We start from the raw sequence: 72089 nt of genomic DNA, 5'->3' as shown, positions 1-72089 counted from the left end.
GGTTTTAACCGAAATAATATCGGTTCGATTCATTTAATCTAAAATTTCATTCGGTTTAACCGAAATAACCGAAATCTAAATATATTTAGACTGTGTATATATATATATATATATAATATAATAAATATAAACAAAAAATAAACTGTATGTACTTCAATTGGTTAGAATGTATGTATCTTCAATTTAATATAATATAATATGTATTCTTTTTAACATTTCGAATTACTTTTTATTTTCATTTTAAATTATTTTGATAATTTTTTAAATATTTCGGTTTTCAGAAACCAAATCGAATTAACCGAAATAATTCGGTTCGATTTGTGCATAATTTTGATTCGGTGCGATTATGAAAAAATTGTCATTTTAGTTTTTAGTTAATTCGGTTCGGTCACCGAATGCTCACACGGGGCACAAAAAGTTAAAACGGATGGTGTACATTAATTGGAACGATGCTCAGTTCGCACACACCTTTCTCACATGCACCGCCACCCTCTGCGCCAGCGTGGGCACACCATCCATCCCCCTCTTTAACTCACTCAATTAATTAATTAAAACAATTTTATTTTACTAATCAGCTGTACGCCACTTTCCTCGTCAAACTCCTCTCCTCAGATTTACACTTAACGAGTTAATTATTCTTACTCTTTTTTACTTATCCTTTTTAATTTTGCCATTAATTTTAACTTCTGCTTTTACTTCATAGTTCACATTGAATCTGTACTTATCTCAACTACTTCAGGTACATTCATTTATGCACTAGTGTGTGTGTTTGTGCGTGAGAGAGAGAGAGAGATTTGTGTGTTTGTGCGTGAGAGAGAGAGAGAGTTGTGTGTTTGTGCGTGTGCAAGAGAGAGAGAGAGTTTGTGCGAGAGAGATAGAGAGAGAGAGAGGACTAGTGTTGATTATGTTGTATGTTTGCTTAATTGTGAATGTTTTGTTGATAATTATGATAATGTGTTATTTGAGTTTAGAGATCAGTTAATTTGATAAGTTGCGGTGAGATGACCGATACTTTGTGTTTTTGCAGATTGGAGATGTGATACATTGTTATTATATGCATTGGTTATGTGGATTAGGTTTTCGAAGAATAAGTAGATTTATGATCAATGGATGGGAGGAAATTTCTGTCTAGTAACTTGATTCCGCAGATCTGTGGTCAGCTATGTGTTTTATTTGTTCTGGTCTTCACGCCTCGATTATCCAGTGCTTTTACTAATCCCGGTGATGGTAAGTGTAATTTATGACGATTCTGTTGGTGTAGTTTAAGAACTGTATTTATCAACAGAAAGCATTGTAATGTTGTTAATTCTGTTATCTCATCTGCTATGCCTGAAGGCCCTGAACAAAGTATATTAGTTATAATAATATTTAGTTTGTTTTGTTTGATTAGGAGGGAAATTTATTGCCGTTAGGGAGGAACTAAGCGGAGTGAATGTTATCATTTAGAATGATTTTACTTGTAGAATTGCATTTGCTGGACTGGACTTTCTGTGCCAAACATCATATGTAGAATATATGAGGACGTGTTAATTATTATTTTTGATTACATTGTGGTTGATTGGTGCATCTGAGGAGAAAATGTGTGTGTTTCAGCTGACACATTGACTAGTCTCTCGTATGTTGATTGCCCTTTTAATTGCAAAATTTGATTTGTTTTTATGTTGGAACAGTTGCTGCTATCAACAGTTTATATGTTTCTCTGGGATCCCCTCTTCTTCCTGGCTGGGTTGGTGTAGGTGGGGATCCATGTGCTGATGCTTGGCAAGGCGTCCAATGTATTGATTCAAACATAAATTCAATGTAATTCTTTTATTTCTACGGGAGTTATCTTTAGCAACTCTATTAGTGTGTCATCTTCTAATTGTTTTGCATTATAGAATCTTTAATGCTGCTAATTTGGGAGGAGAACTTGGTGATAACCTAGGATCATTTGCATCTATCAGATCAATGTAAGTGTCTCTCCACCTAGTTCTCCTTTATCATGCATGTAGGCATCTTTTAAATTCGTTAGTAATTGCACTAAAAGTTCGTAGGAACTTCATTCACTACTCTATAAATAATCGATGCAAATTTAAATCTCTTTTGAGACTGCTGGTTTATTTTTAGTTAACTTTAACAGGGTAATTCACAAGAATGAGGACCTGCAGATTGGATTCTCAGGTCATACTGTGTGATTTAACAAAGGACATGAAATTCTCTTTAAGTCTCAAACAATAGGCTTATCATCTACTCGCTCGCTTTCTCTGTATCTTTCTCATCTATCTCCTTTCGCTCTTTGCTTGTTACTCCTGATTCTCTGGTTTTCTCCATCTCATTGCTTGTGAGTTGTGATAGTCATGCAATCACTTGCTCTTGTTAAGTTGGTGATAATATTCTTAGGGGACTAGTAATAAATAATACTTTTCTGGCGCACAAGCCGATTCAATTGTGCATTGTTCATTTAGGCATATCACCACATAAGATCACAACCTATTTCAGTTTCTGCTATCACTTCCCCTTACCATGATGTGTTATAGTTTTAAATTAATATGTAGCAAAACTGCGTATGTGTATTTAATCATCTTGATACTGTTTTATTTGCAGAGATTTCAGTGGCAACCAGATTGGTGGAAATATTCCATCCAGTCTTCCAGTTACTCTGCAGAACCTGTACGTTCACAAATACTGGAGGATATTTTGAAATTAAATTTGTTAATATGACAAAATTATCTTTTGCACAAATTATTCAATCTGCCGCATTTTCATTCTAATGCAAAATCCTTTGCTATCTATCTATTAAACTACTATTGGCTTTGACCGCTATATGTGGGAAACTCAACATACATGATAATACGAAGGATATTGTCGATTAATATCATCAAATTCTAGTGAGTTGTGAAATGTAGGTAATATTATTTGCTGGAAAGCTTAAGTTGCCATTTCCCTAGGAAAGGTGAGATGAGAACTGCACATAGATCTTTTGAAAGTGTAGGTAACTGCATAAATCCGAACATCGTGAAGACATTGCAAAATGGGGTATTACGAGGTGGCAGTTCTGTAAATTTCTCGATCTGTGCTCTTATTAATTAAAGTACGAGTTAGAACATTATTAATTTAAACAGTTATGCACGAGGAACAAATCAACATTGTATGCTACATTAAAAGCATATTCATTAGTTCTGCAAAATCATTAAAAATATCTCTAGATAGAATTTAGAATTTTGATCATATATTTATGCATAAAAAATGATAGTCTTTACCTTTGGCAGTTTTCTTTCAGCGAACAAGTTCACTGGAAGTATACCTAGTTCTTTGTCATCCTTAAGTCAACTTTCAGCTATGTAAGTTTTATGGCCCCAGTCTTCTTGATGTTGATGAGCGTAGCCCGTGCCTATCAGATAATTTCTCTGACCTGTAATCCTGTGTGTTTCAGGTCTCTAGACAACAACCAGTTAACAGGGGAAATACCTGATAGCTTTCAAGGGCTCACAGTTTTGGTCAATCTGTAGGACCACATACAGAAACTCTTCCTTTCCTGCAGAAACTGTAGTGAGTTACTAATAAATGGTAAAATTTGTCTCTGTACAGTGATTTATCTGCTAATAATTTGAGTGGACAACTGCCACCTTCACTAGAAAGCCTGTCTTCTCTGATGACGTTGTAAGTGGCTTCTTTTTATAAATTTTGGCCACTTAAGTTCATCCATTTATTCATATAAATAAGTTAACTGTTTGACTCACAGCCATCTGCAGAACAATCAGCTTTCTGGAACACTTGATGTTCTTCAAGATCTTCCTCTTCGAGATTTGTACTCTTCTTAACCATTCTACATCAGCTTTTTGGTTTTTATTATATCTTTAATACTGGTTGAAGATAATTGTCACGTGGAAGGTTTTATAAGGGATGTTGGCATGTCATGATTTACTCACGCTTTCCTCTTTCTCACAGGAATGTTGCAAATAACATGTTTTCTGGACCTATACCTGAAAAGTTGTTTAGCATCCTCAAATTCACGTGAGAGCCAAAATGATAAGATATTGTTTAATGTTTACCTTTAATTATTATTAGGTGTGATACAAAGGCTTGTGCAACAGTGGATGTGAATATAGTTTCTAATGTTATGACTCATGTATATTGTATAATCTAATATTGTGTAACTTCTTTTTTGTGGATAAACTGTTTAAAATGGGTGTTCGGAGTAAGGTCATTTTAACTATATAGTGCTAACATCACATTCTGTCTTGCAGAAATGATGGAAATCCATTCAATACTAGTGATTCTCCACTATCTCCACCATCTCCATCAACATTGCCAGGAACTCGGCCACCTGCACCACCATTCTTTAAGGTTCCGTCCTCTGATCAAACACCAGGGAAACAGAGACCTGCAAAGCAAGCACCGAATAAGCGAGCCGATGGACCATCTACCACGGAGGATTCAAATTCTAAACGAACTGGAAAGACATTGACTACCAAAAAAATTGTCTGGATATCAATTGCATCGGTGTTGTTTTTGCTAATATTGGTGCTGGTGCTTTTGCTTTTTATCCCGAGGTGCTATAGAAGATCTCATGAGGCTAGTAGAATACCTAAGCGACATGAAATAGCTCCATACACCGGCAACAGAGAGAATATTGGAGACAATGAATCCTTGATACAACCTATCAACCAAGATGAGAAAAGTCTCTCTCTCTCTCTCTCTCTATATATATATATATATATATATATATGTGTGTGTGTGTGTGTGTGCGTGTGTGTGTGTCTGTATGAAATTGTTTTTGGCGTAGTTTTGTGGTGTTATGCAAATTAACTTATGTCACAAATTTGTTTTTTAGTACCAAAGCTTCCAGCTGTGATGTCAAAGGAAGAACAGCCAACACGACCAAGAACAATGGAATGGGCTGCAAAGCCGAAAAAAGAAGAGTTCAGTGTCCAACGAATTAGTCAAACCACAATGCCTAATGATCATGAAACCAACATGGCAAGATTTGATATAGATTCCATTAAACCACCACCACCTCCACCATCACCTCCGCCACCACCATTACTTCCTTTTGACAAAGTCATTGTAAGACCCATTCCTGCAGCTGAAATTCCAGTAAAGCCTTCCACTAGAACTCTTCCTCCAACTTTTGTGAGGTGTTACACAATTGCTTCTCTTCAACAATATACAAATAGCTTTTCTCAAGAAAACCTGATTGGAGAGGGAATGCTGGGAAGTGTTTACAGAGCACAGCTTCCTACTGGGAAGGTACAATTGTTTAAATAAATCGATAGCTTTCCTGACTATCTTGGTTTTTCTTTGGTTGTAGATTTGCTCGCTTAGTTTTTCTTTAAATGTAGCTTTCTTGATAGTGTCCAACATGGTTAAGTGTCCAACTGTTGGGATCGGCAACATTTTTTAAAATTTACATGTTTTTGGCCTAAACAAGTGTCCCAGTGCCCATACCATGTCCGAGTGTCCGACACAAGTACTGGAGGCAAAATGGAGAGTCCGGGTAATATATGACTGGGTGATTCCATTAATTTACGTTCAACATGTCCCTTTTGCTGATCCCATGTTCCATATCTTTTGGTTGCTTGCTACTAGTACTAGCTGACAGATTTCTATCCTGAAAATATACTTATATTTGTTTTAAACACATTCTCTTACTTCCTGAGTACTTTATTCCTGCCACCGCTCATTCTTCTTTGCAACTTGCTCAATTCAGAATTTCCAGTAAGCATAGAAAATCACTACTTAACAACCGGATATTCAAGTTAATTAACTACTAATAACAGATAAATGAGTATAACATAAATATCTTCAGTCATGTATTAGACACCTTTCATTTCATAAACACATTATAATTACATATTTTGAGCTTTGAGGTGGTGATTGGTGGTTTTGCTCCACATAATTTTTTTAATGAGCTTAATATTTAATTTGTAAAACGTATTCCAGAATAATTTTAGTCGACGAATCAAGAGTAGCAGAGGGTAGGCAACTACACAGTAAGGGAATAGTTAGAGATCTATATACTCTAAAGACCTCCCACTGTCCCACACCCTCCTTGTGATCATAAATAGAAAAATATTAACTCATATCATTTAGTTTGTAGATCTTGATGAGATTTTTAGTGTCAAACTTGAGCTACTTGGACCCTCTTTATTTCTTACTCAGAATACATAATGTCTTAGTCTTCACAATATTTTTTGCTATTATTGGACGTGAAGTGCTGTCTTTTATTTCACCACAAGTGAGTTTATCTGTACAATATTAATCATTGTCACATATTTATTTTGTTAAACACGTCTATAGATACTTGCTGTCAAGAAGTTGGATAAAAGGGCTTCCAGTCAGCTGAATGACGACGAGTTTGTTGACATGGTAAACAGTATTGATAAAATACGACATGCTAATGTTGTCGAGATTATGGGTTATTGTGCTGAGCATGGTCAAAGGCTCCTGATTTATGAGTACTGTGGTAATGGGACTTTGCAAGATGCACTACATGCTGATGATGAATTTAAGAAGAGACTTTCATGGAATACTCGTATCAGGATGGCACTTGGAGCTGCAAGAGCTTTAGAGTATGTAAAGCTAAAACTAGAATCTCATATTTTACCTGTTCAGATAGGTGGACCATACAAAAGAGGTTTTTATTCAATACATAAAGTTGAATAGTATTGCTTATGACAGTTATTTATTTAAAGGTTAATAAACAACATTAAGATGGTTGTTTATTGATGTATAATGACGTTTCTCTACCGGTTGACTAATTAAACTCGAAAATCTGTCATAAACATTCTTAATGTCGGAGACAATTTTAACAATCTGCTCTTACCCGGTTAATTTAGATTTGTATTTTTATAAAGTAGGAACATGTATACAAGAAATCAAAAGTATATGTTTGATGAATCATGAAAGTTTTTTTACTAGTTATAACTTATATGTCGCATTATCTGAAGAAACAGTTTTGGAACTAGTTATGGAAGTCTTTTATATTAAACGGCTTAAACAGGGTATCTGTTGACTGTTAATGCAAAAATCACTGAATACAGTAAAGAAGAAAACAAAAGCAGAATATCATTGTTATTTAGTACTCAAAAGCAGCCAACTTTCTTATAGACGGCCCTCACTCTGTTTACTTACGAATTATTCTATTTACTTCCGGGGTGGTTCTTGTTTTTGCTACTGCAAAACAACACGTCTTAGTAATTTACAACCTTACGTGTATTAATGTTTATAGTTACATTCTGCTATGAAGGTATCTGCACGATTTCTGTGAGCCACCTATCATTCATAGAAACTTCAAGTCTGCCAATATCCTCCTCGACGATGATCTTGTGGTGCATGTCTCAGATTGTGGTTTGGCATCTTTAATATCATCGGGCTCCGTGAGCCAGGTAATTATACTGTTTATTGCACATGTATTCTTGCACAGAATGGAGAAGGGAATTATTTTATGTCGCATCTGACTTGGGATAAATTCTTTATATACAAGTATAACATAATATTGGGAAGAATATGGAAAGAAGGAAATTGTAAAACTGTACCAAGACAAGAACAGCTATAACCGATAGGATATTTAACAAGAAGTAATTATGTTTAACATTCCACCTTAATCGTAACTGTGATCACACAACTTCACTCTTTCTGATTGTTGTCTGATCAAAGCAAGTCATCTCAACTTACAGATTTGTCAAAATACACTTGCAATGATACCTAATACCATAGTAATACAATTAGGCAGGTAATTAAGTCATTTAACAATGTCCCAGGTCTAAGTATTGACCTTTTCTGTAACTTCTTAGAGGTCCCAATTACTTATATCTACAGCTGGTCCACGGATCCTGTGTACTTCAATGATATATATCTGACTAAAGATTTCAATTCTTATTGATGCAAGACACCACTGGTGATGACAATGCGAATATATATTTTCTTTTTATTAACAAATTTGTTGCAAACTTTATGAAGCAGTGTTAAGTTTAAGGGAAGGTACAAACTTAGCTGTAAAAGAGTACTATTGTAGTATCGTGTGACATTTTATCTACCTTCTCTCCTCTTGTATTAGCAAAAAACTGCTTGTTAAATTACGAATCAATATTCGAAGTATTTGTACTAAGTGTGTGTCAGTATCCCAAGTATTTCTTGTAAGTTAACCAGTATTATGAAGTAGTACGTGCATACGTGCTGTAGACTTATTTAAGTTCTTCTCTTTCAGCTGTCAGGAAGTCTCCTTTCAGCATATGGGTATGGTGCTCCAGAATTTGAGTCAGGAATTTATACTTCTATGAGTGATGTCTATAGCTTTGGAGTGGTGATGTTAGAACTCTTAACAGGCAGAAAGTCATACGACAGGTAAAAGAGTACGAACTGAACCATGTTGCCAAGTGATATTTCTTTTTTCAGACTAATGTGTTGTCTTTGAATCTTAATTAGGACACGGACTCGTGGTGAGCAGTTTCTAGTGCGATGGGCAGTCCCTCAACTTCATGATATTGATGCCTTGTCTGGAATGGTTGATCCTTCTTTAAATGGGGAATACCCAGCCAAGTCATTATCACATTTTGCTGATATCATAGTGCGGTGTGTTCAGGTGAGTTTCATTACAGTTCTGGTCTTTAATATGAATATTTTTTTTGAACTACTTTGAAGTAGGATTCTAGCTTAAGCTATTCCAAGCCTGAAAAGATAATATCAGTCCAGACCAAATCTATGGTATTCCTCATTAATCTTGTTGAGTCCTTTCAGCTCTGCTTGTATTTTTTGAGTGATATGTCAGTTTCTATAAGAAGGTGTTTTGCTCGGAGCTTTAAACAGTATCCAGTTATCCAAATAAGATACAGATTTTCCTACTTGCATGCCCTAAGGATGTCTTTTGCTTATATATATAAGCATGTCAAGTCATAAGAAATTTATGGATATTTTTAACAAACATGGAAATGCAAATGTGACTCCTTACTATTAGGCAGAGGAATTGCATTCTTTTGCAAAGATCAATAAAAGTTACGACTTTTTTGTGAGTAAATAAGTACGTGTGAGGCACCAAAAAGCTCGACCTACTTGGTTGTTGTATGTCACGAGTAAATTTATTCACTGATCTCGTGTTTCCATAATTATTTGTCTTGCTTTAAGCAGAGTAAACTTCCTTTTCGTTGCAGGCAGAGCCAGAGTACAGACCACCAATGTGTGAAGTTGTTCAGGACCTCATACAAGTGATAAGAAGGGAGTGACGTAGATTAGGCGTAGATATTCAGCTCATACAGTAAAGAAGCACAATGTTGATTCGCCGAAAACAAGCATTAGGCTGGATTCTTCCTTTAACCATTTATATTCACAGGGTCATCCCGGCAAGCAAATTATTGGTACGTAGTTAGGAATCTTCAGTGGACGGGGGGGGGGGGGGGGGCGCTGGGATTACTTATTCTTTGTGCTTGGTGTTGGTAGTATGTACACTGTTAATACCATATGGATGCGGCATAAATCATAATGTGCACTGACCCGATTATTTGTAAAGTACGTAGTCTGATTTTGTTATTGTTACCAAATTTTGATAGTGAAAATCATAGTAGATGTATATTCTGAGAACCTAATTTTTACTCTATACATAACATAAAAATGCTTCCATTTGTTTTGTTCTTTTTCTCCATCACCAAAGTCAAGATAGAACGGCATCCTATTATGATCAGATTTATGAGGGGCTCTGGATATTTGTATTAATTATTTTGCGGTATATCTGATAAGTTTACATACATTTCAGCTGTAGAGGCCAAGCTGCGCGATCGACTAAGGCTGGACAAAATCGAAATACCGAACCGGTCCGTGCTAATTCGATTCGGTCTTGATTTTGCAGAAATTCGGTCTATTCGGTTCACACCGAATGGACCGAAATAAAATTTTGTTCGGTCCGATTCTTTGAAAAACTAGTTCGGTTAGGGCCGAATAGATAGACCTAATCTTAAATATTATATTATATACTTTTTACATAAATTTTAATGTGTAATTGTATTTATAGTTTATACACTCTTAGAACTCTATATATCACATTACTTTAATAATATTTAAGATTATATAATTTTTGATTTAATTTTTAACACAATTTCCTTTTTTTAATAATTTTGGTCGGTTCGGTTCAAACCCGATTGAATCGAATTATTGTGGTTTATTTCGGTCCATAATATAATTTCGATTCGGTTCGATCTCTGAAAAAATGACTAAATAATTTTTCGATCTATTCTATTCGGTCCAATTTTGGATCGAACCGACCGAATGCTCGGATAGTAGCTAGCCCCTTGCAGCCTTGACATTGATATTTGTGAATATCTATTCCCTTGTGCAACTCATGCCGCTACTTAAATATGTTAAATGACGAGTAGAATAATATTACGTATTAAATTTTATCAACTTATTTCTCTATTTACTCCCATTTTAATTTTCGATTTCGTTTCCGCCTCCATTCGCAAATCCAATCAATAGCAACTGATAGCCTATATTAATACAGACCCAATAACAGAGACCCAGGGCCCAATAAAAAGAGCCCAGAAAGTACCCAGCTTTAATCTTGAAGGGCCCAGGACGCGTGGCAACATCACCACCGTCCAGGTACCCCGGATCCAGAACATTCCTACGGTCCGGATTCGATAGTACCCTGACGCGTTCAGGCGTCCACATGCCCTACAGTCCAAAAGGCACACCTACGGTCCAGATAAAAAGGTACAAACCCCTAAACCCTAGGGAGATGCCTGTAAAAGGCAGGACAAAAGTAAGGTTACAGGTTACAATCTCTCTCACATTTACTTACATACACACACACGTACACACTATACAAACGTTTTGCATAATTCCCGTTTTGCCCCATTTTCTCCTTAAAACCCTTTCTCATTCTCACGCCGGAGGTGCCGCGGGGACGCCACCCCCTCCGGTTCTGTTTTGTAGGTTCCCACCCTACAGTTACACCGCACGCCGCCGTCATTTCTGTCCAAACGGAGCTTGAGTCCGGACCCAACTAGGAGAAGGCCCCGGGGTGATTTGGGATTATCATTGGCGCTAGAAGGAGGGGTCGAACCTCCGACCAGTGGTGTTCATATCCACAACTTCTACCCTACCCAGCAACTAAGAATACCATCCCTCAGTAAGAACGCCACTCCCAATCTCTTAGATCTGTTTTTTACGAATTATATTACTGTAAATTTGTGGTACCGTCGAATAACTATGACTACGAGAAAGAGCAAAGCGGCTGTTTCTACTTCTTTCCTTCCACCTCCACCCCGACCCAGGGACGGAGATATGGAAGATCTGGACGAAGGCCCCCCATAACCCAGACTCCCTCTCAAAATCTCCAACCAGGAGACCAGAGAATAGTCATCGAGAAAGCTGCCCATAAGCACACTGGAACTTCCGCCAACCCCTGAGGAAACATGACCCCAGATCAGATACAGGCGGCGATGGACCTGTGGAAGGAAAAACATGATGCCGAGCCTGAGACCCGCCCAGGGGATCAGCGAGAACGATCCGGAGAATCCCGGGGATCCGTCTTTGATCGGATTGCAAAGAATTTAAAGAAACCGTCAGAGGACGCCAGAGATGAAGTAAAGAGAGCTGCCCTCCGAGAGAGAATCCGAAAAGAAGAAGAATCCAAAGCCCAAGAAGCTATCGAAAAGCGAATCCGGGAGGAAGAGGCAAAGCTAAAAAGAAAGGCACACCGGATTCATGTTTCTTCCGATTTGGAGCCTGAAAAGGAGTCTAAGCAAGAACAAATGGCCCGGGCCCTTCAGGATCTCAAAAGAAAAGTAGAAAGCGATATGGAAGTGGGTGCGGCAGCCACCCCGTTCACCAAGAAGTTGGAATCTACCCCCAGAGAATCAGGGCTGAAGCACTTCAATTTTGACTCTTTTGATGGGTTAGCCGACCCCGAGGAGCATCTGAACTATTTCGAGTAAATCTCTAATATTTATGATTATAATGACCTAACCAGATGCCGATTCTTCGCATCAATATTAAAGGGGGGTGCTCAGAAATGGTTCAGCCGCATTCCATCCCGGAGTGTGGACTCCTGGAAAGACTTCCGCGAGATATTTTTGAAAAGATTCAGAGCAAACCGGATGAACGAGCTGCAAATGTGTCATTTGGAGACAATCCAGCAGAGAAGCAAGGAATCCCTCCCCGAATTTATCAAGAGATTCCAGGAAGCAGTCAATCAACTCTCCAACTTAGAAGAAAAGGAAGCAGTAAACATCTTTCAGAGAAATTTGCATCCAATATCCTGCGAAGGATACGTAAAAGATTTGATTCACAGGGAACCCCAGAGCCTGGCGTCCGCTTATGCCTTGACATCAAAGTTCATAAAGGAAAATGATTTTCTCAAGTCAATGAAAATGAATCGGAGAATTCATGACGATGACGAATCCCCGGAGCGTCACTCGTCGTCCCGAAAAGACAAAAGATACAAACTGGACAAACATGCCAACTATATTCAACAAATCTCGGGGAACCCCACCCCGGGATGGTTACTCTGAACCAAGGAAAAATGAAAGAAAACCTAAGGCCAAAAGGGAGCCCAAGTCGGAACCCGAATGGACACCCCTCAACCGGCCCCGGGCTGACATTTTGCGCGAAGTTAAGGGTAAGCCGTTTAATTATCCACCGAAACCTTTACTAGCGCCTCCCGAGAACAGGGCCCGGGACAAGCATTGTGGCTATCATGAAGATCATGGCCATACCACAGAAAACTGTTTCTCTCTCAAGATGTTCATAGAAGACCAGATCAAGAAGGGAAACATGAACCAGTATCTTCAAAGGAGGTTGAATGATAAAGACAGGGCCCCGGGAAGCGGCAAAAATGTGGTGAACGTTGTCTTTGGAGGCACAACTTCTCCGCCCCGGAGCTCGAACCAGGAGAATGACGTGATGATGATCCAGCCTCTGGAAGACGAGCCAATCTGCTTCTCTTACTCTGATTATGAGGGACTCGATCCGGATCACAATTTGGCATTGGTTGTAACCCTAGATGTCGCAAATAATGAGGTAAAAAGAATTTTAGTTGACAATGGTTCCTCTGCTAATATTGTATTCGAGCACACACTTAACAGGATAGAGCTCGGCCACCTCCGAATGGACCCCTGTGTTGAAGATCCCTTGTACGGATTTGGAAACACAATGATTCTAATCCGGGGCGTCATTTATCTTCCTATTATCTTTGGAACTGTACCCCGACAGGTCTCTCATATGATTAAGTTCTATGTGATTAGCGCAACCTCATCATACAATATGATCCTTGGAAGACCCTCAATCACCAAGCTTAGGGCAATCCCCTTAACTATTCACTTAAAACTCAAATTCCCCACCCCGGGAGACATCGGAGAATTGAAAGGAGACAGGGAGATGGCAGGGAGATGCTATGGTCAAGCCTTGGTCATGGCAGAAACGGAACCGGAGAACAGGAAAAAGATAATGTCCCTACCCAAGAGGCAAAGCAGAAAGAAGCATCAAGAACATCTCAGTAAAAGGGCCCGCTTGGACGTAAATATGATTGAAGACTCCGGGTACAGCATAACCAACGCTGATGCCCGGATTCAGAAATTTGTGGAAAGCAAGGAGAAGACAAAGGTCAAACCTGCCCAACAGACAATTGAAGTAGAGTCGGAACCCGGGAACCCCACCCGGAAAACCAAAGTCGGCAAAGGCCTGGAAACCACCTTCCAAAAAGAGCTTATTGATCTATTGAAAGAATACGTTGATGTATTCGCTTGGTCCCCAGACGACATGCCGGGGATTGACGAATCTGTGGCGATGCACAGCCTGGATGTAGATCCAAAATAAAGACCAATCAAGCAAAAAAGAAGAAACTTTGCCCCGGAAAGGCAGCAGGCAATCGATCAAGAAGTTGAAAAGTTGCTAAAGGCAGGTATCATCTGTGAAATTAAGTATCCGGATTGGCTAGCAAATGTTGTGCTGGTCAAGAAACCCAATGGAAAGTGGTGAATGTGCGTGGATTACACAAGTCTCAATTCGGCGTGTCCTAAAGACTCCTACCCCCTCCCCAACATTGACCAGCTGATAGATGCAACCTCGGGTCATGTTATGCTAAGCTTCATGGATGCTTTTTCGGGATACAACCAAGTCAAAATGAATCTGGCAGATATCGCGAAGACGTCGTTCATTACACACCGGGCTGTCTACGCTTTTGTTATGATGTCGTTCGGGTTAATCAACACCGGGGCAACGTACCATAAAATGATAAATACCATCTGGATCACATCAAAGACCTCAAGGAATGCTTCGACAATCTGAGAAGATCCAACATGAAGTTGAACCCGGAGAAGTGCGCTTTCGGGGTCCCCTCTGGGAAGTTTCTCGGTTTTCTGGTCAGTGAGCGGGGAATAGAAGCCAACCCGGAAAAAATCAAAGCTATAATGGAAATGACAGTTTCCCAAACTCAAAAGGATATTCAGAAGCTCGCAGGATGCTTGGCAGCTCTTCGCAGATTTATCCCAAAATTGGCAGAAAGGTGTTTGCCTTTCTTCGAGCTGTTAAAAGGAGCCCGGAACAAAAAGCTGATCGACTGGACCCCGGAGTGCCAAATAGAGTTTGAGGAAGTCAAACGACATCTGATGAACCCGCCTATTCTGTCGAAAGCAAAGCTTGGAGAACCTCTTTATCTCTATATTGCAGCCGGAAAAAGAGCGGTATCCTCTGCACTCATCCGGGATGAAAGTGGTTCCCAAAGCCCGATATACTATATAAGTCAGGTCCTAAAGGACGCTGAAACCCAGTACCCAAACTTGGAGAAATTCGCCCTGGCTCTTGTGCACTCGAGTAGAAAGCTAAGGCAATATTTCCAGGGCCGGGAAATCAGGGTGATCACTAACCAACCACTGCGGAAAATCATTCATAATCCAGATGCCTTTGGGAGATTAGTCAATTGGGTGATTGAATTGAGCCAATTCAATATCAAATTTGTCCCAAGGACAACTATAAAAGCCCAGGTGTTGGCCGAATTCGTCATGGAATGTACCTTTTCAGAAGTCCCGGAGATAACTAAAATTCAATCCGGGGAAGAAAAGGAGACTAGCAACCGAAATTCTTGGACATTACATGTTGATGGTTCGGCAACAGCCGAGAGGTCCGGGGCTGGCCTAATCCTTTCCAGCCCGGGCGGTTTCACAATCCAACAAGCCATAACCTTCGCTTTCAAAGCAACAAACAACCAGGCCGAATATGAAGCTCTCCTCTCCGGACTCAGGCTAGCCAAATCCCTTGGGGTAAGAGGTTTAACCATCTATAGTGACTCTCAAATCGTGGTAAGGCAGACCAGCGGTGAATATATTGCAAAGGATCCCAAACTTGCTCGATATCAGGAAATGGTGAGAAGTATCCTGGAAACCATCCCGGACTCAACCATCTTGCAAATAAACAGAGAAGAAAACGCGAAGGCAGATGAGCTGTCCAAGCTCGTCCAGAATACTTCAGACTTAAGCAGTTCGGTTTACTTCGAGGAGCTCGACGCACCCAGCACCAACCGGCCCAAGGTATTATATGTCAGCAGCCCGGATAACTGGATGACTCCTTACATAGCTTATCTTAAGGACGGGACCCTGTCGGAAGACCAGAACAAAGCGCGATACATCAAGTATAAGGCTGCCCATTTCTTTCTGGAAGATAATCAGCTATACCGGCAAACCTTCTCTGCCCCGACTTTAAAATGCGTCGACCCGGACGAAGCAGATTATTGTCTCCGAGAGGTACACGAAGGAATCTGCGGGGATCATTTAGCCGCTAAAGCTCTAGCCTACAAAGCCATCAGACAAGGCTACTATTGGCCCACCATCCACGTCGATGCAGTTTCCTATGTGAAGAAATGCAGCAAATGTCAAAAGTTTAGCAACGAGCCAAAGCAAAGTTCAAGCCTCCCGGGGTCAGTCCTCTCCCCGATCCCATTCGAAGTCTGGGGAATTGACATCATGGGTTCTTTCCCCCGAGCGAAGGGGGATCTGCGTTATGTACTGGTGGTGATCGATTATATGACTAAGTGGGTAAAAACCAATGCCATGAGAACCATCAATCAGCAAGACTGCATCAAATTCGTTGATTCAATTGTGATGAGGTTCGGAATCCCGATGGTTTTAATCTCGGACAACGGCCCGCAATTTGTCGGTTCAGACTTCGAAGCATATTTGAAAGAGCTCAGGATAAAGCATAAAAAAGCATCCGTAGCCCATCCCCAGGGAAACGGACAAGTAGAGGTTACTAACAGAACCATACTCTGAGGTTTGAAAAAAAGGTTGGAAGAATCTAAGAAAAGCTGGCCAGACGAGCTCCCGAGGGTCCTTTGGTCCTACAGAACCACCTCCCGGACCGGAACTGGTGAGACTCTATTTAAACTTGCTTACGACACCGAGGCTCGGCTACCAATAGAAACCGGGTCCCCTTCTCATAGAGTGGTCAACTTTGACGAAGTCTCCAACATAGAAGGCCTTAAAACCAACCTCGAACTCTTGGATGAAGTAAGAGACCGGGCTGTAGAAAAAGTGGAAAGCTACAAGGAAAAGACAAAGCTTTACTTCGCGAAGAAGGCCAAGATAAGAGAATACGTGGTAGGAGATCTACTACTCCGAGACACCGAAGCTTCGGGCCCAACTAACCAAGAGAAACTACAGCCGAACTGGGAAGGCCCCTACATAGTCAAGGAAGTGCTCCGTCCGGGAACTTACAAGCTGAACTACCTCAGCGGGACCGAGGTCCCCAACACCTGGCACGGAACCCGGCTAAGGAAATTCTACCAGTAAGAAAATGGTACACATTCTGGGAATATTTCTACATCTATACTGTGATATCTTGATGTAAATACTATTCTCATTCACCCCAGAATGTAATTTTTGCTTTCAATTTAAATGAAAAACTCTACTTTATCTACCATAGCTTGAATCAATTTCATTATGTTGCTTCTTTATCTGCCATCAAATTTAAATAAACACAACCCATGTGTACTTAGAAAATTTCTATTTATTAAAAATTTTACCCCATCCAGGGGTCTGCATATACACAACCCATGTGTACTTAGAAAATTTCTATTTGTCAAAAATTTTACCCCATCCGGGGGTCTACAAAAACTCAGCCCATGAGTACTTGGAAATTTTTTATAAGTTGGAAATTTCACCCCATCCCGGGGTCTGCAAAAACTCAGCCCATGAGTACTTGGAAAATATTTATAAGTTCTAAATTTTACCCCCACCCGGGGTCACAAAAAGCACAACCCATGTGCACTTACAAAAATCCCTACAATTTAAAAATGTTAAGTTAGAATTTCTAAATTAGAAACTCTCATATGCGAAGCAAAGCGATAAGTGAAAAGAAAGAAAAGTATAACTACATTAAACAACCCCGGGGAAACACACCCCGGGGGCAAATCGAAACCATCCAAGTTACAAACGAAATTAAATTAGCCAAAAGGCTGAGTTCAGACAATACTTAAAAAGCAGTAAATGGAAATTACATGCCAAAAAATGGTAAAGTCTTCAAGCTTCTGCTGCAGGCTCGGTAGGAGGAGAATGAGGTTGCTCCGGATTACCTTCTGGAATGGGAGGCTGCTGGGCGAGTGGCGATCCGGGAGAAGGAGGGGCATTACTGGAGGTTCCGGCACCAGACTCCCTTGCCTGGATGGCTTCCTTCTCTTGCTCTAACCGGGTCTCCTCCTCAATATACTTCTCCAGGAAGACATCGATCGTACCTTGAGGTTCTTCGCCCAGGTACTTGGAAGCAACCCTCCAGCAAATCTGGATCTTCTCCAGCGCTTTGTCGTTCAGCTCCTCATAGTATGCCGGAGTACCACGGAACCCAGCCAGGACCTCTTCGGGAGTGGGTCGGGCGGCAAGATCATCCTTCAGCTTCTTTTTTTCCGCCATCATCTCCCGGACGGAAGCTTCGGCCCGGTCTCGCCTCTACCGGATCTCGTCAAGAAGCTTCTTGTGCACAGCAGCCTCCTTGGCATTCGCCTCCTTCAAATCATGTATCTCTCGGGACAGCCTCTCAGATTTAGTCTTATAAACCTCGACAGCATCAGCCTTCGCCTGTAGGCTTCGGGTTATGCAAACCAATCCAGCAACCTGGGAATTAGCCTGAAATTATTACTCATCACGTTTAGATGATACGAATACAGAAAAAAGGCAAGTACAAAACCAAAAATCAAAATAATACAAGAAAAGAACTTACAGCGGTAATCTCCTCCTGAAGCCCGACCAGGAAGTCATCGAGGGGCTCCTTTCTGTACTTCTTCCTTTTGGCCGTGCTGACATAGTTCTCAAAAAGCTCGCTCCGACGAGTCTCCGGGGTAAAGCTATCCAGCAAGGCCTGTTGTGCATATGTTGTGTACTTGATGATTTCATAAACAAAACACCTAAGTAGATTTTCCTTAGTGAAATAATGTAGCACTCGACGGATAAGAATTATAGTCCCGACGGATAACTCATTATAGTCCCGACGGATGATGATTTATTATCCATCGAGTGAGTAGCTTATGTAATAATGAGTTTGTAGCACATTTTTGCATACACCTTTGTATAGATTCTGTAGTAGCATATAAGTCATGTTGACTTTAACTAGATATGCAGAATAGGTTGATTAATTGTACATAGATGATGTCTTGTAATTTTGCATAAATGAATTGAAGTCAAGTGCCAAAATAGCTATCGACAGATGATTAACAAAGCCATCGACGGATGATCAAATGGCTATCAACGGATGTTTTATATAACAGTCGACGGATGATCAATGAAGCCATCAACGGATGATCATGTACTCAACGGATAAAGAATTCAAACATCAGTTGACAGTGACAACTGGTCACATGCGTCGGGATGTATGCAAATGGAATGAGGAAGCCTATTAACTGGGTAATAGAGAACAAAGTAACAAAGCATTAGACCCGATAGTTTTTATAATGATTCTATCTTTTGACTTTGTAATCTTGGTAATATATAAACCAAGAAGTAGCAAATAGAAAAAAAAAAGATCTGAGATACAAAAAAAAGTGAGAAATATTTGTAAGCAAAATTATTAGCATTTCTCTGTATTCTCAGTAGTTCAAATTTGTAATCTCTGGTGGAATTGTTTAAATCCACCAGAAAGTTTTTAAAGACTCTTGTTTTTAATTACTTATGTTTTGATTCACTTAAGTTTTTATTCTGCATTGTGCTAATCAAAACACTTATATTTGTATTGGAGTTTGAACATTTTTATTTTAAGAAGAAGGTTCAAGAATTCCATTCCACTCATATTCTGTAATTCTTGTTATATTGTTAAGGGACTAGCAATTGGTATAAGAGCAAGCTCTTAATCAACAAAGAGTTTAAATATCAAAACAATTCAGCAAGATGAACAAGAAGGATGTTGGAGTCAAGATTCCTTTTCTAGATAAAGATAATTACCATCATTGGAAGGTAAAGATGCATCTTCATATACTTTCTCAAGATGAGACCTATGTGGACTGCATAGACAGAGGCCCTCATGTTCCAATGAGAGCTGCAACAGGAAACGAGCCATCAGTTCCCAAGCCAAGGCATGAATGGTCTGATCCTGACATTGAACAAGTCAGGAAGGATAAAAAGGCCATGAATATTCTGTTTAATGGAGTTGATGCAGACATGTTTGACAACATTATCAACTGCAAAACTGCCAAGGAAGTCTGGGATACTATACAGATAATCTGTAATGGCACTGAGCAAGTTAGAGAAAATAAGATGCAGCTCTTGATTCAGCAGATGAGCATTTTCACAATGAAGAAAGTGAGTCTCTCACTGACATTTTTAGTAGGTTTCAAAAACTACTAAATGCTCTTAAGTTGCATGGAAGAGTCTATCAGACTAAAGACTCTAATATGAAATTCCTTAGATCTCTTCCAAAGGAATGGAAACCAATGACAGTCTCATTAAGAAACTCACAAGATTATAAGGAGTTTACTTTGGAGAGACTATATGGCATCCTGAAAACCTATGAGCTTGAAATAGAGCAGGATGAAAGGATGGAGATAGGAAAGAAGAAAGGAGGATCCATTGCACTAGTTGCTGAGTTGGAAAAAAAGAAGGAAGTGAAGATGGAAGCTGTTGAATCAACTTCAAAGGTCTGTGAGAACAAGGGCAAGGGGCTTGCAGTAGAAAGTGAAGATTCATTGAGCTAAGATGACATGGAGGACATTGATGAGCACCTAGCATTTCTTTCCAGGAGATTTGCCAAGCTCAAGTTCAAGAAGAACTTTGGAGCAGCCAAGCCAAATAGAAACATGGTGGATAAGTCAAAATTCAAATATTTCAAATATGGCTTGACAGGGCATTTTGCCAATGAGTGTAGAAATTCAGATTCCAGTAAGAAAAAGTTTGAGTCTGTGGATTATAAGCAAAAATACTTTGATCTACTCAAACAAAAGTAAAGGGCTTTTATTACACAAGAAAATAACTGGGCAGCAGATGGTCTGGATGAAGATGAAGATGTCAGCTATGTCAATCTAGCCCTAATGGCCAAGTCTGATGAGATAGAGACAAGTTCTTCAAACAATCGGGTAATTACTACAAACCTTGCACATTTATCTAAAACTGAGTGTAATGATGCCATAAATGACATATCTACAGAGTTATATCACTTGCGTGTTACACTTAAGTCTTTTACTAAAGAAAAATGCTAAAATTAAAGAAAATAATTTGTTTTTAAGTGAGAGGAATAATGTGCTTGAGTCTCAGTTTATTGATTTTGAGAAATTAAGAATTGAGTGTAAGATTGCCAAGGAGGAATTAACCGAGTCCTTGAAAAAGGAAGAAATTTTAAAGAAGCAGCTCGAGCGTGAACAAGAGGTGATTAAAGCATGGAAAACATCCAGGGATGTCCATGCTCAAATCACCAAAGTTCAAGGAATTGAGTCTTTCTGTGATGAAGCCTGGAAAAAGAACAAAGAGAAACTAGAACCTAATTTGGTAGATGGACTACTAACAGATGTAGACTCGACGGATGATGAGGACTATCCGTCGGATAACAAAAAGTGTTATCCGTTGAATGATGAAAATCCTCATCCGTCGGCTGTGAGCAAGCCCATTAGCAAAGCCAAACTAGTTAAGCTGAATGAGAAGTATGGGTATGTTTCCAAGAACTTTGTTTCAGGAGAGTCAAGTCAAGTTAAGAAAGGGAAAAAGGCTAATGTTGGTCACATGACTGTCAAACAGTTAAGTGACAGACTTGAGAAAATTGAGGTAAAAATAGAGACTAAAAGGAAAAACAATAGGAATGGTAAAGTAGGGATTAACAAACATAATAACTACACACCTGACAAATATGCTCCTAGAAAAATTCTTGTCAAGTGTGGTAGTGTAAATCATTTATCTGTTAATTATAAATCTGCCATGCCTACTCCCATGTCTGTTCAGTCTCAATTTCCTAACATGAATGCCATGCCTCCCATGCATGTTAATGTTATGCCTACACTGAACATGAATGCACAGTTTGCTAATATGTCATTTGCACCTAATCCTTATTATGCTGCATATAGTATGCCACGAATGCCATTTAGCATGCCTTACTGGAATAACATGTTTACACCAAGCATGCCATTTTCTGCTAGTCATAATATGCATGATAATTCTGTTGCAATGAATGGTTTCAAAGGTCCAATCCAAATGACTAAGGATGAATCTGAAATTCCTAAGTCAAATGAGATAAGACCTAAGAAACAGAAAAAGAAAGCTAACAAGGCAGGACCCAAGGAAACTTGGGTACCAAAATTAACTTGAATTGATTTTGATGTGTGTAGGGAAACAGAAAGAATCTTTGGTACTTGGATAGTGGTTGTTAAAGACACATGACTGGTGATTCTACCATGCTCACAGAGTTTAAGGAGAGAGCTGGCCCAAGTATTACTTTTGGAGATGACAGCAAGGGTTATACTGTGGGATATGGCTTGATTTCGAAGGACAATGTCATCATTGAGGAGGTTGCCTTAGTGGATGGTCTCAAACACAATCTGTTGAGTATCAGCCAGCTTTGTGACAAAGGCAATTCAGTAACCTTCAACTCAGAAGCCTGTGTTGTGACTAATAAAAGAAGCAACAAAGTGGTTCTCACTGGTGTGAGAAAAGGAAACGTGTACCTAGCTGATTTCAACTCATCTAATGCAAAATTTGTAACTTATCTTCTTAGTAAAGCAAGTCAAGATGAAAGTTGGCTATGGCACAAGAAGCTATCTCATTTAAACTTCAAGACCATGAATGAGCTGGTAAAGAAAGAACTGGTAAGAGGCATTCCTCTAGTGGAGTTTTCAAAGGATGGACTGTGTGATGCCTGCCAAAAAGGGAAGCAGATCAAAGCATCATTCAGGAAGAAACTTGATTCAACAATTGAAGAGCCTTTGCAACTGCTTCACATGGATTTATTTGGACCAGTCAATGTATTGTCCATCTCAAGGAAAAGATTCTGCCTAGTAATTGTAAATGATTTCTCAAAGTTCTCTTGGACATATTTCCTAAAGTCTAAAGATGAGGCTAGTGAAATCATCATCAATCACATAAGGCAAGTCAACAATCATCATGATTTAAAAGTTAGAAGAATCAGGAGTGATAATGGAACTGAGTTCAAGAATTCTGTCATGAGAGCATTTTGTGAGGAAAATGGAATTCTGCATGAGTTTTCAGCAGCAAGGACTCCACAACAGAATGGAGTAGTTGAAAGAAAGAACAGATCACTTATTGAAGCTGCAAGGACAATGCTTGAAGAATCTAAACTACCAACATATTTTTGGGCTGAAGCTATAAATACTGCATGCTACACTCAGAACATTTCTCTGGTTAATCAAGCAAGATACATGACTCCCTATCAATTGTTCAAGAACAAGAAACCAACTCTAAACTTTCTTCATGTCTTTGGATGCAAATGCTATATCCTGAGAAATCAAACTAATCAAAATGGGAAGTTTGATGCTAAAGCAGATGAAGGAATTTTTGTTGGATATGCTGTTGGTAAAGCATATAGAGTCTGCAATCTAAGAACCAACATTGTTGTGGAATCAATACATGTTGTGTTTGATGATAAAAAGATTGAAGGACTAAAGGATGGAGATTACCATGAGAGCCTCAAATTTGACAATGTGGAGATGGTTAGTGATGACAGTGATGATGAAAGTGATCAAGAGAAAGTATCTAAGGATAATGCAGATAAATCTACCACTAATGAAGTACAAAACTCAACATCTGTCGAGTTGCACAATGCTTCATCCGTCGGAAGGCAATCTGCGTTATCCGTCGGGAGACAACCTGCCTCATCCGTCGGTACTCAAAATTCACCATCCGTCGTGTTATCAAAAGGAGTAGGAGGTCAAGACAGATCACCTATAGAAAATTCCCCTTTCTCAAATCAAAGATCCACAAACTCAGGGGGAGTTTCTAGCAATCAAAACTCAATCACACATCAAGACAATAATGAGGTTTCTTCATCTAGAGCTAATCTACCTCAACAAAGTAAATGGACAAAAGATCACCCCTTTGAGCTTATCATTGGTGATGTTTCTTCTAGAGTTCAAACAAGAAGAGCAACTCAGGAAGAATGCCTATACAACAGCTTTCTTTCCAAGGAAGAACCAAAGAAGGTAGAAGAAGCTTTGTTGGATCCTGATTGGATTTTAGCTATGCAGGAGGAGCTAAACCAATTTGAAAGGAATAATGTATAGAAGCTGGTACCCAAACCTAAAGGAAAGAATCCAATAGACACCAAGTGGGTATTCAGAAACAAGATGGATGAAAATGGCATAGTAGTCAGGAACAAAGCTAGATTGGTTGCTAAGGGCTATTGTCAGCAAGAAGGAATATATTTTGATGAAACATTTGCTCCTGTTGCAAGACTTGAAGCCATCAGAATCTTCTTAGCCTATGCAGCCCATGCCAATTTCAAGGTCTATCAAATGGATGTCAAAAGTGCCTTTATGAATGGAGATTTGGAGGAAGAAGTATATGTCAGTCAACCTCCTGGTTTTGAAGATCCAAATTTTCCAGAGTATGTCTATTATCTTCTGAAAGCACTTTATGGACTGAAGCAAGCACCTAGAGTCTGGTATGACACTTTATCAAAGTTCCTTTTGGAAAATCACTTCACAAGAGGTACTGTAGATAAAATTTTATTTTTCAGAAATGTTAATGGCTCTAGTATACTTGTTCAAATTTATGTAGATGATATTATTTTTGGCTCTACAGATGAGAAACTTTGCAAAAAGTTTGCCAAATTGATGCAAAGTAAGTATGAAATGAGTATGATGGGAGAACTAACTTACTTTCTTGGTTTACAAGTTAAGCAAGTTAGTGATGGAATATTCATTAGTCAAACTAAATATATTTTTGATCTTTTAAAGAAGTTTGATCTAATGGATTGCACATCTGCAAAAACTCTCATGACCACTACAACTAAGCTTGAATTAAACACTACTGAAAAGTCTGTGGATATTTCAAGTTATAGAGGCATGGTTGGCTCACTTCTGTACTTAACAACTAGTAGGCCAGATATAATGTTTGCTACATGTTTATGTGCTAGATTTCAGGATGATCCTAGAGAATCTCACTTGATAGCTTGTTAGATATATTTGATAATGACATGGCTAATATGATTTATGTTTAGTTTTCAGATCTTACTTAAACAGGATAAATCAGTACTTACTGGAAGTCAGGACTTAAGGATATCAGTACTTATATTATCAGGAGATAATCATCAGAAGATGGATATCAGAACTTAAGTACTGAAGGACGTTCAGATAAGGACAACAGCTGATTAAAGGAAAGAAGATCGAGATAAGCATAAGAAGAGATATGCATGAAGAAGGAGTTCTATGAAGAATAGAATGCTTGAAAGAAAAGATATCTGATTGATATATTTTAGGAAGCAGAATTATATTCCATATCAATTAGCGATTATCTTGTAACTGTGTAGTATATAAACACAGACATAGGGTTTACACTATAAGTGTTAATATATTCGAGAAGATTATTCATATAACTCTAGCAGCTCTCGTGATATTTGTTCATCACTGAGAGGTAACAGTTCCATACTGTAACATAGTTTATTGTTTCAATAAAGTTTGTTTTCTGTTACTTGAGTTATTAGAGTTCGATTTGATTGTACTTTACACTGTATTCACCCCCTCTACAGTGTGTGTGACCTAACAAGTGGTATCAGAGCCTTCTGTTAACGCACATACAGTTTAAGATCCAAACACAATCATGTCTGACACAGAAACTCCAACCAAGCCTACCAAAACTGAAGAACCTCCAAAGACACAAATTCAAAGTCGGTATGAGACCATCAGAATTCCCATACTGAGACCATCTGAATATGCCATATGGAAGGTGAGGATGACCATGTTTCTGGAAGCTACAGATCCAGAATATCTTGATAGAATCAAGGAAGGACCTCACAAACCAACCAAGCTCGCTGTTGCAGTTGCAGGTGAAGCAGCAAAGACTGTACCAAAGGAGAATAGTGATTATACTGCTGAAAATATCGCATCAATTGCTAAGGATGCTAAGGTACGACACTTACTGCATAGTGCCATTGATAATGTAATGTCAAACAGGGTAATTAACTGCAAGACTGCAAAGGAGATATGGGATACTCTGGAAATAAGGTGTCAGGGAACTGATACAATTAAGAAGAACAGGAAGACAATACTCACTCAAGAGTATGAACACTTTGACTCAAAGGCTAATGAGTCATTGACTGATTTATATGATAGATTTGTCAAACTCTTGAATGATTTGTCATTGGTTAATAAAGAGTATGATCTTGAAGATTCAAACCTTAAATTCCTGTTAGCTCTTCCTGAATGCTGGGATTTGAAGGCAACAACAATAAGAGACAACTACAATCTTGATGAAACAACTCTTGATGAAATTTATGGAATGCTCAATACTCATGAACTTGAGATGGAACAAAAAAGCAAGAGGAAAGGAGGAAAGTCAAGGACAGTTGCTCTTAAGGCTGAAGAAGAATCCCCCAAGGCAGCTACCTCAAGGAAAGACAAGGGTAAAGATCTTTTCACAAAGTCTGATACTAAATTATCAAGTTCTGAGAGTGATGATGACTCAGATTCTGAAAGCTTACCTGAGACTGATGCTGATGAGGAGATGATGAAGCTGTGTGCTCTTATGGTGAAAGGGATCACAAAGATTGCATACAGAAAGTTCAGGAAGGGAAAGAAGTTTTCTAGGAAAGACACAAGTTCTGATAAGAAGAATTTCAGAAGATCTGAGGGCAGAGGAGGAAAGTCTGATAGAGGAGATTATACCAATGTCAAATGCTATAACTATGGTGAGAAAGGCCACATATCTCCTGATTGCAAGAAAGTGAAGGGTGACAAAGGCAAGGCTCTTGTCACAAAGAAGAAAAACTGGACAGACACCTCAGACTCTGAAAGTGAGGAGAATTATGCTTTAATGGCAAATGCTGATAAAGCAAGTGCTGAAAGCAGTTCTGAATCTACTGAATCAAAGGTACCTCAGACTACTTATGCTTTTCATACTGATGATATTAATGAGTTGAGAAGATATCTTAAAACCATGTTTGTTAGTTATAGAGATCAAACTTTAACATGTGAAAGATTAACTTCTGAAAATCTTGCTTTTAAGAAAAGAAATGATTTCTTAGAAAAAGAGTTAGTTATGTTCCATCAAACTCAGAAGGATAGAGATGATGCTTTTTATGTTAGGGATGAAGTGCTAAAAATGAATGAATCTCTAAAAACTGAGTTAGAAAAGGAAAGAGAGATTACCAGGACTTGGACTAACTCTGGCAGAACAACTAAAAATTTGCTAAGTAGTGAAAACTGGAAAGAGGGCTTAGGTTATGGAGAGGACAAGAATGATAAAGGAACTGTAGAAATTAAGCCTGTTGCTGTTAAGCAAAAGCCAAAGTTAAAACCTGTTAAGTTTGTAACTGTAAAGTCTGATAATGAGAAGTTAGAAGTTAAAGAGGGATTAACTTCTGACAAACTAAAACAGGAAAAGACAGCTGAAGTAAACATAGGCTTAATGACTAAGAAGCAGCTTAAGCATAAGCTGAAAGATGTTAAGAATGCAAACAAGGTAAAATCACCTAGGAAAAATAGGAATGGAAAGGAAGGTGTGAATAAAAGCAATGATTATAAGCCTGTTCCTGGAGCTCCTAGGAAAACGTGTCATAACTGTGGAAGTTCTAACCATCTGGCTTCTTTTTGCAGGAAGAATCAGAACATAAACTCCTTACCTTCAAAGTCAGGAGTTAAGAGTCAGTCTGTTAGATATAAGCCACAAAATCCTTGTTTTCATTATGGTAGTATATGGCATTCCATTTATACTTGTAAGGAATATCATAGTTTGGACTATGATTATTATCAAATAAAACCTTCTTTAAAGAAAGTTTCCATTATTCCTTCTAGTGTAAATTCTGATTCAAAGTCTGATAGTGTAAATTCTGATAAGAAAAATGTTAACATAAACTCTGATGCTAAATCCGCTGCAAATGTTAACAAACTTGATAAGACCAAAGGATCCAAGCAAGTCTAGGTCCTTAAAACTAATCATTAGTGGTATTTGTGATTGCAGGGCAACATGAAAAATATCCTAGTTCTAGACAGTGGATGTTCAGGACATATGACTGGAAATAAAGCCCTGCTATCAGACTTTATGGAGAAAGCTGGCCCAAGTGTTTCTTATGGAGATGGCAACATTGGAAAAACATTGGGATTTGGCAATATCAATCTTGGGAATGTCATCATTAAAGAAGTAGCTCTAGTCTCAGGACTTAAACACAATCTGCTAAGTATAAGTCAAATCTGTGACAGAGGTTATCATGTTGATTTCTTTGAAGAACACTGTGAAGTTGTGAGTAAATCTAAAGGCAAAGTTGTTCTGAAAGGATACAGGCGTGGTAACATTTATGAAGCTAAGCTTTCAACAAGTACTGATGGTTCTGCAATCTGTCTGATGAGTAGAGCATCAATTGAAGAAAGCTGGAATTGGCACAAGAAACTCTCTCATTTAAATTTCAACAATATAAATGAACTAGTCAAGAAAGATCTTGTGAGAGGACTGCCAAAGTCAGTATTTGCTCCTGATGGCCTTTGTGATTCTTGTCAGAAGGCCAAACAAAGAAAATCCTCATTCAAGAGCAAGACTGAATCATCAATTCTTGAGCCTTATCATCTACTACATGTTGATCTATTTGGTCCAGTGAATGTCATGTCTATTGCAAAGAAGAAATATGCTATGATCATAGTGGATGAGTTCACCAGATACACATGGGTGTATTTCTTGCACACAAAAGGTGAAATTGCATCTATCTTGATTGATCATGTCAAACAACTGGATAAATTGGTCAAAGATTCTGTGAAGACAATAAGGAGTGATAATGACACTGAGTTCAAGAATTCGATAATGGAAGAGTTCTGCAAAAACTATGGAATTAAGCAGGAATTCTCTGCTCCCGGAACTCCACAGCAAAATGGAGTTGTTGAAAGGAAGAATAGAACTCTCATTGAAGTTGCACGTACAATGCTTGAAGAAGTAAAACTTCCAACCTATTTCTGGGCTGAAGCTGTGCAGACTGCTTGTTTTACTCAAAATGCAACACTCATTAACAAGCAAGGAAAGACACCATATGAGATGGTGAAGAAAAAGAAGCCAAATTTGAAGTATTTTCATGTATTTGGATGCAAGTGTTTTTTTCTCAAGACTCATCCTGAACAGCTATCCAAATTTGATCTAAAAGCTGATGAAGGAATCTTTGTTGGATATCCACTTTCCACAAAAGCCTTCAGAGTCTATAATCTGAGAACAAGAGTGGTCATGAAATCTATCAATGTCTCTTTTGATGACAAGAAGATTACTGGACTTGAAGATTTTATTGATCATGATCAGCTGAGATTTGAAAATGAAGACTCAAATTCTGATACTGAAAATCCTGACAGTCTAAGTCCTGATACTGTAAACTCTGATGGATTAAACTCTGATGTTATTGAAATTGTGGTGACTACGCCAAAGGAAGATGCACCTATGCAGGGGGAGCATACTCAAGATCTTACCACATCTCAAGAAGCATCAGAACATACATCTAGCTCTTCAAGTTCTGATCCATCAAGTTCTGATAAGCCAAGTTCTGATAGTTCTGAAAATCTAAATTCTGAAGAATCCAACTCAGAGAGCATAGTTTCAGGGGGAGCATCAGAAAATGAAAATGAAGACATCATGGATCCTGGGGGAGCATCCAGTTCTAGAGAAAACCTTCCATCTGCAAGGAAATGGACTAAATCACATACACCTGATTTGATAATTGAAAATCCTGATGCAGGTGTCAGAACTAGAACAGGTACTTCAAACGAATGTCTTTACAATTCTTTTCTCTCTTAGACTGAGCCAAAGAAAGTGGAAGAAGCTCTTCAAGATGCTGATTGGGTGCAAGCAATGCAGGAAGAGTTAAATGAATTTGAAAGAAACAAAGTCTGGACCCTAGTGCCAAAACCAAAAAATAGATCTGTTGTTGGTACAAAGTGGGTATTCAGAAACAAAACTGATAGTGATGGCATAATTACAAGGAATAAGGCAAGGCTGGTTGCAAAAGGATATTCTCAATAGGAGGGAATTAATTATGATGAAACATTTGCACCAGTTGCTAGGTTAGAAGCCATAAGGATATTTTTGGCTTATGCTGCTCATAAAAAGTTTACTGTCTTTCAAATGGATGTAAAAAGTGCTTTTTTCAATGGAGAATTGGAGGAAGAAGTATATGTTGAACAACCTCCAGGCTTTGTAGATTCCAAATTTCCAGATTATGTCTACAGGCTAGAAAAAGCACTTTATGGACTTAAGCAAGCTCCTAGAGTATGGTATGAGACTTTAGCTCAGTTTCTTCTGGAAAGTGGATTTAACAGAGGAACAATAGACAAAACACTGTTCTACCTCAACCATGGAAAGGACTTACTTCTGGTCCAGATTTATGTTGATGATATCATTTTTGGATCTACAAATGACAGACTTTGCAAAAAGTTTGCCAAACTGATGCAGTCAAGGTATCAGATGAGTATGATGGGGGAACTTAGCTATTTTCTGGGCCTTCAAGTCAAGCAGAATGAAGAAGGAACTTTTATTTGTCAAACTAAGTACACCAGAAACTTGCTGAAGAAATTTGGAATGCAAGATTGTTCAAGTGCATCCACTCCCATGGCCACTGCAACAAAACTGGACAGGGATACTGGTAAATCAGTAGATATTACTGATTACAGAGGTATGATTAGCTCTCTACTCTATCTAACTGCTAGTAGACCTGATATCATGTATGCTACATGTCTTTGTGCAAGATTTCAAGCAGATCCAAGAGAACCTCACCTAACAGCTGTGAAAATAATTTTCAAGTATCTTAAAGGAACAGCAGATCTGGGATTGTGGTATCCCAGAGAATCAGATTTTAAACTAATAGGTTACTCAGATGCAGATTTTGCAGGTTGCAAAATTGACAGGAAAAGCACAAATGGAAGCTGCCAATTTCTTGGAGGCAGATTGGTTTCTTGGTTTAGCAAGAAATAAAAGTCAATTTCCACATCAACTGCAGAAGCAAAGTACATTGCTGCAGGAAGCTGTTGTGCACAGATTCTTTGGATGGAGAATCAGTTACTGGATTATGGGTTAACATATTTCAAAATCCCTATTTACTGTGATAATCAAAGTGCTATTGCTATGACAGGTAATCCAGTTCAACACTCAATGACAAAGCACATCAGCATCAGGTACCACTTCATAAGGGAACATATAGATGAATGTACAGTGGAATTGCACTTTGTTCCAACAGATCAACAACTAGCAGATATCTTCACCAAACCATTGTGTGAAGCTACTTTTACAAGATTGGTAAATGAACTTGGAATGGTTTCAGGTTCTTTTTCTAAATCTGCTTAGTTTTGTTCTGATGCTTCAGACTTTATGATCAGTATTTATAGAAATTACTCTCTTTGTGTATTCTGTGCTTAATTGAAAACTTGCTTAAGTACTGACTGTTGTCTGATGTAACTTTCTAAACTCTGATAGTGATATGTCTGTTTAGGTAACTATTCAATCCTATGAGGATACATGTGCTAGATGCTGACCTAGTAATCTTCAATATACTAATGATCCCATGTTAAAAGTAATTATTTCTGTGGAAATCTATTGACACAAGCAAATTCTAATATTGAGCTTAGTTGAATTTACTTTGTCTATCTTATTACTAAGTCACAAACTAGAATAATGTTACTCATCTGTTAAGTTCTGATGCTAGTAAATCTGTTGAATGTACTAAGTGCTGATAAACCTCACTTATCAAAAGAAATAGAAAAAGAAACAAGGATTACAAATCATGTACTCCTTTGATATCTAGAGAAAAAAAATATGGAAGGGAAGACCCAAGTGCATTGCTGGTATTAAGTAATATGCATCAGAAAAGCAAATAAAATATTTTCTTGGTGACTTTTCACACTCTATGATTACTGGAGAAATACTCCGATAATAGCATAAATTCTGATAAGCAGTCGTGACTCACTTACACTGAGAAGCCACTGTAAAATGGAATTTAAAAAGATGCACAAAATTAGCACAAAATAGTTGAGGTGGACTCAAGCATGAATTCATTCAATAGTAGGTTTCAGAATAATGACAGGTTTTTAGTCAAATTTTAGTTATGCCTTATTTCTAAGATGTATTGAAGTGAATTAGACTTTACTCTTTGTCTGATATTTAGCTTAATGCACACACTAAACACTCCATATGAATGATAAAAATAACTGTGGTGATCTATGTTATTTTAGATGAACAGTTTTTGTGTCACATTGCACAAATTCTGAGGACAAGTTCTGATTGCATGTTCTGATGATAAAGTTCTGAAGAATCTAAATCAGAATTTGTGTGAGGACTTACTAAGATAGGCATTCATTTTTTGAGTTAAGAAATTATGTTCTGATGACCGTTAAGTTCTGATATAAGTCTAAGTTCTGATATTAAATTCTGATTCTTTACTTGACTTATTTGTGGATAAAATTTAAAAACAGTCTCAGTTTAAACCAGAATATGTTGAAGTGGAAGATTAACAGTCACTATATTTAGGGATAGTGGTACTCGTACATGCACAGTCAATTTTTACTTGCTACTTGTGCGCATTAAACCATGTTTTACCTTTCCAATGACTGTTTTTCTTTTTCCAAGTCTGGGGAGACGAGGTAGAATTAATTCTACCCGTCAGCATTAAATTTCTTTGCGTCTCTTGGCATTCTCTTGCCTATATAAACAACCACTTCACATCAGCTTTCCCATCAAATCTTTTATCACAAACTCACCTTCATAATCTTTATATAAAAAACACCATGGTAAATTACAATATGTTTCTGAACTTTGAAACATTTAACATGGAGCTGAGCTGTGAAGCCTGGCAGCAGGAATGGCATGTCACTGCCATTCCTGATGAGATATGGGACTCAGTTCCCCAGGAGGTACTCACCCACCTCCTGTTCTTCTACATGGACTACCATCGCCATCTGGAGCGATTGGAGGAGGAAAGGCTGGAAGCTCTCCGCCAGCAAGAGCGAATCATACGACTCGCTATTCTGTTTGTCGAGAGTAGGAAGAAGAAATAATTTATTTTCTTCTTCCTGTTTTTCTTCATCGTCAGCCTTGCCCTGCTTCTTAAGCTAGGACAAAGGCTGTTGACGTTAGGTTTAGCAGCTTAGGACAATCTTGTAAAAGTTCTGATGTACTTTAAATTTCATGAATGTATTCTCTCAATATATTAATGAAATTTCTTTTTTTGCAAGTTCTTGTCTCTGAGATGTTCTGAAATGTATTAATAAATCCTGATAAATATTCATATTCTGATGACCATTATAATCTAAATTTAACTTAAGTTCTGATTTTACATTATCAGTACTTGTTCCCTTGAATTATTTTGGTCATACTCACTCAATTTTTTTTTCAGAATATTGGTGTTGCAGTAAAAAAATAATAATTGAATAAGTGAAAACAGTTTCAATTCTGAATTAAAATTGATTTACCTTGATTAATGGAATAACTGGGTAAGTGGAACGGTTTTTCCTTGAAAAACTGCAAGTGGGTAAGTAATGATTCCTTTTTCCCGTGCCCATTCACTATTCGTTATTACTGCATGTCTGACAGGTGTCCAACAGTTACATTTTTTTTAAACAAGTATAAGTAAGACAGAGAGAGGATTTTCTAATCTTTTATTCACTTTTATATTTTTTTCTCTCTATTTGCTTTTACTCTCTTTCTTCTTCTAACGTTGGTTTTTCATATAGACATTCTATCAGACACCTAACAGGCACTTATAAAATGGCACCTAAGGATTTAATCATTGATGGAGCTAAATTTGTTCCAAATAACTATGCTGCAATTCTTGATAATACTGAAGCTCCGTCTGAGTTGCATTTTGTGCAAGATCTTCTTGCACACATTGAAATCGGGTATGCATTGACCCAACCTTCAGTCTTCTCAAGCCAACAAGTTCTGATATTTTGGAGGACTGGAAACTTTGATAATGGTGGTCAAAATGGTACTCCTAGTATTGTTTTCGAAGTGGGTGATTCTACATATGTAGTCACTCCTGGTACAATACGCAAGGCTCTACATCTACCAGAAGGATGTACTTTTTCAACTCCAGAGGAATCAGCTCTTCAGGAGTTAATGGCCAGTTTGGGGTATGAGCAGAGTTTGGCAAAGCTTGGGCAGTTGAAACGGGCTCATATCAGGAGGGAATGGAGTTTCTTCTTCGACTGTATCACTAAAGCTTTTGGGAACAAGTGTTCAAATTTTGATGTCATCCCTATAATGAGTCAGCACATCGGGTATGCTATCATTAACCAAACTCATTTTGATTTTGCAACTGTTGTGATAGGTTTTATTGGTGATAGGATGACAGAGGATAGGAATATTGTCTGCTTTGCTAGATTCTGTCAGCTTATATATACTTTTTGTACTGATGAACCTCGGCTAGCAAGTACCTTAACTCCACCTTTCAAAGTTGCAAAACGTTACTTTAATGACCTGGTAAATGCTGACACTAAGAAACAAGTGGTTAGACCTTTACAGATTCCTCAGTCTGTAAAATAGATCTTAGTAAATGCTGATCCTGAATCCTATAGATCTGTTTATCCTGATGTCCAACCAACAACCACCTCCCAAACACCACAACAACCATCAGAACATACCACCCATACTACTCAACCAACCCTCAGGCAATATCTCAAATCATATCTCACCACTTCACAGAAAGTTCAATCTTCATCCTCAGGACCTACTGTGAAGCCCTCATTCTCTAAGCCAAAGAGGACAAAGACTGTTCCTCAAACACCTCAGAAGAGAAGGAGGATTGCTTTGAGAGACGAGTCAGACAGTGAGGAACAGGTTTCTACATCAGAACCTGTTGTCAAAGAAGATGAGAAAGTTTCTTCTCAGAAGGATTCTGGAATTGGGGGATCTAAGCTTCTCAAATGGCTTAGAAGAATGATTGTTGCTGCAACTCCCAAGGAATCCATATCTTTAAAGAGATACAAGAAACAGAGGGCAAAAAGGCCAGTTTCAGATGATGAAGAAGAAGCAGCTAAGAAAGGAGATCAGGAATCTCTGATCTCACAAGAAAAGGAATCTGCTAAAGTCCCTACTTCTCCATCAACTCCAACTCAGGAAGCTGTTACTGAAAAGGCCACCACACCATTTGTGTCTCCTGTTCAAAAGTCTGTATCTCCTGTTAATACAGGCACAAGTGCTAATATTGATATCCAGACCTTGGTTGTTCCTGAAGTAATTTACCTAGAAGCTCCAACAACAACTAATCCATTAACAACACATGTTACTGATGCTGCTCAAACTCCAGAATTAACTACTACACCTTCTCTGCATCTAGATGCTGATGATCAGAATATAGGTGAGCATCAGGATATGGCTGTTGATCAGAACTTGGAACCAGATCAGCAATTAGAGGATGCTGCTGACGCCTCCATTGCCACTCATACTGTTGTTTTATCAGAAGATACTGATTCTGTAAGTTCTGATGCTGTAAATGCTGGAGATACTGGTGATGCTGCTCCAAATGCAGATGCTGATGAAGCAGGTCCTTCAGGACATGCCCCTCAACAAACTGTTCTTAAATCTAAACTTGTTAAGAAGTTTGTTACAAGAGAAGCACCAGTGCCTTGGAGTGAAACTCCTGCAGGACAGGAGTGGACTAAGGAATGGAACTCAGTCACCTGTGCTCCATCTGCACGGAATCTGGCTGAGCACTTTACAAAAGCTGATGAAATGTTAAATACTGATGATTTCAAAACACAGCTTAGAGTCACTGTATTGAGTACTAAACATTTATAAGGTCTCCATTCAAATACTCATGCAGAGTTACATTTCTTAAGGGAAGAACTAATCAAGCAAGGTAGAGGTTTCTCATCAAGAAAAGCTGAAATCACAAGTCACAGGACAAGTTCTGATCATGGGAAAAGAATTAGTTCTGCTACTGGTAAAAGGAAAAGTTCTGATGAACTTTTAGATCTTGATGAAGAAATGTCAAGACAGTTATTTCTTCAAGAAAATCCAGGAATGGACTTGGAGAGTTTAATGGAAGAAGAAGCCAGACTTAAATCAGAGAAAGTCACATCTAAATCTGGAGCTTCTGGTAAAAAGACACTTCCAAAACTCAAAGGCATTGTGATAAAATAAAGGACAAATACTGAAGCAACATTGGCTAAATCACAACCGCAGATAGATCCAAGATCCAAGGGTAAAGAAAAGGTTGGCGAACCTATCAAGGTTTATGTGCCTCCTGAGAATGAAGAAATCACTGATGAAAAGGATGATCTTGCTCTTACTTCAAGAAAAGTTCTTAAGACAACCTCTGACATGGCTCAAGTTGTTCAGAGTCAAGAGACAGTAAGTTCTGATATTTCGAAGAAACAAGTAACCTCTGATATAGCTCAAGTTAACTTGATATCAGAAGATAGATCAAAGACACTCCTACCAGGATTTACTAAAGCAAAACAGACTCAACCTTTGAAGACTGTTGCAAGTGGTTTTGAAGCAAGAGTAGTTACTGGAAAGGAAGCAAGAGATAAAACTGGATTGGGAAGTACTGATGAAAGAAGAATACAAAACACTACCAATGATCCAACTTCCTTGAGTGAACCAGGTATTGGAGCAACTCCTGAGAGATTGAATCAACTGGAATCTGTACAAATGGTTTACCATACCTACTTGAAAGAACACATCTTGTTGTACTTCATGACAGATGGTAGGGTTTATCATATAAGGCAAAATGCCATTCCATTGAAGTATTTTGAAGAATTGGAGCATGTACTATTCTTACTTCAAGTGAATGACAGATTGACAGGAAGTGCTGCAAACTATTTGAAGGATCAGATTCAGAGACAGAAAAGGCTTTATTCTGTTAAGTCTGACAACACATATGTTCCAAAGTACATAGATCACAAGGGTGATATAGTTGAAATGAAGTCCAACACTGCTAAGATTATAACTACTTTTCTGGGTTACAGGGCTGTGGAATTCAATCTTGAGTCTGATAAGGCATATTTGATCAGACTGGATCAGGATATAAGAAAAGCTAAGATTAATGATCTCAGGGCTGCAATCTTTCAAATTGGTGAAGATATTGCAGAGTTTAAAGATGCTAAAAGGAGGATGATTGATGCACTTAGATATGCTGAGAAATGTTTGTTGAAGAACTATCTCAGAACAACTCCTGACATCAGAGAGATCAGAAGATGAAGCCAAGTCAAGATCTACAACTGATTAAATTCTGATATTTGTACAGACTTAAGCTGTTATCAGAAGTTAAAGATTGATAAAGCTTTAAGGACTATAAGTTGTAGTTATCTAGTCTAATTCTCATGCATTTGTACTTAATATTTTTGACATCATCAAATATCTATTAAACTTGTATATTATGCTAATGTACAAGTTGGGGGAGATTGTTAGATATATTTGATAATGTCATGGCTAATATGATTTATGCTTAGTTTTCAGATCTTACTTAAACAGGATAAATCAGTACTTACTGGAAGTCAGGATTTAAGGATATCAGTACTTATATTATCAGGAGATAATCATCAGAAGATGGATATCAGAACTTAAGTACTAAAGGACGTTCAGATAAGGACAACAGCTGATTAAAGGAAAGAAGATCGAGATAAGCATAAGAAGAGATATGCATGAAGAAGGAGTTCTATGAAGAATAGAATGCTTGAAAGAAAAGATATCTAATTGATATATTTTAGGAAGCAAAATTATATTCCATATCAATTAGCGATTATCTTGTAACTGTGTAGTATATAAACACAGACATAGGGTTTACACTATAAGTGTTAATATATTCGAGAAGATTATTCATATAACCCTAGCAGCTCTCATGATATTTGTTCATCACTGAGAGGTAACAGTTCCATACTGTAACATAGTTTATTGTTTCAATAAAGTTTGTTTTCTGTTACTTGAGTTATTAGAGTTCGATTTGATTGTACTTTACACTGTATTCACCCCCTCTACAGTATGTGTGACCTAACATAGCTATTAAGAGAATTTTCAGATATCTCAAGGGAACACCAAACCTTGGCATTTGGTACCCTAGAGATTCTGGTTTTGATCTAACTGGTTATTCAGATGCAGATTATGCAGGTTGTAGAATTGAAAGAAAGAGTACAACATGAACCTATCAATTTCTAGGAAACAAGCTTGTGTTCTGGTTCAGTAAAAAGCAAAATTTAGTTTCTACTTCTACAGCTAAAGCTGAATATATTGCTGCTGGCAGTTGCTGTGCATAGATTTTATGGATGAAAAATCAATTACTAGACTATGGTTTGCAAGTTGAGAGAATTCCTATTTTCTGTGATAACACAAGTGCAATTGCCATCACTGAAAATCCAGTGCAACATTCAAGGACAAAGCACATAGATATCAAGTACCATTTCATAAGGGAACATGTAATGAATGGTACTGTGGAACTACATTTTGTTCCAAGTGAGAAGCAACTTGCAGATATCTTTACCAAGCCACTGGATGAATCCACCTTTTCAAGGTTGGTAAGTGAGTTAGGTATGCTTAATTACTCTTAAATTTATCTGAGTTATTTTACAAATTGTTATGCAGCCAAAAAGTTAATTGATTTTTCAATTCTGGATGAAATTTTTGGCTAAGTCAAAATTTACATCTCGACGGATGACCCTTATCCATCGAGTTTGGTCATCCGTCGACACACTATTTGCTAATAAAAATCAATTACTTTTCTGGAATATCTTATGTCTCGACGGATAACAGCTTATCCTCATCTGTCGAATTGTCTTAATCTGAGCCGTTAATTCCCTATACATTATCCATCGAGTATACTTACAGTTTGTAAGCATTACACGACGAATAATGGGTGAAATTTTTACAGTTTATTTTTAAACGGCTATTTTAGGCAATCTATTGGTTAATTTACTTTACTTTATTATTTTGATCAGTTATTTTTTGAGATATTATAAAAGCTTATTTCATTGCAATTGTTTTCTTTTATCATTCTCAAATTCAACTGCTCTAATTTCAATTCTCTCTCAAACATTTACTCTACTTCTCTTCAAGCTTTTATTCTCTAAACAATGGCACCTGTAGTAAAGATTATGTCTCAAACTGGGTTCATTTATGAGAAGAACAATTTCACTGCATTGGTCAATAAGGGTATTCAGCAATCAGAGGACTACCACAAAATGATGGACTTTCTGAAGAATTGCAAGCTCAATTATGCCATGCTGGAATCACCCACAATCTTCTGTGAAGTTGTTGAAGAGATGTGGACAACTGCTATCTATAACTCTACTGACAAGACCATCACTCTAACCATCAAAGGTAAAACATTCTGTATCAATAGTAATGTGATAAAAGCATGTTTCAAAATTCCTGATAACAATGTGACTTCACCACACAATGACACTGATATTATCAATATGCTTAATTCCATGCATTATGCACTTCCTACTTCTAAACTGAGTGATATTAGGAGAATGGGTCTTAGAAAGGAGTGAGGTTTAATGTGTGATGTAGTTACTAAGGTTTTCTCTGGAAAAATCAGTAATTTTGATTCAATGAATATTTCCATGCTTAACATGCTATACATGCTAGTTACAGATAAATTTTATAATTTCAGTGACCTTGTCCTATTTGAGTTAGGTTTTAAATTGGGTGAGTTAGCTAAAAAAGGTAAAAATGTGTATTATGCTAGATTTTTCATGTTATTGGCTAACCACCTCTGTGAAGAGATTGTGCTTGAGAACCCTAACAAAAAACTGGATTGTTGGGTTCAAGAGAGAAGACTCATTGCAGATTTGAACAGGGCCAATCATCACAAGGATGTGCCAATGTTCTACTTTCCTGTAATGCAGGCACCTCAGGTAAGTGAGGTAAGTTCATCCATCCCTACAACTATTCCAACCTCCACTATTTTTTTGAATTCAGGAGTAGCTATGACAACTGTGCCAATGACCAAACAGTTGCCTACCAAAGCCTCCAAACCTACTACTATTTCCAAATCTAAATCAAAGAAAACCCCTTCTGGTATCTCTCAAAAGATGCCAGTTAAAAAATCCACAAAAGCAAAAGAGGGGAGTGTGAAAGAGGGAAATTCAGGTGAGGGAAGGGGTGAACATCAAAGAAACCCCAAGAATAAGGTTGGAGAGTTGAGTGAATCCCAACCTAGCCACACTGTAGTTTCCAAACAAACTGCAGTGCTTAAAAAGGACAAAAGCTCACTTCTAGCTGCATCCTCCCAAAAGGATGTGGTTATTGAACAAAGCTCTCAACCAAGAGCACATGCCAAGAGGGTTAGGGACACAAGCTCACCCCAAACTTATACAAGAAAGAAGAAATCTAAAACCTCTGGGGATGCACAGGGTACACACAATATGCAAACTGGTGTTAAAGACACAGTCACTGCACCTTCTCAAGTTCAGTTTGATGTGGCTCCAATAAATGTGAAGTCACAGCCAAAATCTCTAATTATAGAAGCACCTCATACACCATACTCACCAATAAACTCTCTGGATGTGGATATGATAAACACATCAATTCTTGATTCCCCTTCTTTAACTATGTTGGGGAAGCCAAAATCTAGTACAAGTGAGCATCATCTGTTAGATAATTTGTTGGCTCACTTGCCAATTCTTTCAGAAACTATTGTGACATCTGTGCCCCAAATATCTTCAATCAGTACAGAGTGAACAATAGTTTCTCTTCCCAACTTATTCATTTATACTCTCTCGATGGATATTGCTCATCCGTCGAGTAGTGATTGTATCCCGACAGATAAGCCTAATAGCAGTTATTCGTAGGATAACATTACCACTCACTCAGTGGATATCACTCATCCGTCGGGTATCTCTGCACCACTTCAAACTTCAATTATTTCTAGTGCAGAAGATTTAGTGGTTGTACAGTCACTCTTAGGACTGAGAGAGAAGAGTGTCTTGAGTGAGAGGCTGAGTTGCTCCCAGGCAAAAGGAGAGGAAATGAGTGAAAATCAGCAATCCATTTATTCAGGATTGGCAAAAGGGAGTGAGAGGAGTCCCACCTTAGTAGGTGAAGGTGAGGGTGTGAGGGTGGGGAGCCAGGGTGAGACCCTGATGCAACAAAAGAGAGAACATGAGAGAAAAGTAGGTACAGAGGGTATAAGGGTGGATCCAGCCATTGCTCATGAGTTAATGATTGTGGATGATGCTGAAAAGGAAAGACAATTTCAGAAATATTACAAAGCTGTAATTGATAACATTTCCTTGGATGCTGACACTTTTACTCATCCTGTGTCAGCCTATCAATTGTTGGCTGCTCAGGGCAATGAGGAGGCAGAAAAGACTTTGAATCTGGTGCATACTTCATAATCTCTACAAAGGGATAAAGCTGCTGTCAATTTAATACCTCCTACAGCTGGTGAGCCATCTGAGGAATTTGGAATAAATTCTAATGATGATGACTCTATTTCATTTGATGGAAGCATGAACTTAGGGGGAGATGAAGTCCCAAGTTCTATTCCAGATTTACCTGAATGGGCTTTGACAAAGGAGTCTACACAGGACAATTTAATGTATCCTTGGTCAAACAAATCATGTCTATCCAAAAGGCCATTCAGAAGAGCTCAAATGCTGGTACTAAGGCTATTCTTCAAGCTCACCTAGATTCTCTACATCTCATGAAGCTACAGCAATTAAGACAGAATCTGAGTGTGGATGAACTCAAAAAGGATATAACTGACTTGAAGACCTACAATTCTGAGAAGCTGGATTAAGTCATGCCATATGGTACCTTGCAGGATCTATTACTGAGACTGAGAAGAGAATCAGATGCTGAAAAGAAGCTGGCCAAGTTGGAAGACAGAGTTCAATTTATTGAAAATTATGTGGCCACCATTCTTCAAAATCAACAGTCTCAGACCAATCTTCTCATGCAACTGGCTAAAGTACAAGGCCTGACTCCTCCACTTGATGATAACAAAAAGGGGGAGAAAGGACCAAGTGAGGGGAAGAAGCTTCAGATACAAAATACTAAGGTAATTGTGCCATCAATTACTGTCTCAAAGCCACCAGTTGCAGATGGTATAGATCTGGCAGCCAACTTGAAAGCTGCTGAGAAAGAAAAGTTGAGTTTGATCAACTGGGAGAAGATTGATGAGGAGATACGGAAGAAGTTTGAACTAGTCAAGGAGCCAGTTAAGTCATCCATCCATCACTCTCAAGTCAAGCAAATCAGTGTGAATGAGATGAGCATGAACTATCTGGAAAGAGGACAATCTTCCTGCATCAAGTCTCCAAAGGCTGAAATGATTCTTAAACCAAGGGCAAACTACTCAAAATCATCCTTGAAAAACCCCTTGGATACTGTGTATGAGACACCCAAGCCTGATGAGAAGAAGCTTCTGTCAAGATCAATTATTTTCTATAAAGATCCAACCGATTCAGCTTCAAAAAGGAGAATTGCTAAGATATTCAGAAATGGAAAGGAAATTTGTGTGGTAGCTGGACATTCTCAATTTGCTCAAGCAAAGAGAGAAGAAAAAGCCAGATTAAAACAGGAAAAGAAGCAAGCTGTTCTAGATGCAAAGAAGGCTAAATAAAAGAAAGAGCAGATTGCTATCTTGGCCAAGCTACAGGCTGTGAATTCATCACAACAAATTCCCTCTCAACAATCTGAAGCTACTGAATCAAGGAAACAAGTTGAAGAACAGAAGAAATCTCCAAGAAAGAAAGACTTGGCTAAAAGAACAAAAAGGAAACTGGATATTGTTGATAAGGAATTGGGAGATCAATTTTCTAAGGAACCCACACCAGCTATAACTCAAGCATCAAAGCCCTCTGTGGTATTTGAAGATATAAGGGTGGTGGATCCCTACATGAATATTCATGGTGAACCTATTGTGCCCAAGGATGAGCCAATAGAATGGGATAACATACCAATTCCTGACTTCAGTCTACCAATCCTTAGCAAGCCAAAAAGGAAAAAGTCAAGAGCAGTCAAGAAGGTGAAGCTGTCACCTCTCAAATCCAAATCTGTAGTCAAAGCTCAGCCCAAAGTCAATAAGGGAGACTACTTGTACTTGTGTGACATCAAAGAATTTTCTGATCTAAACCTCTATCTGGATGAACTAGATGAAGTGAGGGGAATTGATGCATACAGAAACCGACCTAAAAGGTTAGTGTTCAAGTACAAAGGAGGAAAGGAGATTCAGTGGCCACTTCACAGGATTCTTCAAGAGAGCCAAGCTGTACTGATTAAAGTTTATTCATCCTTCAAGAAGAACTTTGGGTTCAATGTCACTGCAAGAAGACTAGTATTGAAGAAGATTGAAGAACTAAGGAGTGTTAGAGCTAAAGATGCACTCCCAAAAACTCTAATCATCCATTACACAGAAAGAATAGTGAATCTAAGGCCCTACTGGCTGATGGAGTTCATGGATGACAAAGGTATGAGAAGATTCTTTAGATTAGAAAACCAACTGAGCATCTCCAGCAATGAGACTATCTTGGAAATGCAATAAAAGCTAAATCTCTCAGAATCTGATGAGCTAGAATTCCACAGGCAGCTCCAAAATCAGATTGATGAAAACAACAGAAAGCTTGGAAGAAGATCCAGACATTTAAGAAACTAGAAAAATATGCTCAGGCTAGAGGAGCATCTTGAAATGACTGTGAGCTAAACTTTGCACATTTTGATTAATTGAAGCACTTTCAGTATTATCTACTTTTCTTTAAAGCTGTATATTTAGGATGTTTTGTTATCATCAAGTATCTCTTAATTTATGGCTACAATTCCAGTAGACATAAATTGGGGGAGATTGTTGTGCATATGTTGTGTACTTGATGATTTCATAAACAAAACACCTAAGTAGATTTTACTTAGTGAAATAATGTAGCACTCGACGGATAAGAATTATAGTCCCGACGGATAGCTCATTATAGTCCCGACGGATGATGATTTATTATCCATCGAGTGAGTAGCTTATGTAATAATGAGTCTGTAGCACATTTCTGCATACACCTTTGTATAGATTCTGTAGTAGCATATAAGTCATGTTGACTTTAACTAGATATGCAGAATAGGTTGATTAATTGTACATAGATGATGTCTTGTAATTCTGCATAAATGAATTGAAGTCAAGTGCCAAAATAGCTACCGACGGATGATTAACAAAGCCATCGACAGATGATCAAATGGCTATCAATGGATGTTTTATATAGTAGTTGACGGATGATCAATGAAGCCATCAATGGATGATCATAAAGTCGACGGATGATCATGTACTCAACGAATAAAGAATTCAATCATCAGTTGATAGTGACAACTGGTCACATGCGTCAGGATGTATGCAAATGGAATGAGGAAGCCTATTAAGTGGGTAATAGAAACAAAGTAACAAAGCATTAGACCCAATAGTTTTTATAATGATTCTATCTTTTGACTTTGTAATCTTGGTAATATATAAACCAAGAAGTAGCAAATAGAAAAAAAAGATCTGAGATACAAAAAAAGTGAGAAACATTTGTAAGCAGAATTATTAGTATTTCTCTGTATTCTCAGTAGTTCAAATTTGTAAGCAGCTGTGAACATTCTTGCACACAGAGTTCTCTCGATATAATATATATATCTCTGGTAGAATAGTTTAAATCCACCAGAAAGTTTTTAAAGACTCTTGTTTTTTACTTATGTTTTGATTCACTTAAGTTTTTATTCCGCATTGTGCTAATCAAAACACTTATATTTGTATTCGAGTTTGAACATTTTTATTTTAAGAAGAAGGTTCAAGAATTCCATTCAACCCCCCTTCTGTAATTCTTGCTATATTGTTAAGGGACTAACAAGGCCTTCAGGGTTTCCGGAGTATCTGGGGCCAGTTCAACAACAGCCTTCTTGGAAACATGACCCCCGGACCCTTCTCCTCCTTTCTCCCCGGAACCTGCAGGAACACTCTTTTTCCAGGGTGCTGGGACCCTTGTCGCGTCCCCTTGTTGCACGTCCTCGGCCCGGGGTTCGTTGATCACAATCGTAGTCCTCCCCGGACGAGACGGCGCCACCTTCCGGGCTGTATCTTCGCCCTCACCGACCTTCTTCTTCCCGGAATCCAAGCTCGTCATTCCTCCAATCCTTCGCAGCTTGGCTGACAAATCCTTGAGCTGAGCAAACATGTTTGGGGGATAGGGAATTAGCTTCGGAATACCTGAAGAGGAGAGAACAAAATATCAGTCCCGGATACAAACAAACAATAAAAGTTAGAGCAACGAAATAAAGCTAAAACAAAAGACTTACATCCGGCAGCATGCATATTTTCATTGCTATTAAAAGAGTCCCGGGTCCATTACGTCCCAAGTGCCCCACAGAAGGCATAAACCATCGTGAGAGCTGCTTGCCCGAGCCGCTGGAACGGAAATTTATCTGTTTTAATTTCGAGCTTATGGAGTGGCATAAACTCCAAATCCCCATCCCGGACAAAGATAAACTCCTGGTGCCACCCTTTAAGTGATGTCAACATGCTGACCGGGAGTACCATCTTATCTGAAGGATATCTGCAGTCTTCAATCCTAAACATGAACTTATATATTGGCCGAGCGGTGGATCTCTTAATCTTGAAAATATGGTGGAAAAGTTTGAAGGTGGGAAGGTAATTTTTGGCATGGCAACAAGCCAGGAACCAACTTATCCACTTTACTGAATTCGGGGCCAATTGGGTAAAAGGAATCCCATACACATCCCGACATTGGGATTTGGTGAATTGATGTAATCCAAGGCGCATGCCCCGGAGGTGTTCTAAGGGAATCCCGACCCATCCTCCCTCTGGTCTGTGGTACACCCTCTCGTGACTCTCGGGCCATCTCCATTGGTATTTATCCTCAAGGTTAAATGCGAACCTAAGGGCACCATCTACCTCGGCATTTGTATACTTGTCATGAATCTCCTTATGAACGCCCCACACTCCTACCGGGTCCCCGGGGCAGTATAAAACTTCCTGTTCATGTCATCCTCATCATAGGCCTCCCAACCACCTAGACCGTCCGGGCCCCCGTATGCCTCGGATAAATCCCTGTAATAAAAGCCCAAGGGCTTAGGGTTCACTCGGCACTGGACGAAATACTCATCTACATCCTCCCAAGACCCATCCGGGTTAGATAAGGTACCCCCGGGGCCTAACACTAAGGTCTGGGCTAAAACTCGCTGAGGCTGATCAACCTGGGGAGGCATCTCTACAGAGTTACTGCTAGAAGAAGAGGAAGAAGGGTAGAATGAGTTAAGTTCGCCTAATCCGGTAGGCCGCTCGGGGTACCGGTTCCTAAGAGTAGCAGTACGTTTAAAATGACTACATGGCATATACTATGTGTATCTATATAAACGCACCCCGGAGTCAATGCCAAACCCGAACCCAACAACAAAAACAAAACAAAAAATAGAAGAGTTTTAGAAACAAATCGTGTACAAATCTTAGCCCAAAAACAAGATCTACGACACATACACACAATCATAACCAAAAACACACATCAAGAACACACCCCGGGCTCAACCATTTTTTACACTACCAAAAACCCACATTTTCGCATGTTAAACTAGCGTAATCTATGTTATTTACACAAATCAAACACAAAACCACTGAAAAAGCTATGCAAAACCCACACAACTACACAGATTCAAGACCAAAACAACAAGGCAGTCATAAAACTCGAACAAGAAATGCAAGGTAGCGAAATGAAAACTCGCACAAAATGGCGACATGCATCGCAAAAACAAAAGAAAATAAATGAGAGGACAGAAGAAGGAAGAACTTACAAGTGAGCGGGAGAAAGACAAAGGCTTCAAATTTGCAGAAACGATTCTCCAAAAGCTTCGATTTTTCAGTCTCTCTCTTTCAAACTCCTTTATCGCGTAAAAGAAAAAAGAATGGGATGGGGATGGTATTTATAGAAGAAAGAAGGGAAGGTGAAAGATGAAAGGTTTTTTGGGTAAAAATTAACCCCCCACCCCACGTGGCAACCCCCGATTGGTCCCAGAAAGTAACTGCACAACAGTTATTACACAACTTGTCACGTAATCATTACGTGGGCGTGACTTTTTAGGAGAAAAAAAGGGGGAAATTAAAAACTGGTACACTCAAAAGATACGCATAAAATGCATGTATCTTTGGTCCCGGCTGAAATCCTAACAGTCGTCTGACACCCCGGATTTGCAGCGTCAGCTTTTCAGAGTCCGGTCAAATCAAATGTCAGGATTGTGCTTATCCACCAAACCTTGCCCAAAATTCAAATTTAAAATCGACTAGCCAAGTCAACCCCGGAGTCTCATTCCCATTTGACCCCGGGGTCGGGGGGCAACAAATCAAATAAACCCCCAAAATTTTTCTAAGTACTTCAAGGAATCCCACCTTGGACTGAAACCACGTGACTAAACAAGTCAACCCCGAAGTCTCACTCCCATTTGACCCCGGGGTTGGGGGCAACAAATCAAATAAATCCCCAAAATTTTTCTAAGTATTTCGAGGAATCCACTTTGAAATACAATCAAAGGACTAGCCAAGTCAACCCCAGAGTCTAAATCTCATTTGACCCCGGGGTACGGGGGCAACAAATCAAATAAACCCCCAAAATTTTTCTAAGTACTTCAAGGAATCCCACCTTGAACTAAAACCAAATGACTAGCCAGGTCAACCCCGGAGTCTAATTCCCATTTGACCCCGGGGTCGGGGGGCAACAAATCAAATAAACCCCCAAAATTTTTCCAAGACGGTGCAATAACCACTCTACTCCCCCATCCGGGTAAACCCGCATAAGGGAGTGGGGGCAAATGATAGCCTATATTAATACAGGCCCAATAACAGAGGCCCGGGGCCCAATAAGAAGAGCCCAGAAAGTACTCAGCTTTAATCTTGAAGGGCCCAGGACGCGTGGCAACATCACCACCGTCCAGGTACCCCGGATCCAGAATATTCCTACGGTCCGGATTCGATAGTACCCTGACGCATCCCAGGCGTCCACATGCCCTACAGTCCAAAAGGCACACCTACGGTCCAGATGAAAAGGTACAAACCCCTAAACCCTAGGGAGAGACCTATAAAAGGCAGGACAAAAGAAAGGTTACATGTTACAATATCTCTCACATTTATTTACATACACACACGTACACACTATACAAACGTTTTGCATAATTCCCGTTTTGCCCCCTTTTCTCCTTAAAACCCTTTATCATTCTCACGCTGGAGGTGTAGCAGAGACGCCACCCCCCTCCGGTTCTGTTTTGTAGGTTCCCACCCTACAATTACACCGCACGCCGCCGTCATTTCTGTCCAAACGGAGCTTGAGTCCGGGTCCAACGAGGAGAAGGCCCCGGGGTGATTTGGGATTATCAGTAGCGATCTTTAATAATTTATAACAATATCTTCATCTCAAATCAACAATAAACAGCCATGCTTAAGAGTTTCGATAATAATTCGTATCACTGAGTAATTTAAACAAACTCCCATCTCCCCCCTTTTCATAATGTTTCAATTATAACAATGTCTTTTTTCATTTAATCGACCATCTCAGCCAGTTGAAGAACAATCTTTTTTGCATTCAAATACATTCTTCTTATTGCAATAAGGTCAGTACTATTTCTTCAATTTTAATTTAATTTTGGTTAGTTTGTTTAAACCCCATCAAATATTGCACATTTCCGTGTCCAAAAGATAAAAACAATTGCGCATTTTTTGTTTTTTATGTACGCTTTTACCAATATTCATTTGTAATTACATCTAGAAAAAAATGGATCTGAGGATGATTTCAGACAACTCCCCTGAGATTATAAACTTCTTTCGTAGAAATTTATCGTTCCTTTAAATTTAACGATTAAGTTCACATTTAATCAACTAAACTAAATGCATAATGCATAACAAATATCTATATCTATCTCTAAGCTTAAATTCACTGTGAATTTTATACTACTACCAGACTATAAAACATGTATATATAGAAATTAAATGTCCAACTTATATCACTTGTTGGACGGAGTAAAATGGCAGTGCAAGACTGTTTATATAGGCTATAGAGTAGTGGATCACAGACATATCAAGGGCAGAATTGGGATTTTGTTGAACATGTGGGTTACAAATTAATTTTGGATTTTTGTCAATTTAGCATTAGTTTTGAACAAGTTTTCGGTATCTGGTAGTAGTTTTAAATTAATTTCAAGTATCTAAAAATTTTACACTGCTGTATTTAGTGCAAAGTTCTGTCCAGGTGAATTTTTTACAATAATTTTGTTGCACCCAAATAGATTTGGGATGCACAAAAATAAATTCTGACCAGATTTAAAATCAAAATTTTAGAAACTTTAAATTTTTGAGAAGTGAGTTTAATTTTAAAAAAATTAAGCATCGAGAAAAATCGAACATTCTCGAACATACTAGAACCTTTTTTAATTTACCACGTCAGATTTTGTATCAAAATTTAAGAATAATTTTGAAACGAATTCGAGCGGATTTTTTCAAAATCGAGCCAAACTCAAAGTTATCAAACATACTTGTAGAATTTTTTTTCGGTTTTTAGAATCGAGATAAATCGAACGCTCTCGAACATACTAGAGCCCTTTTTAGATTCATCAAGCCAAATTTTTTTATCAAAATTTAAAACTAATTTTGAAAACGAATTTGAGTCAGAATCGAGCCAAATTGAAAGTTTTCAAATATACTTGTAGAATCTTTTTTTAGAATTGAATTAAATCGAATGTTCTCGAACATACTAGAGTCCTTTTTAATTCATCAAGCCGGATTTTGTATCAAATTTTAAAATTAATTTTGAAAACGAATTCGAGTCATTTTTTCAATATCAGAGCCAAATTGAAAGTTTCCAAACTTACATGTAGAATCTTTTACGGTTTTTAGAATTGAATTAAATTGAACGTTCTAGAACATACTAGAACCCTTTTCAGATTCATCGACCCAGATTTTGTATCAAAATTTAAAATTAATTTTGAAAACGAATTCGAGCCATTTTTTCAGATTTGAGCAAAACTGAAAGTTTCCAAACATACTTGTTGAATCTTTTACGGTTTTTAGAATTGAATTAAATCGAACGTTCTCGAACATACTAGAGCCCTTTTCAGATTTATCGAGCCAAATTTTGTATCAAAATTTAAAATAATTTTGAAAACGAATGCGAGCCGTTTTTTCAGATTCGAGCAAAAATGAAAGTTTCCAAACATACTTGTTGAATCTTTTACGGTTTTTTGGATCGAACTAAATCGAACTTTCTCGAACATACTAGAATAATTTACGGTCAAAGGATTACATCATGGTAAATCAAACTTTTTCTTATTATTTAAATATTTTCATGCATATAAAATTCTAATAAATTTATTTTTATTTCTTTTGTTCAAATTTTATTAGAAAAAAAGTATGTTTATCCGAAAAAATGCTAGGTACCAGAACCGTTCCCGAAACCGTTCCCGAATTTTTTGTCCTCGCCAGTTGTTTTCCAGGGGGCCAAATAAAATCCCAAACTACCAGAGCATAATGTCTTGAAAATCTATATAAACACCCCTGACCCACCGCAACACCTGCCCCACATATCACCCTTGTCCCCCCAACTAAACCCTTGTATAACAATGGCATCTTCAAACATGGTTCTCACAGTTCAACAATCCAAACCCGAAAACACACCCGACCCGAGACTCAACCGGGTCGTCAAAGACCGCCACACCAAAGTCAACGGCCGTGGCCGCCGCGTTCGCATGCCGGCTCTTTGCGCGGCGCGTGTGTTTCAGCTCACTCGTGAACTGGGTCATAAGAATGATGGTGAAACTATCGAGTGGTTGTTAAGACACGCTGAACCGGCCATTATTAGGGCTACCGGTTCAGGAACCGTTCCGGCTCAGGCTTGTACTTCGGCCGGTCCGGTTTTTTCCGCGACCGGTCCGGTTCATGGGTCGACCGGTCCGGTTCATGGGTGGGCCGGTCCGGTTCATGGGGTGTCGGGGATGGTGGGGTTGAGTGGGGGAGTGGGGTATGGTGGGGTGGGGCCGGATTGCAGGTTGGATTTGGGGCAAGGTGGTGATGGGCTAGTTAGTTGTGATGGGCTTGCAGGGTTTGGGAATGCTGGGAATATGGGCTTTACTTCATTGTTGATGGGAGGAATGGAGCAGAATGTGATGCAGCAGCCGCAGCAGCTTTCGTGGATTTAGATTTCTTGTTTGAATTGGGAATGTGGTGAAAAATCCGAGGGAAGGAGGGAGGGGTTAGAGTCGCGATTTTGTTAAATGTGAATGTAGGTTGTTTGGATACAATAATAAGTATTATTATGATATGATGAAATGGAATAAATTGGATGCTTATGAATAATGTTCTGTTTTGTTAATTTATGCTGTTTTTATGTTTTATGTTGATTTGCGTTTTAGTTTTAGTTTTTGTTATGGATGTGTGATATAGTAGTGGTAGCGTAGCGGTTATTACCTTACAACATTGATGATTATAACATATTTGTGATGACAGACGCCGTTATGTTGGATGTTTATGAAAAATGTTATCTTTTGTTATTTTATGCTGTTTTATGTCGATTAGCGTTTTAGTTTTCATTTTTGTTATGGATGTGCGGTATAGTATTGGTAGTGGTTAATATCTTACATCATTGATGATTATAACATTTTTGTTGAGAAAGATGCTGTTACGTTGGATTATGTTGGATGTTTATGAAAATGTTATCGTTATCTGCGTTATTAAAGAAGTAGTGTTATCACTTCACGACATTGATGATTATAGCATTTTGGTTATGAAAGAGCGATTATGTTGGATTTTTATGGAAAATGTTAACTTATGTTGTTTTTGTATCTATCTCCATTCCAGTTTCTGTTTTTGTTATGGATTTGCGATACAGTTGTACTAGTCTTACTTTATAACGTTGATGATTATAAAATTTTTGTTATGAAAATTTTATTATGTTGGAATGGAAGAAGTTGTTTCTTTGTTATCCTGTGCTCTTGTATGTCAATTTACATTTTGGTTTTCATTTCTGATTTCTGCGATGTAGTAGTAGTGGTAGTATTACCTTAGGACATTGGTGATTATGCATAAACATTTCTATAAGCAAGAATATGAAATACCGAGTATTGTACAATGTTATCAATTAAAAGAAAATTGACTGTATGCAGACAATTGATGTGATGATTATATACAGCATAAGTTTGTCGGAAAACTCTGCCATACACATTGTTTACAATTGGCCTCTAAAGGCAGTTAAGCTAAGATATATGGCAAGGGTAAGTTCAGAACTTAGAAGCTTGTTATGTTAGGATGAAATGAATTGAAAGTTGATGAAAAATGTTGTCTTTTTTATCTTATGCTGCTTGTTGTTTATCATTTATTTCTGTTATTACTTTAGATATGTGATGATTATGATTGGAACACCATTGAAAATATATGCAATTTGTGTAGTACTGTATTACCAATTTTAAAAGTATTTGGTTGGATGGAGGCTTTACACTTCTGGGATAACTATATAAATAAGTAAAAGTTTGTGGTGAAGAGGATCATATACAAAACGTCCCAAAGATTATCAACAGACCACAATGCACACAGCACACAGTGGCTTTCAAATGGCGCTGTGCAATGTAATTTGTGCGAGGGACAACTGGATGTGGAAGAATTCGAGATAAGGAAATTTTTCGGAGATGTAATTATTGCTTGAAGTGATGAAGATAAAGAGTTTGCCTATGCTGGTCCAGTCATGCCTGCAATGAAATCTAGGTTATTTATAGTTTTCTTCTCTTTAATATTTTAACCATTGCCTGTTGCTTGTACAAGTTTTCTTGCGCTTTTCAAAAGCTATCAATGCAAGACTTCAAAAGCTATCAATGGAAGACATGAACATTTGTTGATTGCATAAGTTTTCTTGACCTTTTCAAAAGCTATCAATGAAAGACATGAACATTTCAGTTGCTGATGTGGTTGAATATTGATGAACTAAGACATGAACATTGGCATGTCAAACTGTGAATTTGCCCTGTCAAATGGATGGATGCTCCAATTCTCCAAACCTCTCGCTTTATATGTTGTTTATGTGTAAAAGAGTCAAGTTTACTGTGGTGTTCACATAGAACTAATGAAGATAAAACTGCGACAATACTCTAAGCTTGACAACTTGCAAACAAAACATGAAAGGTACCTTAATTGCTAGTACAAAGTATATAGTTGTATGTTAAGTTTTGCCAGTTTAGGCCCTCCCTTCACCATGGTGCAGTGCTTTGCATTCCGTGGCTCAGAGCTGGACATGGCAAAGAACATGGAGGATTATGGTAACCTCTTTTAAGTTTCAGTTAATGGTAACCGAAAAGATGGGGGGAGAAAGAAATGTATCAAGAACAGCTATTGCGTTAGTCTACTACTCAAAGCATAATTTGGCAATTGTTTGTTGGTTGTGACTCTTACGACATTATAGCGTGTTTGCTATGAAAGATAGGTTATCGATATCTAAATCAGTATTTGCTCATATATTTTGCTAGTTGAGAAAGATCTTGTAAATTTCTTCATTCTGAACACATCTTGTTTACATTTATATCCGGGAGAAGTGGTGAAACTACAGTGATGAAATGTGAAGCTGGAAGATCAACCAATCAACCATGGTAATACAAGCATCATATAATAAATTTTTTACAGGCATTAGGCTTTGCTTCTCACAATCCAAATTAGCACATATGACTAGTTATTTTCAAATTTCAGAGGGAGTTGCGTGCTATCAACGCTCCAATATTTTTAGAATGCATCTTTTCTTTCTAGGATTTAAGACCAAGTGTTAACAACTCCTCATTGATATATAGTTCTGCACTTTAATAGACTAAAAAATGACGGTGTACCTTGGATATCTGGAGTGTTTAAAAGTTTATTAAGAAAGATTCTCGCTCATTCCACGAATTTGAATTTACCATAATGCCCTAAGACATATTTGTCAGAAAATAATTGACTGATAACAAAAATAGACTTTCAATGTTTAGTTTGACAATTTGATACATTTTATTAAGTAATTGTTTAAGAACTTATTTAAATTTTGTTTGAAAACATTGATTTATTTAATATCATTGATTTTAAGAGACTTACATTTGAATCTTAAATTGAAATTAATTCGGTTGTATATCTACCAAATTTGGAAATGAAATTTTAAATTTTCAGCCAATCCATCGACATTTTAAGTGCCGACATACCATTGAGCATTGTAGTATCCTATCGTTATACTTGTTTGATCAATTTTTTTAAAATATAATAATCAGTAAAACAAATATTTTTTCCGTGTACAAAATATATTTTTATTTTTAATAAAATAATATTTTTTCCCGTTCCGTTACATATTTCAATTGAATCGAGTAACGGAGACAAATAGACAATTATAGCAACTTTAGGCAAAGTGACCGTTCAGACAAGAGTAAATGTGTGCGAGAGTGGAGTGTCTATTTGTGTTCTGTGTCTTTCTTTGTAAAACCCTAAGGGTTCTAGTCTCATACAAAACCCCAGCTAGAGATTTTGGATTTTAAAGAAAAGAGCGATTTTTCGAGTTTTTGAGAAAAGTATTGAGATGGATCAAGAAAGTACTGGTAAAAATGTTGAAGATGGGCTAGTAAAGTTTAGATCTTTGGTTTAGGAACATAATGATAAGGTGAGTTTATTGGGTGTTTTAGATGATTATGTTGGTTTTGATGTCAATGGTGGTAATGTGATTAGTGAAAGTGTAGCTAATATCGAAAAGAATGTGAAGAGTGAAATGAAGAGTGATGTGGTTGTGAAAACAAGTGATGAAATTGTGGATGTTAAGAGTGGTGAGATACCGAGTGGTGAATGTGGAGAGGATGGTTTGGTTGGAGGTAGTGAAGTTTCCGGTTTTGTTGGTAAATTGAATATTGATAGCAATGGCAAAAAAAGTTGTGAAAAAGTGAGTGATGGGGAGAAGAGTGATTGTGAATCGGATTCTGAGGGCTTTAGTGAGTCAGAGGCTGAGGCCTTGAGTGAATCGGGTTCTGAGGCTTCGAGTGAGTACGAGTCGGGGAGCTCAAGTGTCAGCATCTAGTAGTGAGGAAGATGATGACGATGATGATGGTGAGATGAAGGGATTATTGGAGGGAGAAGTGGATTTGGATAAAATGATAGAGGATTTTATTATACGGGAATTGTTTGATTGGAGTGGTGAAGATGAACTGTTTGCCTTGGCTGGACTATCCATGTTTGGAAAAGAGGTTAAGGTAGTTTATCACTTCTCCTTTGTTTTATTGTACTGATGAACCATGCGTTGTTGCTTGTATAATTTTCCTAAGATTTTAAAAGTTATTCATCAAGTAGATTAATGAGGTTGAATGTTGTTGGTGTAATTTGTTCGAAGGAGCTTAATGAAAATTTGGCTTGTACTTGACTAAATCATTTCCTGTGAGAGGGGCATGGTAAAATCTGCTTTACCCTGTCAAATGGATTGATTCTCTAAACTTTTATCCTATGTGGCTTCACACTTCACATTAAATGGGAAGAGGAGGATGTGGTGCTTGGGTGACCCAAGAGATGATATAAAAAATATCGTCAAACAAGTTGTATTGTGTTCATCTCCCAGAGTCTCACCTTGATTAAACTAGCAGTGTGTGTTGCAATGTCATTGGTAGTTGAAGAAGATGTTTTAGATAAGAGATTATGTGTTTAATCAATAAGTACTAATCTTAAGTGTTAATGCAAATTATACAACACCTGCTAGGGAGAACTCTCATCAATAATATTAGTGAAGGAATATTTTATTTGCTTAAATACTGTTGTAGTCAGGAGTTGGACTATGAATTCCATCCGATTGAATTTAGACTTTTAATGTACAACAGGATACCGGAGTTCATTAGTGTGTTCTCTTATCTTTTAGCCGGAGATTGTGTACTGTCATGTGATGTAAAATTCTCATAATATACCATACTTTAGCAGACTGGTTATTGTATAAGGTAAACTTGTTAGACTGGTCTAGTATGTGATAAGCATCGGTTGGCATTAAAGAATTATTTAAGTGTAAGTGTAAGTATTCAAAAATATTTGTTCCAATTATACAAGTAGCATAAAGTTCTGTTCTGTTTTAGCTTCTTTGCTCTGGCTTATGCTAATAATTTCCCGGTAAATTGTAAGTTGTATGAAGAACCTATTCTGTATTGTGTATTTCTTCCTCTCTAAATAGCACTTTTCCTATCTAACATATTCTTATTTTCTTGAAATCATGGTTTGCTTGATGGATAGCCCTATTGGATTGGTTTACCTATGAGAAGTGGAACTGATAACTAAAGGTCCAAGAAAAATGTGGAAATCAAATAAGGAAAAGACCATTCTTTCGGACTATAAGTTTAAATTGTGCTAACATTGAGTGCAACTTCCTAAAACTTTAATGAGTAATATAAAAAAATGTGCAATTCTTTTAAATAATATGAGCCCACTTTACTCTTGGTCATTGATGAGAGTCCTGCTCTCCGAAATCTGATGTATATTGAATAAGATTTGATGCTGTGATAAACTACATATTCTAATTATTGTTATCTTGTCTTACAGGTTCCTCCTCCCATTCCTCCTGTAGCTGTGACCTTGAAACCATGTCACAAGACCCTTCCAGCGGAGTTGTGTTTTCGGTAAGTTCATTAGATCCTGAAAAAGGGTATAATGAACTACACGGATTTCATTAATGAAATTGAAGTCAAAATCGATCATAGAATAAGTGTTTCTTATAAGCAGATGTTTATAAACTCCAGTACCATTTATCTTTAAATTTTGTTTATTGATACTCAAGTTCTGCATCTTTTTTGTAACATTCACTCTGCATCTAATTTGACCAGACAATTAAAATTATTAAACTGAATAAATGTTTGGTACACTTGCAAGAAATGAGGAGTTGATCAGTGGTGCTCTATGGTATGAACCAATTTGCAGTCCAGGTTATTAACCAACATGTAAATGTTCAGTTTGACTATTTATGTTTGTTGATAAATTTTGAACATTTCAAATAGTATAAAACTATAGAGATTTAAATCTGTTTTATGCCTTTCTTAGTCTGTATATTAATCTAACAATCAAGTTGTTTGTGTTCGTTCTTGACTTTCATTTGTAAGACTAATGTTTACTGAAGAATCTTGTAAATAGACTAATGTTTACTGAAGAATCTTGTAAATAGAGGACATCAGAAATTTGTTAATTAACATCTCTTTTTTGTTGTCCATGAAACTTGTAATTGCTGCCTTGAATTGTTGCTATGCTTAAACTTTTTTTACATCATATTTCCCTTTGTGGTAAAATTGTAGTGGTTCCTGATACAAAATTCTCTAGAGTTGTTGCAAGTGTAGAGAATTGAATCTTAGAACTTGTTGAATATTAAGCTAGTAATGTGAGTGTTTATGGCTGGGTGCCTAATAACATTCTTTTATAGTCTGGAGCCTGTAGGTATCATGTTTAACTTGTCTCATCTGCATTACCCGATTTTGGACTTTATTTTAAGCCCGTTTGAGGTTAATCGAAAAACATTATAGATTTCTTTTATGTATATTTTTGGGCCGCACAACCATATCCACTTCATTTTCTATTTCTGGGAATATCAAATAACACTGAGAAGCTTTCCTTAATTTTTGAACACTGATTGACTTTTACTAACACAGGTTGTGGGTGCTCAAGTCATTGTCGAATGGGTGGAGAAGCACGATCCGCTTAGTGAAGGTTCAATACTCTGGATTACTGAAAAAAGATCCCCACTAGGGATAGTTGATAAAATATTAGGACCTGCCCAAAACCCTTACTATATAGTAAGATACAACTCAAAAAATGAAGTCCCTGCTGGGATCCAAAAGGGTACTTTGATATCCTTTGTTTCAGAATTTGCGAATCATGTCCTCAACAATGGCAACCTCTACAAGAAACGATACGATGCATCCGTTGAAAATGATGAAGAATTGTCTGATGAAGCTGAATTTTCTGACGATGAAAAAGAGGCAGAGTGCAAGAGGATGCAGAAAGTGTCTGAAAGAGGGCCAAAAGCTCACATTGTTGAAAATATGAAAGAAACTAAATCTAAGGCTAAAAGAAAAGCTGATCAACATTTATCAGCCACCCAGCCAAATAAAAGAGTAGGTCAGGCACCATCTAATCAAACCCAACATTTTCCTCCATCTTTGCTAGATCCAGGCAATTGTTCGAAATCCTTGCATCCAGTTCAAGCTTTTGCAGGTGGCCCTGGATTTGTCTCAATGTTTCCTCAGGGAACACAGGTCCCTAATTTGGTTGCACCTTTTAATGGATTTTGGATGAACAGGTTTCCATTTCACCCACCACCTAGTATGGGATTCTGGAATGCTTCTACTCCAAATAATATACTGCAGTTTCAACAGAATCTTGCTCAGTAGCACTATCAGATGCTGTTTTTCAATGGAATGCCACTTCAGCAACCAATTAATAATGGTCAAATGTTGCCTTCCAACTTTTTCCTCCCAGGCGGGCAACCAAGTTTTGGTGCAGGAGCACCAGTTGCACGTATGAATCCAATGATGATGGGTCAATATAACTTTGGCCAATTCCATGCTGCCATGAGTCAAACTAACTTTAGCCAGTCACAGGCTGCCATAAACATGCAAGGCCAAAATGCCATAAACTTTAGCCAAGCACATACTCCAGTAGAAATGCAAGGACAAAATTATCCCGCGTTCTCAAGTACAGTACAAGGTGTTTTGCTCACTGGGTGTCAGAGCGAACAGAATAGAAATTTCCAACCACAGTCTGATACTGCAGCTAGTACCGGTAATTCTCAGGACTTCGGTAATTCTGCGGGAGTTGGTCTTGCAAGCAATTCACATCAAAAGGGTGGTGAGCAATATGGAGGTGGAAGGTGCAGGCGACAATCCAGGTGCTATATATCTTTTCTTAAGAGACTTGTAGCTGGTCTTTGATTGCCAAGGAGTAAGGATTGCTATCCATTTCGAAATAGTTCTGGTAATTTTTTAAACCATGTCATTAGCTTTTTAGCCTTATCGATTTATCAAATTTCATGTTCTCTATAAATCTTTTCCTGCCAAATGAGAATGCATATTCTGTAATATTTGTGAAATGTAAATCTCACCAGTGTATCTTGTTTGCTAAGTGTTTGACAACTGCTCAAAATTTGCTTGCTACTGGTCTACAATTTCAAGTTCCAACAAGACAAACAGAACGTTGATTTTGGTCAATATGTTTGGATATTGTTTACTCAATGGGATAAATAATTCATAGGCTTAAGGTCCTTGAACAAAAAAAGTCAATATTCGCGTACTTTAACTTTTTAGAATTTTGATTAGAGCCCCCAGGCATAATTTGACTAACGTCCATTAGTCAATTAGCGTTCTTCAACTTCTTGAATTTGGGAGTTTTTGATTCATTTATGCAATGATGAAATTGAGGACATAGGAAGCTTGGGATGTCAAACCGAAGAGATTAATCTAGGTTTCGATGGCGCGGGATGGCGGTGGCCGGAAATCATGGCCATTTTCCGGTCGGCGGTGACAAAACTACCATTTCGGCCATCCTCCGCAATTGAAATTTACAAGGATCTCTTCAGTTTGACCTCCCGAAACTTTTGAAACCCTTAATTTCATCAATCCATTAACGAATCAAAAACACCCAAATTCAATAAGTTGAAGCACCCTATTGACTAACGGCGTTAGTAAAAATTAAACGCAAAGATGCAAATAAGATTTTTGAAATGTTTAGGGATCATAGTATGTTAAAAAATAGATCGGGGACCTAGACAATAAAAGGCATATAGTTGAAGGACTTTGAATTAATTCTCCCTTTACTCAATTGTCTACACCCAAAATAGAGACATAAGCTAGCAAAAGAAAACTTATTCTTGTAATTATACAGTATACTGTTGACTGGCTGGCTTCTTTTTCTACTAGTGCTAGAAAGTGAATTATCAGTTTATTAAAAAAAATATACAAGAATGAGTAGGAAATGCGGAAATGGGTGGTGTAAGTTTGCAGAACTGGGTCTATAAAGGAGATGGTATGGGCAATTTTATTTACGACAGTACTATATCTTCCTGTAGTGCCTTAGCTAATGCGTTAAGTATCCCGCAATAAACATGTTCTACATGGATGAATTGTATCAAAATATAATTGCGGGAGCAATAAGTTCCCTCACTCAAGAAAGTTTATAATCTAACCATCGTATACTTAATAAATTTAATATAAATTATAATAATGAAAAAAAATTGGTAAATGACTAGAACAGAAAATTAGGAAGCCCAATAACTATTAGTAACTTTTGCAAGTATCCCAAACATCCAAACGGTAGAGTTGGTTATACAATAGCGTAAGTTACTAATATGTGTTATGTTTGACAACTGCTCAAAAATTGTAAACATGTGATATGTGTTGCTTAGTTCATGATAAAGTTCAAGAAGATAAGAAGCTTAATGGAGTTATGTGTTTTGGAAGTCTAATAGATAGATATAAAGATAGCCAGAGCTGCTCCTCTGGCAAAACAGTTAACATCAACCCAAGTACATAAATATGATCTAAGTTCTAGAAAAGACAGGTGCTAGGATGTCTGGAGAAAAATTTAAGATTCTAGTCTCGAAGCTAGCAAGATGAACAGAACTACATAACTATGACTGAAGTTCTAGAAAAGATGGGTACTAGGATGTCAGCAGCAGTTTCTGGATCTTAGTCTGGAGGTAGCTAGTTCTTCTCGTTCCTTGTGAAATCAACGCAAGTCTGACAATCGCAATCTGGGAAACGGCAGTTCTCACATCCGAAACACACACAGGAAGTACAGCCTTTGCATGTTTGGGAGCGGGAACAGCCGTGGTACACCCTTCGAGTAGATCGTTCTTGCTCATCACTGCATTGCACTCTGGATCGAGAAGAAAGAGGATTAATAATATTATGTTAACATGTTGAAACACAAGCAACAAAATGTCAAAAACAAGCAATAAAAACTTGTTCATGTTAATACACCTAAGCACAATAAGCAGTTAGAAAAACTATCAAAAAAGAGATGAAATTATAAATCTGGTAGTAAATATTGATGAAATTATGATGCACACTTTGTTATATGCAAATAAACAGACCTTGCACCAGGAGTGTCCGAACATTTCCAGTTCACATTCCTTGCAGCATCATGATAAGCCCGACACTCCTCTTTGTTGCGCAGATGGAACCTACGTTGCTTTTCACATACAGTACAACGAACAAATTCATCATGATGACCAACTTTCCCAGTTCGAGATCTGTATGCTCTTTTTGCTCGATTGTAGTACTTCAGAAGCTCAGTCCTTACCAGCGGAACCTTCTTTCCATTAGCTGAAACCCACACGTTTCTCGTCCACTTTCTGGTTGTTTCTCTTCCAGAATGTTTCTCAAATTCAGCTGGGCTTAGTTTGTCTGTTAATGATAGATACCAAATAGTTAAAGAATACATATAGTTATCAAACAATATTGGAAATACTATTCAGAAGAAAATGTGTAATTTTTTTTATATATATTTGTTAGACTAGTAGACATAATAACTAATCAGAATTCAGAGTCATTAATCACTAATACTACAGATACATATTAGAGGCACAATTTCCCCCTGATAGTCATGATATCAAATGAAGAATTTTGAATCTTTAAAAGACTAACAATATGTGTAGAATTCCAAAACTTAATTAATTAGATTAGATGTGTACAATATGCATAAAGCACTGCATATCTAATTTTAGAACATTTTAGAAACATCAATAAGTTTCCAGATCAGATGTGTACTTTTGAAACCATATTTACATATGTTTTAATCATTTAAAATATATAAATGTGAATTAATGCAAATGTGTTACCTCTAACCATAAGAAACACAAACAAAATGGTATAAAAATAACATACTCTGCCACAATTTAAATGAGGAATGAGACTAGTACTGAGGAATGGTGACATCTTATGTAGACTACATTGTTTTCTTGGTCTTTCTATGCCTTGGTCTTTCTATGTTTGAAGAACCTATTCACCTAAACAAATATATGTATGCATATACAAGTTTATCTACAACTCAAAAGACATGAAAAAACATTGTCTCGGACAATGAAAGGAAGGAAAAGATTGTAAAAAAACAGTCATAACAAGTCATAACAGAAGAGTAATGAAATTCATATCAAATAGAGGCATAACAGAAGAGTAATGAAATTCACATCAAATAGAGGCATGCAAAGGTTTAATTGTTGAAAGACTCCTCCGTCATTCTATATAAAAAAGAAAATTTTAATCCATATACAAAAAAAAATTATAACCTTCGTCACAGGCAGGAGTGCAGTCACATTTGATTTCAAGATTGCCGTTACGGTAAACCCTAAGAGTCCCGACCGCATCACCGTAAGTTTTGCTGGTGCACCCACAAGTGACCTCGATATAATCACGATCGCCTATTATTTTGAATCCAATTATGTCTTTTACCTCTTCCTCGCTAAACATGGACTCTTTCGCCGCCGTGCCGTCGCTAAACATCAACTCTCTTGCCGCCGCCGCGCCATTAATCTCCATTCTCTCTGTCGAAAACTCTGTTTAGGGCAACAAATCAATTACCACCCACAAAAGTTATTTAGCAATTAAACAAAAATCTCAATTAGGAACACATAATAAATGAGTACAATAGCAAATTAAAAAATTAATGAGTGCGACAAGACTTATATGTGGTAGTAGATATAGAATTATGAATTGCATATATGTTATTGTATGTAGAAAAAGATTGGGAAGGAACCGTGAAAAGTTGAACGCTGATAGAGGAATTCTCGACGAGGAGCCTTTGGTGGCAGGACGAAATGTTTAAAAGGTAGAGAGATGGAGAGAGGAGGGTTTTATATAGAGAAAGGTTTTATATAGAGAAAGAGGGGGAGTTTTGGTTTTGCTTTTGGTTTTGGCGATAAATATGAGTTGGCTTGGGAAGTGTTAAGCGTTACAAAATTAGTAAAACTCCAAACTTTCTTACTACGGTTTTTCTAAAAGGAGTTTGGAAAACTTCAAACTTTCTTACTACAGTTTTTTTTTAAGGATTTTTAGGTGGAGAAAAATGAGATCATAGGGGTGTGTTCTTCATTATTTTGGCTTTATTGCATGACCCGGAAAGAGTTGAGGATCCAAGAGTATATCTATCATAATAGCAGTGACATATATATATAAATTGTCACATATATAATAGGAAGTATACAGGGTAATTGGGATTTGTAAATGTAAAAAAAAAGGAAAATAACATAAATGACATAAGGGCGGGGGAGGTTTATTGAAAAACCATTCTTTCACAGCTAGTTTACTATATATAGAGTACTTTGATACATGTTATAAGTAGCCATTCACTGCTATGTTAGCACTAAAAAAAATGTATTGTTAAAAAATGTGTTGTTATGTCTTCTTACTAAGATGTTGTGGGACATACACTTGAACAAAGTACCATCAGACAAGATAGCCGGTGAGACCGTGAGAGTAGTGCTGCAGAAATGGTCATCCCTTCCCTTTCTCGGACCAAACTGTATACAAGGAACTTTTATGTGTTTCAAATGTGCATGTACATATGATATCTGCAGCCATCAAACATCAAACACACACACATGATTATCCCAGTTGACGATGAGTGGACTAAGCCACTGGATGATGGGGTTTTTGATATGAACACTCATCTTTTACATGGGTTGATTCATTGTAATGGTTTCGGCCATCTTCTTTCTATCAATGGGATGGAAGGTGGGTCTAAGTTCTTGAATTAAGGTCATTAGTCTAATCAATATATATAACTAGCGGATGTAACTAGAACAAAGAACCAGCTCCATATCTCCTGCATTCTTTTAGTGTCTAGAGTAGTGAGCACTACACGTCTACACATACAAATACATTCTTGTAAATATAGGAGCCAACTAAATCACAGAAGAAGATATGAAATTCAAAAGTATGTGCCGCTACCTTAATACTTGATAAACTAGAGTCTGGACAGCCCAACCATGTGGAACTATCGTGCTTTCCAAACTGCATAAGCTCAGTCCTGCCATTGTCTAGCTAGCTAGTGGTGTGGTAGGTCCTCCGCTGATTGCACGATTATGTAGTGAGTGAGTGTTAGTATGTTACATGTAATAAGGGTTCTTACAATAATTTCTTTAAAAATATAGTATAGAACAACTACTTCTCAAATCATGATTAAACCCACAGCAACATATACAAAATCCTGCTAGTACACAAGCCCTGCGCTTCAAACACCGGTAGAGTAGAAACCAACCTAGCTACCAAGTACCATATCAACAACAAAACAGACCTCTCTGGACATAAAAGAACAAGTACAGTTATATCATTAGAGGTGGACCCAGACCAAATGACTCTCTCAGCATGTTGAAATCAATACTTTAATTAGAACTTACCCCTGAGATTCGATTGGACCCCCAAATTTAAATAGAGGATCATGGCAGTGAGTTGCATTGATAACCCTCCCCTGAAATTAGTTTAGATGGGCGTAAGTAGCCAAAAAAATTGGGGGACGACATAATCCTCTTACAAGTTAATTTATATGTTGGATCAAGCACTGAAGGAAATAGGAAGAGTTAGAAACTTAACAAATATCTCACAGTAACCCTAATGAGTCGGCCGTTATTGATAACTATTATCCATCCTTCATCATCCCCTCCTTTCAAATTCACATCACCCCATCCATCCTCTCATCCCAGTGTCCTCCATTTCTAACTTTCTATTATAATAGTTTTCAATAAAATTGAGATCTAAATCCTTTTGGGTGTGATCTTGTTACCGTACCCATCTTTTTGGGTTGTTGATTGTCCCCAATTTTTGGGTGTATGTCTTGTTGCGTTTTTGATTCGTTGTCATGTTACATTAAGAATGATTTTTACGGTGTATTGGGAGATCTGGGCAACCCGCTTCAAATCTGGAATTGGGGTACTAATCGCGAGAGCTCACCTTGCACAACAAATGATTGTTCAATATACGGGGCATCTGTACCCCCAACCTCAGTTGGTGTAACTGATGGATATGAACACTGGTCTATCACCGGTTTTTTATGTGCGCAAGTCAATTGTGATTATATTTTATGTTCAACAAAATCTTATTGTTCGTAAAAAAAAAAAGCACTCAAGGAAATGGCCCAAGTAAATTTTATTGTATTAATTGAAATGTATTCTCTTCTATATAAATTTCATGAGATTAAAAGTGTTTTTAATATTTATATAAAAGATGTGATTCGTGGAAATCGAACTCAGGTTATTTCATTCAACCATATAACCTTTTACCACTACACCATATTCTCACATGTACTTTTTATCATACACGTAATATGTAAGTGTGCTAAATGAATATTTTATTTAACTTTAAAGATACTTACTTGAATTACACAAAAAAAAAGATAGTTAATTAAATATTTGTACAGTTAATTTTAAAGAATTGAATTTCAGATATAAATTTAGGCATAGTACATAAATGGATTATTAATTTATTTATTAATCATTTTTTAGTTTGAAAATATATCTCATATATTTTTAACATATTTTTTATTATAAAAAGTAATTAAAATGTACATATATAATTTTTTAAAAAAATATTAAAAGTAGGATCGCTTATATATAAATAATTTATATTGGTATTACATATTTAGATAAGCTCGAATTATAATGAGTCAATGCATTTTAGAACTTGGCTCATTGTTCAAAAAATACTCAAAATTTGACTACATGACCCGGCCGAAAAACATCGTCACATTCTACGTTTAGTAAATTAAAATTACAAGCTCGGCGAGAATATCTTACCAATAATGTGAATTTTTTTAATATCTTGTGTTAATATAAATTAATGTGTTTGAGGTCTTTATGGGATCAAGTCAATTGATTATTTATATTAAAATTACTAACTTCACTAGTAACGTATTATTATTTTTGAAATTTGTCCCGATTTTAAGAATATTTGAAATTCGAAATGAGATCTCACGAGATTTGTTAAAATTACAATGATATACTAAATCGATTTATTTTTCATTTTTCACTTTAAAAAACTAGCTTTTAAAAATGAATTCTTTTAGATCAGCAATATTCATTGATCAAGATAATATTGTACAAATATTTTATATTATTTTAATATTTTGAATTATTCAAATAAAAGTTATATCTATATGATATTGTAGCATTTGAATCAATGCATTTTATATTATTTAAGGAAAAAACATATATTGTTCAGTAATTTGAAGGAATTAACTAGTTCAACTGATATTTATAAAACTTTATCGAACTGAAAATTTTTAATTTTAGGATAATAGTATAAAATGTTATCAAATTATTATATGAAGAAATATTAGAGTCGTAATGAAAGAAACTTAAAAACAGTTTAAATAACGATATAATTACAATTTTTCTTTCGAATTCTTGAAAACAAATCATGAATATCAATAATAAGTCTTAAAAATATATAATAATTTTATGTTACAACCATGATTGATACCCGGTTGCGTAAAAAATAGATATGGATTATTTGTGAGTGATAATGTGAATATCATATATAAATAATAGCAATTTATTTATTAAATAATTTTAATTTTTGAATAATTATAAATGAATGTTAGTTAAGTAATCAATTATATCACTAGATGTTAATAATGATTATACATGTACATAAATAAGATATTTAACATATAAATAATTGAAATCTTCATAATTTACTAAGAGATATAACATACAATAATTTACATGCTAACACACACATATACATATAACTTAATATTACTTTCTTAACAGTAGTGTAAATAAAAAACTAACATTTTCCCATACATACATGATACATACATACGTTGAATTTCAAAAACTAATATTTTTCATTAAAATCAACTTTAATATTAATAATAATGTAAATTTTACATTATTGTATATTATGATTGCAAGACATTCTGACTTCAGTTATGCATTTTTTATCTTTTTAAATTGAGTATGTCAATTGTAAGTTAGTAGTGAATTCAGTAATAATATAGAGCAATACATACAGTTTATTTAAATAAAATTCAAGATTTTGGTGAACTATGTATTCAACATTGTTAGGTCACACACACACTGTAGAGGGGGTGAATACAGTGTATAGTACACTCAAATCGAACTTAAAGAACTTAAGTAACAGAAAACAAACTTTATTGAAACAATAAACTCTGTTACAATATGGAACTGTTACCTCTCAGTGATGAACAAATATCACGAGAGCTGCTAGGGTTATATAGAATAATAACTTCGATAATGATAACACTTATAGTGTAAACCCTATGCCTGTGTTTATATATTACACAGTTACAAGATAATCGCTAATTGATATGGAATATAATTCTGCTTCCTAAAATATATCAATCAGATATCTTCTATTCCAAGTATTCCATTCTTCACGGAATTCCTTCTTCATGCATATCCCTTCTTATGTTTATCTCGATCTTCTTTCCTTTAATCAGCTACTGTCCTTATCTGATTGTCCTTCAGCACTTAAGTTCTGATATCTATCTTCTGATGATTATCTCCTGATAATACAAGTACTGATATCCTTAAGTCCTGACTTCCAGTATAAGTACTGATCAACAGTTAAGTACCGATCTATCCTGTTCACACAAGATCTGAAAGCTAAACATAAAACATATTAGCCATGACATTATCAAATATATCTAACAATCTCCCCTAACTTGTAAATTAACAAAATATACAAGTTAAACAGATATTTGATGATGTCAAAAACATTAAGTACAAATGCATGGGAAATAGACTAGATAACTACAACTTACAGTCCTTAAAGTTTTACCAATTTCAACTTCTGATAACAACTTCAATCTGTATAAATATCAGAATTTAAGCAGTTGTAGATCTTCGACTTGGCTTCATCATCTTCTGATCTCTCTGATGTCAGGAGTTTTTATGAGATAGTTCTTCAACAAACATTTCTCAGCATATCTTAGTTCATCAATCATTCTCCTTTTAACACCTTTAAGCTCTGCAGTATCTTCACCAGTTTGAAAAATTGCAGCTCTGAGATCATTAATCTTTGCTTTCCTTAACTCCTGATCTAGTCTTATAACATAAGCTTTGTCAGATTCAAGATTGAATTCAAGTCCCTTAATACCAAGATACGTTCTGATCTGTGCAATATTAGGCTTCATATCAACAATATCACCATTGTGATCTCTGTACTTTGGAACATATCTGCTGTCAGACTTAACAGAATAAAGCCTTTTCTGTCTCTGAATCTGTTCTTTTAAGTAGTTTGCAGCAGTCTCTGTTATTCTGTCATCCACTTGAAGTAAGAAAAGTACATGCTCCAATTCTTCAAAATACTTCAAAGGAATGGCATTTTGTCTTATATGATAAACCCTACCATCTGTCATGAAATACAATATGATGTATTCTTTCAAGTAAGTATGGTAAACCATCTGTACAGATTCCAGTTGATTCAATCTCTCAGGAGTTGCTCCAATACCTGGTTCACTCAAGGAAGTTGGATCATCGGTAGTGTTGTGTACTCTTCTTTCATCAGTACTTCCCAATCCAGTTTTATCTCTAGCTTCCTTTCCAGTAACTACTCTTGCTTCAAAACCACTTGGAGTAGTCTTCAAAGATTGAGTCTGTTTTGCTTTAGTGAATCCTGGTAGGAGTGTTTTAGATCTATTTTCTGATATCAAGTTAACTTGAGCACTGTCAGAGGTTACTTGCTTCTTCTGAATATCAGAACTTATAATTTCTTGACTCTGAACAACTTGAGCCATGTCAGAGGTTGTTTTAAGAACTTTTCTTGAAGTCAGAGCAAGATCATCTTTTCCATCAGTAATTTCTTCTTCCTCAGGAGGTACATAAGGCTTGATAGGTTCACCAAACTTTTCTTTACCCTTGGATCTTGGATCTATCTGTGGTTGTGATCTAGCCAAAGTTTCTTCAGTATGTATCCTTTCTTTGATCACAATGCCTTTAGGTTTTGGAAGTAACTTTTTACCAGAAGCTTCAGATTTAGATGTGACTTTCTCTGATTTAAGTCTGGCTTCTTCTTCCTTTAAACTTTCCAAGTCCATCCCTGGATTTTCTTGAAGAAATAACTGTCTTGACATTTCCTCATCAAGATCTAGAAGTTCATCAGAACTTATCCTTTTACCAGCAGCAGAACTTATTCTTTTCCCAGTATCAGAACATGTTCTGTGACTAGCTTGTCTTGATGTAAACCTTCTACCTTGACTATGACCACTACCCATTCCAGAGTTTCCTTGGTCATCTTTTCCATCATCCTTTCCTTGCAGTGTCTTGTTGGTTTTGCATTTGGACTTAATTACCTTCTCCCCCTTTTTGGCATCAGCAGGTAATAAAAGAGAGATAAGTAGTTCCACTGAGGTCTGGATTTCAGTAAGTTGCGATTGCTGAGAAGCTTGATTTGTCAGAATTTGATCAATCTGAGCTTGTTGCTTCTCTTGAGTTTTCTCAATATAAGCAACCCTGTCAATGGTAGGTTGGAAGAACTTTTTCTTATCAATTTTCCAAACTTGTTCCTGTTTGATAAAGTTCTCCTGAATCTTGTGTAGCTCTGCATTAGTGTTGGAATGAAGACCTTGTAGATGTTTAGTACTCAATGCAGTGACTCTAAGCTGGGTTTTAAAATCATCAGAATATAACATTTCATCAGCTTTAGTCAAGTGCTCAGCAAGATGTAAAGCATTTGGAACACATGAAACTGAGTTCCATTCCTTAGTCCACTCCTGACCTGCAGGAGTTTCACTCCAAGGTACTGGTGCATCCCTGATAACAAACTCCTTTACCAGTTCAGACTTAGGAAGAGTCAGTGGAGGAGTATGTCCTGAAGGACCTGCTTCATCAGCATCTACAGTTGTAGCAGCCTCACCAGTATCTCCAACAGTTGCAGCATCAGAACTTAGAGAATCAGTATCTTCTGATAAGATAACAGTGTGAGTAGCAATGGAGGCTTCAACATCCTCTAATTGCTGATCTGATACTAAGTTCTGATCAACAGCCATATCCTGATGCTTACCTAAAATCTGATCATCAACATCTTGATGCAGAGAAGGTGTTGGTGATAACTCAAGAGTTTGAACAGCATCAGTAACAGGTGTTGTGGAAGGATTATTTGCTGTTGGAGCTTCTAAGAAAAGTATTTCAGGCACAACCAGGTTCTGAATATCAATTTCAGCACTTGTGCCTGGATCAACAAGAGACACAGAAGGTGAATTAGCCTTGTCAGATACAGCTTCCTGAGATGGAGTTGATGGAGAAGAAGTGACTGGAGCAAATTCCTTGTCTTGTGAGATCAGAGATTCCTGATCCCCTTCCTTAGCTGCTTCCTCCTCATCATCTGAAATTGGCCTTTGTGCCCTCTGTTTCTTGTACTTCCTTGTTGATTTGGATTCCTTGGGAGTTTCAGGAACTGTCATACGTCTAAGCCTCTTGAGAAGCCTAGAACCCCCAATTGCAGAATCCTTCTGAGAAGTTGCCTTCTCAGCTTCATCTACCACAGGTTCTGAAGAAGGAATCTGATCCTCAGAATCTGATTCATCTCTCAAAGTAATTCTCCTCCTCTTTTGAGGTGTTTGAGGAACAGTCTTTGTTCTCTTTGGCTTAGAGGATGTAGGCTTCACAATAGGTGTTGAAGAAGAAGATTGAGCAGTCTGTGAAGTGGAGAGATAAGATTTGAGATAAGTTCTGAGGTTGATGGATTTTGGGTGGTTGGAGGTGGTTGAACATCAGAGTAAACAGATCTATAGGTATCAGGATCAGCATTTACTAGGATCTGTTTTACAGACTTAGGAATCTGTAATGGTCTAACCATTTTCTTCTTAGTATCAGCATTTACCAGATCATTAAAGTACCTTTTTGCAACCTTAAAAGGTGGGGTTTGGGTGCTGACTAACTGAGGTTCATCAGTACAATAAGTGTAAATAAGTTGACAGAATCTAGCAAAATAAACAACATCTCGATCCTCTGTCATCCTATCCCCAATAAAACCAATTAAAGCAGTTGCAAAATCAAAATGAGTTTGATTGATAATTGCATACCCGATGTGCTGACTCATAATGGGAATAGCATCAAAATTCGAACATTTATTTCCAAAAGCTTTGGTGATGCAATCAAAGAAGAAACTCCATTCTCTTCTGATATTAGCCCGTTTCAACTGTCCAAGTTTCGTCAGACTCTTTTCATATCCCAATGCAGTCATAAACTCCCTAAGGGCTGAGTCCTCTGGAACTGAGAAAGTACAATCCTCTGGAAGATGTAAAGCCCTGCGTAATGTACCAGGAGTGACTACAAAAGATGAATCACCCACTTGGAAGATAATACTAGGAGTTCCACGGTTACCACCATCATCAAAAACGCCAGTCCTCCAGAACCTCAGAACTTGTTGACTTGAAAATAATTTAGGCTGAGTTAAGGCGTACCCAACCTCACTATGTGCAAGAAGATCTTGCACAAAGTGCAATTCAGATGGAGCGTCAGCATGATCAAGAATTGCAGCATAGTTGTTTGGAACAAACTTAGCTCCATCAATGATTAAATCCTTTGGTGCCATGTGAAAAAAATTTAGAGTTAAGTATGCCTGATAGGTGTTTGATATAATATCTGTATGAAAATAATGGAAATAGTAAAGTAAAGGAGAGTAAAAGTAAGAAGAGAGATAGAAGATGAAGAAATTAAAAAGATTAAAGAAATCTTCTCTCTGCTGTACTTATACAAAAAAATATTACCGTTGGACACCTGTCAGACATGCAGTAATAACGGATAGTTACTGGGCTCGAGAAAACAGTAATCATGACTTACCCATTTGCCGAGTTTCAAGGAAAAACTGTTCCATTTATCAAGGGAAACAATTCAAATTTTAACCCGTTATCACTGATTGAATTATTTGTCACTGCAACATTAATATTCTGAAAATAAATCATGTTAAAAATGACCGAGATAATGTCGATGAATAAGTGCTGACAGAGAATCAGAACTTAACTAAAAGTACAATTTAAATGGTCATCAGAATATCAATCAGGATTTATCAACTCAAGATAAAATAACTCAGAGACACAATCTTGAAGTAAAAGCAGTTTTCATTAATATATCAAGTCAATACATTTATGAAATGGAAATTACATCAATACTTATACAAGATTTTCCCTAAGCTTCTAATCCTAACATCAACAGCTTTAGTCCTGGCTAAGAAGCCTGACAAAGCTGAGGATGAAGAAGAACAGGAAGAAGACAAGATTAAGTCATCTTCCTCTTCCTATCTTCGACGAACAAGATGGCGAGTCGTATGATTCGCTCTTGCTGACGGATACGACGAAGGTGAAGGTCTCTTCGAACGGCCACCAGATCACGTTTGATAACCTCTGGAAATTGAATCCAGAGATTGTGAGGGATGTTGGTGATAGGGTAGGGAGTTGGAATTCCATTCAAAAAGACATGCACAGTCTCATCACCGTAATTGTAGAACCAGCCAAATTCAGCCATGTGTGATAGTAAATGAAAAACAAGACTGAATTTGTGATAAAAGTGTGATGAGAAGACTAATGTGAAGTGGCTGTTTATATAGGCAAGAGAATGTCAGGAGACGCAA

The 72089-nt window shown here is 37.3% G+C and overlaps 4 protein-coding genes across 22 annotated transcripts; 3 read left to right on the top strand and 1 right to left on the bottom strand.

Moving 5' to 3' along the window:
* The first annotated feature begins 472 nt into the window (after nucleotides 1-472).
* LOC141711540 (protein STRUBBELIG-RECEPTOR FAMILY 3) lies at nucleotides 473-9921 on the top strand. 7 transcript variants are annotated; one of them, XM_074514070.1, is made up of 17 exons: nucleotides 473-627; nucleotides 1028-1227; nucleotides 1671-1800; nucleotides 1878-1949; nucleotides 2584-2649; nucleotides 3249-3320; nucleotides 3413-3484; nucleotides 3568-3639; nucleotides 3722-3787; nucleotides 3928-3993; nucleotides 4227-4660; nucleotides 4814-5229; nucleotides 6280-6551; nucleotides 7229-7367; nucleotides 8189-8325; nucleotides 8407-8563; nucleotides 9129-9380. In XM_074514070.1, exons 2-17 carry the CDS (start codon nucleotides 1107-1109, stop codon nucleotides 9198-9200), a joined length of 2364 nt encoding a protein of 787 aa, XP_074370171.1. In that variant the 5' UTR covers nucleotides 473-627; nucleotides 1028-1106; the 3' UTR covers nucleotides 9201-9380. The 7 variants fall into 7 exon arrangements, 5 of the variants coding, with proteins under 5 accessions (XP_074370171.1, XP_074370173.1, XP_074370172.1 ...); XM_074514072.1 differs by having other exon boundaries at nucleotides 479-739; XM_074514071.1 differs by lacking the exon at nucleotides 473-627 and adding an exon at nucleotides 757-909.
* Nucleotides 9922-49991: 40070 nt separating this feature from the next.
* LOC141711539 (uncharacterized) lies at nucleotides 49992-51042 on the top strand. The gene has a single exon (XM_074514069.1). The coding sequence runs from the start codon at nucleotides 50124-50126 to the stop codon at nucleotides 50697-50699; it is 576 nt and encodes a 191-aa protein (XP_074370170.1). The 5' UTR covers nucleotides 49992-50123; the 3' UTR covers nucleotides 50700-51042.
* A 1699-nt stretch (nucleotides 51043-52741) lies between these two features.
* On the top strand, nucleotides 52742-58647 carry LOC141713802 (uncharacterized). The gene is made up of 6 exons (XM_074517375.1): nucleotides 52742-52805; nucleotides 54180-54455; nucleotides 54505-54737; nucleotides 56059-56135; nucleotides 56927-57005; nucleotides 57153-58647. Exons 1-6 carry the CDS (start codon nucleotides 52742-52744, stop codon nucleotides 57891-57893), a joined length of 1470 nt encoding a protein of 489 aa, XP_074373476.1. The 3' UTR covers nucleotides 57894-58647.
* Nucleotides 58648-59946: 1299 nt separating this feature from the next.
* Nucleotides 59947-64232, bottom strand: LOC141711537 (protein ULTRAPETALA 1-like). Of its 13 annotated transcripts, none has more exons than XM_074514056.1 (7): nucleotides 64089-64232; nucleotides 63896-63966; nucleotides 63447-63796; nucleotides 62926-63361; nucleotides 61787-62053; nucleotides 60593-60905; nucleotides 59947-60375 (listed from the first exon to the last, which is right to left on the bottom strand). In XM_074514056.1, exons 5-7 carry the CDS (start codon nucleotides 62034-62036, stop codon nucleotides 60201-60203), a joined length of 738 nt encoding a protein of 245 aa, XP_074370157.1. In that variant the 5' UTR covers nucleotides 62037-62053; nucleotides 62926-63361; nucleotides 63447-63796; nucleotides 63896-63966; nucleotides 64089-64232; the 3' UTR covers nucleotides 59947-60200. The 13 variants fall into 13 exon arrangements, with proteins under 13 accessions (XP_074370157.1, XP_074370163.1, XP_074370159.1 ...); XM_074514062.1 differs by having other exon boundaries at nucleotides 63447-63566; XM_074514058.1 differs by having other exon boundaries at nucleotides 63447-63566; nucleotides 63688-63796; nucleotides 63896-64208.
* Nucleotides 64233-72089: the final 7857 nt, after the last annotated feature.

The sequence above is a fragment of the Apium graveolens genome, chromosome 3, assembly GCF_009905375.1.
Source record: "Apium graveolens cultivar Ventura chromosome 3, ASM990537v1, whole genome shotgun sequence".
Lineage (NCBI taxonomy): Eukaryota > Viridiplantae > Streptophyta > Magnoliopsida > Apiales > Apiaceae > Apium > Apium graveolens.
This window is presented reverse-complemented; position numbering and strand designations above follow the sequence as displayed.

Bases quoted from the DNA above. Each gene is read 5' to 3' on its own strand.
- LOC141711537 (XM_074514056.1), bottom strand. From the start codon at position 62,036: ATGGAGATTAATGGCGCGGCGGCGGCAAGAGAGTTGATGTTTAGCGAC. The intron at 60,906-61,786 runs GTTATAATTTTT...TATCATTAACAG, and splicing joins CACTCCTGCCTGTGACGAAG to ACAAACTAAGCCCAGCTGAA. The intron at 60,376-60,592 runs GTCTGTTTATTT...TTCTCGATCCAG, and splicing joins TCGGACACTCCTGGTGCAAG to AGTGCAATGCAGTGATGAGC.
- LOC141711540 (XM_074514070.1), top strand. From the start codon at position 1,107: ATGGATGGGAGGAAATTTCTGTCTAGTAACTTGATTCCGCAGATCTGT. The intron at 1,950-2,583 runs GTAAGTGTCTCT...TTTTATTTGCAG, and splicing joins TTTGCATCTATCAGATCAAT to AGATTTCAGTGGCAACCAGA. The intron at 3,321-3,412 runs GTAAGTTTTATG...TGTGTGTTTCAG, and splicing joins TTAAGTCAACTTTCAGCTAT to GTCTCTAGACAACAACCAGT.
- LOC141711539 (XM_074514069.1), top strand. From the start codon at position 50,124: ATGGCATCTTCAAACATGGTTCTCACAGTTCAACAATCCAAACCCGAA.
- LOC141713802 (XM_074517375.1), top strand. From the start codon at position 52,742: ATGGTGCAGTGCTTTGCATTCCGTGGCTCAGAGCTGGACATGGCAAAG. The intron at 54,738-56,058 runs GTAGTTTATCAC...CTTGTCTTACAG, and splicing joins TGTTTGGAAAAGAGGTTAAG to GTTCCTCCTCCCATTCCTCC. The intron at 57,006-57,152 runs GTTAATCGAAAA...TTACTAACACAG, and splicing joins TTATTTTAAGCCCGTTTGAG to GTTGTGGGTGCTCAAGTCAT.